This window comes from Carassius carassius, chromosome 3 (assembly GCF_963082965.1).
Source record: "Carassius carassius chromosome 3, fCarCar2.1, whole genome shotgun sequence".
Classification (NCBI taxonomy): Eukaryota; Metazoa; Chordata; class Actinopteri; order Cypriniformes; family Cyprinidae; genus Carassius; species Carassius carassius.
The window spans coordinates 36511990-36583728 of NC_081757.1; the positions used below are offsets into that span (position 1 = coordinate 36511990).

Sequence of the window (71739 nt, forward strand, 5' to 3'; positions counted from 1 at the left end):
ATATTTAACATTCTTGTGAATCTCCCGTCACAGTATTTTTAGTTTTTGATTTTGGTTTAACCTTTACCATTTGAATACATTTTACAGTACATTTAGATGTTTGCATTCATCAGTAAATGGAGGAGATTGAAATGTGTTTTGATATTTTACCCTTTCTCATTACATGCCTGTACTTCAGTGTGAGGTTGTGTGATGTTTGCTTACCCATCCAGGCTAGAGTTTATTTTATATTTTTCCCCCATGTAAGGTTGTGAGTCTGTGAAAATCCCACATGACGCAGTTCTGTATGTGTGCATTGAGTCTGGGTGCAACAGGTGTCACTAGTTCCACAGTAATTGTTTTGGATGACTCACGTCCTGGTATTTTGTGAGTACTGTGCAGTGCAAAACAAAATGTCTACAAACAGATAATTAATGATGAGTGCATAATATGAATAGCTTTCTGTTCACTTTTAGTGCTTTCTTTTGTGGTGGGTGATTTCTTTAACAAAATCTGGTGTTATTAGGTGCATTTTTCTTCCCCCATGGAACCAAAATAGTGACTTGTTCATCACATGGTTTATGTATCATCACTAAGTCCCTTTATACCTAGTGTTTACACGATGATATGTGAATTTCCACTGTCCTCTGACCTGTTGAAAACGTTTTGGGTTCCCACAACTGATTCAGTTTTAAAAGGCTTGAAATTGTGATTTGATAGCAGGTATAACCTGATTTGCATTTGGGCTTTACTATTCAGCACTCACAAGCCATAAAACCTTTGGACTTTTATTTAATAATCACTCTAAATATACTGTAATGGGACTAACTGACCATGAGATTGGACAACAGAAACCTTACACATGCTTGCCTGTTGACTCTCTGACCTCTGTCTGCAACACATTACCTCTACTAAGTACACAGATTACTGATTATTCCATTTAGTGATGGGATAGATTGTGTTGAGCCACAATTTCAAGCCTTGTTTTAACTATTTTTCCTCATTGTCCACAAATCTAACAGATGATTCTTGAAATGGAGCTAACCTATTTATTATCTTTCTGACACCTGTGGTATGTTTGAGCTGAAAGTCTCCGCTGTGTAAATTTTCCTCTTGTAATGCGTAAACGAGACGTTGTACATAACTGTAAATAATATTCCAGGACGTTTTGCACCCTCCTCTTTGTACTAGTCTAAACTTGCGTAGAATGTGAGGTTCTAACAGCAACGAGACGTGTCGCGCTCGCTGCCGGTGATGTAACAATGTACCTTTTTTTATTTGTACAATGTAGTTCAATTGTGTACATATTGTTGGAGCAGCTATGGGAGGGGAGGGGGTTGTTGATGCTATCGTCAGTGCTGTCAAAGATTCAGTACTTTCACCTTTAGCTGTGTTGATATCCTGCAATTCAAAAAGCGAGAAACTTAAAAATACAAAAAAAAAAAAACTTAACGGAGAGGAAAAATTCTAAATTGTTATTTTCTACACTTGCATGTACAGAGAGCGCGAGAACTGCTGTTGTTCCTCAGAGATTATGTTCGTAAATAAATTTTTGAAAGGACTTTGTTTCTGTGTTTTTTTTTTTGTTTTTTGTTTTTTGTGAGCTGCAATATGACACATCCGCCACAAGAGGGAACTAATGTGATAGTTTTAGCTCTGTCCAGTCGCTCTTGTAGGATGAAAATGCTTAATGTCTTAACTTTTGAGGATTATTTTTGATATGCAAATGGTAAATACATTTCATATTTTACGTGGTACTCAACAGAGACCGCAGATATGTTGTCAAGACTAGTGTTCATTAACACTATACCAGAAGAGGTCATGAGGTGTTGTCACAATTTTAACTATTAACATAATGAAATACAAAAACATAAAAATAAATAATGAACAATATCTCATGAATTAATAAATGTGGTTAAGTAAATAATAAATTATTTAGTTACTGATGTCCCCTCCAGCAACACATAATACTAGAAATTGCACAGAGCAAGCATGCAAAATAGACTTTTAATAGTAACAGGCTATAACTTAACTGGAACTGTGTCAAGTCACAAGGTGATCAGCTTTGAACAGACAGTGACTCTCATCTGCTGGTACACTGAGCTGTAACTAGGTGAAGTGAGTGTTGTGTCCTGATCTGCAGAAATAAAAGGATTGTTCATCGAATCAGACAGTGAAGCCACCAGTGTTTGTGCAGCCATGTTGCTATTCAGGACAGACCGAGAGAGTCACTGGCAGCCAAAACCTTGACTAACAGTCAGCTTATCTGCAGCATATCAGTTGAACAAATGGATTTGGATTAACATTTACATTTAGTAATTTAGCAGATGCTTTTATATAAAGTGACTTACAAATGAGGACAATGGAAGCGATCAAAATCAACAAAAGAGCAAAGATATGCAAGTGCTATAAGTCTTAACACAGTACATGCAGCAAGGTTTTATTTTTATTATTATATAATAAATAAAAAGAAAACCGATAGAATAGAAAAAGAATAGAGCAAGCTAGAAGCCTTTTTTGCTTGTTAATTGTATAATAAAAAGAAAATTGAATACAAAGTGTTGTGTGTGTGTGTGTGTATATGTGTGTGTGTTTTAAGGATACTTGTATTATTGCTGTCAGAGTTTTATTTGCGATTAATCACATCCAAAATAAACATTTTTGTTTACGTAATATGTGTGCGTACTGTGTATATTTATTATGGACTATATCTGGACTTTTGGTAGTTCCTAGGATAGCAAAATCCACTAAAGGAGGTAGAGCTTTTTCGCATTTGGCTCTCAAACTCTGGAATAGCCTTCCTGATAATGTTCGGGGTTCAGACACACACTCTCTGTTTAAATCTAGATTAAAAACACATCTCTTTCGCCAAGCATTCGAATAATGCATCTCATAATTTGTGACTGCAGTTATATCGGATTAAAAGTGCATTATTATGCTTTATCTTGAGTTAAACTAATTCAGTTTACTTGGTTGGAACAGCATGATGTCTCTATTTGTTTCTCTGTTTTGACATTTACATCCCGTAGTAACTAGGATATACACAAGCTCCAGTCTGGATCCAGAACACCTGAGAAGAGATGATGCTGACCCCTCAGAGGACCCCAGATGATGCTAACCCTGAAACAACATACAGAACTAACAAATATTGCTACAAGTGTGACTGCATCATATAATAATTTCTGTTAATAGTGTTCATCGTCTGTTTGATTACGTCTTTAATTTAATTTTTCCAAAAATTCCTGCCATATGCACATAAACTGAGTCACCACTTATAAGCTACTACTAAATATTGTAGAAAAAAACTTAATTTTCTGTAAAATTGCTTTGTAATGATTTGTATCGTAAAAAGCGCTATACAAATAAACTTGAATTGAAAATTTATTTAAAAATACACAGTATATATATTAAAAAATTATATGTATTTACACGTATATATTTAAAATAATTTGTAGTATATATAAATATATCTAATATATAAACATAACATATTTTTCTGAAATATATACATGCATGTGTGTATTTATACTGTATATACATAATAAATATAGTGTGATGATCAGTCAGGAGGGTCATATTCAAATTAGTTGTCTAAGGATTATGTTTTTTGATGGTGGTATCTAAGAGAGTAGGACGGCTGACGTCCGAAATAAAGCTGATATGATACATCACATTATTTTTATTTAAAAAAAAAAAAAAGTAAAAACAGTAAAAAACATGCATTTGCTGATATGTAAATAATGTATGTATTTTAACAATTGCTGAAATGACATTTCTTTTTTTCACGTAATATTTACTAAAATAATTAGAAATTATTAGAAATTAATAAATTAGAAATTAGAAGAGATTTATTTTTATATCATTTTCCAGATAGCAACTTCTTGATTGGGTGGTGTTTATATATATACTTAAGTATAAAAAGCTAAATATGCATCTCTTACATCTTTATTTGACCATCTAACTCTAGCACTCTCTATTCTAGTTGTTTTTTTATTTATTTTTTTGTTTTATATATATATATAAAAAAAACACTTGACGCTCTAACACTTGCACTCTCTATTCGTTTTCTAACTGCTTGTTTTCTTTAACAAATAAAAGCCTCTAACACAAGCCTTCTCTATTCTTTTTCTATTATATCTACTTGTCTAGCTGACCCGTGTATAATCAGCCAAAGAACACTTGTGAGCGATAACTCAAACGAATCAGTGAATCGGCTTTATGAGCCGCTTCGTTCAAAAGAATCGTCCGAATGAACCGATTGACTCAAATGAACCGAACTTCCATGTGTTACTTGGCTCTCAAATCTCCGTTAAGTTCATTCCTCAGCAGCACTACAAGGTGCAATGTCTTTGAGAAACAACTGTTTCCGTCGATAAGGGCTCTAGTTATGGAATTTGAAACTAAAATCTACCCTCAGATTGGTGGATATGGGAGATACAACCGGATCATAACGCTTTTCAGCTGGTTTCCAAACTTTGCGGTGTCGCTTAATGTCTTCAGCGATGTTTTCTTCACGCTCGTTCCCGAGTCTTACCACTGCAAACCTGATCTGGCGTTACTGCCGCCGTCTTCTCTTCTCGGAAACCTCTCCAGACAAGCGTACCTCAACCTCAGCATCCCGAGGCTGAAGGGGTCTGGGTTCAGTCACTGCGAACTTTACAAATACCCGCTGAACACGAGCAACTACACGGAGAGCGAGCCGAGGGACGTGGTGCCGTGCACCAGAGGATGGGAGTACGGCAAACCAGCCGGACTACACAACAATTTAGTGACCGAGGTCAGTATGCAAACACAGCAAAGCCAGCAGTCCACTCAAGCATTCAGACAAGACTTGTGTGAAATCACTTGCTTTGTGAGTTTCCTATAGTCGAGTCTAGTCGAGTGTGGTGTTATGCGCTATTTTCGCGTTTTAGGCATTCATTGGGATCATTATTAATTTGTAGATTTGTTTTATTTTATTTTAGAGAAGTATGCAAATAGTGACACAGGTGGTAGTGTGTGAGGCTTCTGTTTTGGGGTCACATTTGTACCCAGAAGTGGGATAAACCTGACAAAATCCTCCAAACCCATATTTTCGTGATGTCATCGTTTGTTTAAAAATTTCAATTTGTTTAAAAAATTTAAAAGTGGTTTTTTTTTTCTGTTAGAGGTGTGTGTTTGAGTATATCATTTATAACTAGCTGTATAAAAAAATAGAAATGTTCCGATTTTGATAGCGAAGTAAAAGTGTGTGCTTCCGCAACCCTCCTAAATGTAAATACTTATTATAATTCATATAAAATCTGCTAGGTCGATCCATCTATATTAGCTGTGACCATCATGGTCCAGTAATAATACATGTATCAGAACATGACTCTGGAGCACACAACCAGTCATAAGTAGCAATAGCCAAAAATAGCCAAAAATACATTGTTTGAGTCAAGATCATCTGTTTTATTTTATGCCAAAAATCATTAGAATATTAAGTAAAGATATTCTGTAAATTTCCTACTGTAAATATATCAGAACTTAATTTTTGATTAGGAACATGCATTCCTAAAAACATAATTTGGACCACTTTAAAGGCAATTTTTCTTAATATTTAGATTTTCTTCTTATTTTCTACTACTACTTTTTTTTTTAGATTTTCAAATATAGTAGTCAACTTTTAAAGTGGATCAGAAAAGTTCATCGAAGTTGTCCTAAGACAAGAACGCATCTTGGTTTTAGGACAATTTTGATGAAAGGTTTTGATCCACTTCAAATGTTGACTAGTGCAGTTGTATCTCGGACAAATATTGTCCTTTCCTAACAAATCATACATCAATGAAAAGCTTATTTATTCAGCTGTCAGATGCTGTATTAATCTCGATTGAAAATTTAGCTTTATTACTGGCTCACAGATGGGTTGTACATGTTCGAAAGAACTGCTTGTTTCTTTTTGTTAGTGTTGACCACCCATTTGGTTAAGAATATTGTGATTACATTACAGTGAAGTCATGATATGATATGTTTATTCAGGGATTAGAAAATGCTGTGATCCCCATCCCCATCATTAAAAGCCCAGGGAGCAGTGGTGAATAAGTCCTTGTTGGGTTCCTGGGTTGGGTACATAGCTGGAGCTTTTTGTGTGACCTTGACTAGCAGTATGTTTCCTTTTCCATGCTTAGGGAAAAAAAAAAAAAAAAAGCTTTTTTGTGGAATTTTTTAGGAAGATCCATGTGAAAGCAGAACGAGGTAGAGAAAGTTTGTGAGACTAGAGTAGCATGGCTTCACATTAGCTGTAATGTAATAATAGACGTAGATCATATAATAGGATAGAAAGAAAGCAGCATTTACACATCCTCAGCCTACCTCAGATTCCAAATGTAAAAACTGGAGCATTTAAATATTTCATGGATTTCATTTTTCCAAAACATTTGATTAACATCAGCATAGTGATAAATGGTGTGCCCTTTGAAAGACAAAAACATGTTTTTAAACTGTTTACTGTAGATTATTCTACCAACTCAAGTGTCTTCTGATGGTTATTGCTGGTTTTACGTAGTTTCTAGTTTGTTTTCTCATTATTACTGCTGGTTATTGATAGTCAATACCTCAGCTGACTTTAACCTTCTAGAGCATCTTGGGCTGGAAAACAACCTTGAATGAGCATCAGACCAGCTACCATTTTCCAGGATTGGTATGGTAGCATATTTACCATACTGCCCTGCTGGGGAAAAACAGGTCATGCCAGTTTGCAGTGGTTTGGTTTGTTTTCCCCAGAATTATTTCTCTAAGACAGTTGAACTGAAGTGTGTATCTTTCCTCTTCATGCTGACAGTGGGACTTGGTGTGCGCTGACTACTGGAAGATTCCACTCCAACACATATGTTTCATGACAGGCTGGACCCTGGGCTATATACTCCTTGGCACTATATGTGACTGGTGAGTTTCCCTAAATTATCATTACTTTGTGTTGTATTAATTGTTTTCTAAAATGCTTGTACTTAAAATGCACAAGCTTAAAAAATGATCAAAAAGTAAGTGAAAGATGCTAGAAAGTTTTGGCAATAAACTTCTAAATCACTGTCAAGGTGATCATTAGCGAATGAAGTCGGTCAGTTAGTTCTACTCAAGATCGCAGTGCCCTAGCAGAATAGCTGCAAATGTAATCAGTTCAAATTGTTGTCTTGATAACTTCAGATAAGTGTCATGCACCGCTCTTGTTTGAGACGTGCTGATGTTCTGTGTGTTTGTGTGTTGTCTCAGGTTGGGTCGTCGGTGTGTTCTGCTGCTGTCTGTGGTTCTCTCGGGCTTGCTGGGAATCATGTCTTGTCTTTCTAACAGTCCTTCTGCGTTCCCATTTCTTCGACTCTGCCAAGGCTCAACATTAGCCGGAGTGTTTTTGTCTTCTTATATTGCACGCAAGTACTCTCCATCATTTGACCTCTTTAAGTATGCAGCTGATAAGACCGTGATAAGACACAAAAGGATGTCTGCTATACACAAGTGGTTTTGCAATGTAAGGGACATTGAATAGTTTCTGCTAGGCCAAATTTAACTTAAAGTTACTTAAATCATAATATATATATATAACAAACACACTTTCACCCAAAGTTTGGATACATTTGACTGAATGTTTTCATCTTAATATGGTAGCCAAATATAAAATGTCCACACATGCTAATTTCATTATAAAATTAAGTAAAGTGAAGAAAAAGCAGCCAACAGTTGTCCAGCAAATTATTCTAAAATGTGGACAGTAAAAATTTGTAGAGTAGACATTTGACTGTAGTGTGTGTGTGTGTGTTTATATGATATAATCATGTTCCCGAAGGTTTTTGCGAGATCGGCCCTTCAGACTTGCTCAATAGTGCACTTTTGATAAGGAGTGTGTTATTGCTTGATGTTGGGTCTCGAAGGGCAACAGGAGGCTTCCTGGAATGTTCGGTGGGGTTTCTCCGTCTGCGGGGGAGGGGTGAAGCGATTGACGGGGAACAGCCGTCTCACGAACACCCTGTTCAAACCATAACAACTCTCTCTGTTACGTCACGTTCTGAGTGATCAACTGAGGAAAGTTCAGGGTGTTTTGTCTACTGTGTGTTTGTTCTGTGTTTTTGTCTTAGCATTGCAGAAGTGAGAGAGTATACATGAAGTATCTAACGGACAAGATCTACTTTCTGTTCTTTCCATTGTAAAGAGGTCCGGGTTTTTTTCCCACACTTCCTGTGATTGTTATATGAGGGTTTATGTGCATGTTGACTGTTAGCCAGAGTGCTCTTTCCGACATGAAAGCCCCTTTAGTGTGCTGTCAGGGTGGTGCTGTCTGTAAAGAGGAACTGGAGGAAACTGGATGTAAACACAGGCTCATACACAATCTTTTCTGCTTTTATATATGTCATGTGAAATGTCAAGGCACACCTACTCATTCTATATCATTACTATGTCCAAATTTTAGAATAAGAGTGTTGCAAGAGTTTCCATGTATACTGGCCTCTGGATGTTTTTCTTTCACTTTATTTAGTTTTAACAAAGAAATGTGTAAACTACTGGCAAAAAATGCTCTCCAAGGCTGCATTTATTTGATCAAAAATACAGTAAAAACCGTTATATTGTGAAATATTATTACTGTTTAAAAGAACTGTTTTCTGTTTTAAAATATTTTATATTGTAATTTATTTCTGTGATGCAAAGCTGAATTTGCAGCAGCTATTATTAATGTCTTCGGTGTAACACGAGTCTTCGGCTGCTTGTACTGTGATACACCAGCAGGAATTCAAATTATTCATTTAAGACACATTAAATTTGTCAAAAGTGACAGTGACAGTTTCAACATTGATAATAAGAACCATTATAAATAAGCAAGCACCAATAATAAATGATAATACTTGAGGACCAAATCAGAATAATTTCTTAAGGATCATGTGAGACTGAAGACTGGAGTAATGGCTGTAAATTCAGAAAACTGTTATTTTAAGTTTTAATAATATTTCACAAGATCACTTTTTCTACACTTTTTTTGTTTAATCAAGTAAATGCATCTTTGGCTAGCATTAGAGGCTCTTTTTTAACAACATAAAAAAATCCTTCTTATTCCAGTATTATGTAAATTCACAATTGATATTGGTCTACAGTTATTGTAAAAATATTCAAGATCAGAAGAATGATAAATTCAGTCAAATGTATCCAAAATTAGGATGTGTGTGTGATGTACTTCCTAAATATTTTGTTAAACCATTTTATTATCAAAGATGGACAATTTCAAAAGAGTGAAGAGTAGTTTCGCTGGTCTATTGTGCTGCAAGACTTTAGGAACAATGATTGGATAGAGGACATGGGGACTTCCTGTTATGTACGAGTCTGTAGGAAAAGACTGACCTTTTTCTAGAGTTAAGGTCACGCTCACCAATAATACTCTTTAATACTTTCCTTGACATACCAAATTCATACATTAACTTTCACAATTTTGTCATTATTCCTGTTTGTTTTTTCTACATGGTTCAGGACTGGAGTGGTGTGACCCTCCTCACAGACTCATGGTGTCCATGGTCAGTGGCTTCTTTGCCGTGTTTGCAGAGCTCCTGTTGCCAGGGTTTGCCGTGCTTTGCCGTGATTGGCCTGTACTTCAGGCTGTTGCCACACTGCCCCTGCTGCTACTCCTTTCCTATTGGTGGTGAGTCAGATATATGCTGTCATCTTCATGTCCTTCAGTCTCTCATGATCCTTTGTACACGTTTCAATTCACTACAGACATTTGGCTGAAAATGAGTCGGTACTAAGCTCATCGTATTTAATGATTTGTTATAACCATTCGATCCGCTGGATAGCTGCTGAGTTCAGGTTACAGTGCATCCTATGATAAAGCTGTTCTTCCCTTATGTCATGTGAGATGTACACATGACTTTACAGAACATTTAGCGTATTGTACTTTCACTCAAAAGGCTATTATAATATTTACATCAAGCCCATAGGATCACCAGCATTAAGACAGATTAATAACTTAAGACCAAGCATCTATAATAACATGATTGTTTGTGTGTGTGTGTGTGTGTGTGTGTGTGTGTGTGGCGAATGTGGCAACAGCTGTGCTTCAGTGTTCCCAGAATCTCCTCGTTGGCTCATGGCCACATCTCAGATTCCTCAAGCAAAGAAATGTCTCCAGTCTTTTTCAGCACGAAATGGCGTGTGTGTTAGTGATGAGCTCTACCCCGCTGAAACACTGCTGTCAGGTAAAAATCTCAGCATGACAAACGTCAGCTACTGACTTAAGAAGTGCTTTAATCAGTAAAAGTTTAAATTATTTAACCCTCTGATTCAAGATTTGCAAATGATTGCTTCTCAGCCAAATATTGTCCTATCCCAACAAACCATAGGGCCTGTCCTAAAACTCACACTTGCAGCATTTGCACATGTTTCCTAAGTATTTACTCTACTAAGTCTTAAGTGTTCAAACGGACGTTAAGACCTCAAGTGTGTGCAGAACTTTTGATTATGTGATGGGACACACAACATGATAATGTTTTTACAAAACGTTATTTACTTTGAGTTTCCCTCAGATTTTGGCACATTCCTGAACCTGTTGAAGGGTTACTATTGGTAACTAATATCATAAATACATATTCAATACGTGCGTAGCCTCAAAATACTGCTTTTAGAGGTAAAGTGTCTGCTAGATGACTAAATGTAATGGAAATGGACACTGAGCTTTGGTATTTAGCCGACAATGTGCATTTAGTTCCTGTCATGTTCACGCAAGCGTGGGTACTGGGACAGAGCCATAGAGTAGACTCGGACATACAGATACAGATTTTTGGAGCATCTGTCTTGCCAAATGAGTCATGTCTGAATTAAATCACCCTATTTATAAAAATAGAACAAAATAAATCTGAAGTTTGCATGCAGACTTCATGGAAAATTACTACCCAACAGTCAGTGCATCACCAGAATGTAGTTTTGAGGACCCATGTCCCGAGGATGGCATCTGAGAGATGGTCAGAGATATTTATGGCATGCAGTAATGATAGCCTGCTCACTGGCTGAATTACATTACAGCAAATCAAGGCCCATCGTGGATGGTGAATAGAGCCATTTAGGGTGTTTAATCTGAAAGAATTGAGCACAGAGAATGTTTTGTTTGGAATGTGCTGGTCAGGTTTTCCTGGAAAAGACTGATTGAATTCTACCAACTCTTCACTCTTTAACCCTCTACTTTACATTCTCTCGGTCTTCTTCTGTAGAGATAGATGAGGTATTCCCTGAACACATCCAGCCAGAGTATCATCATGTTGTCGAGCTGCGTCACACCAGAGTCATCTGGAAGAACTGCCTCATCTTGGGCTTCACTCTGTAAGTTACACTAGAAAATGTGGCTGCAAGCCAATCACAAACTTCAATTACACATTTAAGTATGAAATATTAAAAAACGCCTGTGGAAATCTAGACCCATCATTCATCGCTGTTTTTGGAAATAAGCGAATCGGCCCATTCTGTGGGCAGAATATTAACCGAAAAAACACAAACTCTTCAAAAGTATAGGACATTTTTGATAAATGCTCATTTTGCTCTTGCAGTTAATGCAAATCCTGTGCAACTGGGTACACTTCTAACAATAAATGAGCAAAATCCTGCATTCAATATTGTGTGTTAGATTATATTTTGTAAATCTTGTTTGAATTTAATTTCAGCATTTACTAATACATCATTAAAACTGACAGTTTTATGGGTTAATATTACTTAATGGACCTGAGCTAAAATGAACTAAAAGCAACTGTTTTTATTATCTAACATCAACTAAGATGAATAAATTCTGTAACAAATGTATTTCTCATTGACAGTTGACCAAAGTTAAGTTGTGAAGTGTTATTTCGTTTTGATTGAAGTATAAACTGTTTTCCTTGTCGTCCTCAGCTTCATTGGCACAGGAATCCAGTACTGCTTCACACGTAACCTGCATATCTACTCGCCACACTTCTACTTCAGCTATTTTCTTCGTGTGCTGACCGGAGCTCTGGCCTGCATCTTCTTGTGTGTGTCTGTGGACCGCTTTGGCCGCAGGGGGATGCTGCTGCTGGCAGCTATAGTCACGGGGCTGTCTTCACTGCTGCTGCTGGCCCTCACACAATGTAAGATCCTCTTCAAGCGTGACACAAAGACATGTGCTGTTGCAGGAGCTAGGGGGGGAAACTAGACTGCCCTTATAACTTAAAATCAAAGAAACTATGGCATGTATGCTTTATTGAAAAGGCAATCACAACAAGCTCAGTGTAAATGTGGAAAGCCTTTGGATCTGTCCTATGATTTTTGGTTTGTATTTGTTTTCCTGAGTCTCAGTCTCTACTGTCTTGTTTCAGACCTGCGTGGAGGGCTTGTTCTGGTTCTGTCTGTAGTGGGTCTCCTCTCGTCTCAGGCTTTGGCTATGCTCAGTGTGTTCTTTGGCAGTGAAGTCATGCCAACTGTTGTCCGGTAATCTAAAACCGTTACTACATACATCTGTGGCATGTTACACAAATGTAATGCATTGATATAATGTATAGAATTTAGTTTAGGTTTGCAGTCTCTTAGTCTGAGGTTAGTTTATGATGATAAACAACAATAAAACCAACTCGAAAATCCAGAGGGTAGGAAAACTAAGGTGTAGACATTGAAACCGGGTTTGTGTGGTTTCATAAAATAAAAGTGGCAACAAAAACATATGTATTTATTTATTCAGTCTTCCAACAAGGAATGTAGTTCTCAAGCAATGTTTAGCAGAATGGTTTTCAGGCCACACAAGTGTAGTAATACTGCAGTATTTCTAATATAATGAGGTCACAGGGATTGAACAAGGAGTGTTTTACAACAGCTTCGAATGCAACTTAGCCAACTATCTAAAGTATAAAAATGATTTTAGCCTGTAAACTTGTTAAAAATAATAGTCCTGTGGCAGGTAAGTAGCAAAAAAACATTATCAAATGTGACAAAACAAACACGCAGAGTTACAGAGATTAGATTCGCAGCGTTGCAAAATAAGTAAAAAAAGAGATAAAACCTGCATTGGCAGTCAAAAGTTCAAAAGAACTGATTACGCTTTTTTGTTTGTTTGTTTTTGAAAATATTATGCTCACCAATGCTGAATTTATTTGATCAAAATTACAGTAAAACAAAAGTAAAGTATTACTGTTTATTTTTTATTTTTTTTAAAGGTGGTTTATTCCTGTGATGGCAAAGCTAAATATTCAGAAGCCATACTCCAGTCTTCAGTGTCACGTGATTCTTCAGAAATCATTCTAATATTATGATTTGGTGTTCAAGAAACTATTTTTATTATCAATGATGTGAAAACATTTTTGCTGCGTCATATTGTTTGTGGAAACTTGACACACCACTATTGAAATGATTAGGTAAAAAAGGAATACTTTTATTCTGCAAGGAAAATTAAATTGACCAAAAGTGAAATTTATGATATTACAAAAGGCTTCTATTTCAAATAAATGTTCTTTTTACCTTTCATCAAAGAATCCTGAAAAAATTTATCTCATTTTTGCTAAAATATTACCAGTTTCTAACATTGATAATAATGAGAACCATTACTAATACTTTAAGGTTAAGTTATTAAAGGGTTAGTTCACCCAATAATCAAAATTATGTTATTAATAATACACCCTCATGTTGTTCCAAACCAGTAAGAGCTCCGTTTATCTTCAGAACACAGTTTAAGATATTTTAGATTTAGTCAGAGAGCTCTCAGTCCCTCCATTGAAATTGTGTGAACGGTCTACTGTCTATGTCCAGAAAGGTAAGAAAAACATCATCAAAGTAGTCCATGTGACATCAGAGGGTCAGTTAGAATTTTTTGAAGCATCGAAAATAAATTTTGGTCCAAAAATAGCAAAAACTACAACTTTATTCATCATTGTCTTCTCTTCCGGATCTGTTGTGAGAGAGAGTTCAAAATAAAGCAGTTTGTGATATCCGGTTTGCGAATGAATCATTTGATGTAACCGGATCTTTTTGAACCAGTTCACCAAATCGAACTGAATCGTTTTAAACGGTTCGCATCTCTAATACGCATTAATCCACAAATGACTTAAGCTGTTAACTTTTTTAATGTGGCTGACACTCCCTCTGAGTTCAAACAAACCAATATCCCGGAGTAATTCATTTACTCAAACAGTATACTGACTGAACTGAAGATGAACGCCGAGCCGAGCCAGATAACGAACGATCGATTGACTCGTTCTCGAGTCAAGAACCGTTTCTATCAGACGTTTCCGATTCGAGAACCGAGGAGCTGATGATACTGCGCATGTGTGATTCAGCGTGAAGCAGACTGACACACAGAGCGTCTGAACTGAACTGATTCTTTTGGTGATTGATTCTGAACTGATTCTGTGCTAGTGTTATGAGCGCGGGTAAACCGAAGGCTTGAATCAAGGGCAATCATCACCAATGATGCCATTACGTCGAGCGCAAAAGAACCGGTGAACTGTTTTTTTTTCAACCTGTTTATTGAATCAAACTGTCCGAAAGAACTACTAGTGATCCGAAAACCGATGAGTCAATCGTTCGTTTGTTATCTGGCTTGGCTCGGTGTTCATCTTCAGTTCCTTCTTCACAGCAGTTCAGTCAGTGTACTGTTTGAGTAAATGAATTACTCTGGGATATTGGTTTGTTTGAACTCAGAGGGAGTGTCAGCTACATTAAAAAAAAGTTAACAGCTTAAGTCATTTGTGGATTAATGCGTATTGGAGACGCGAACAGTTTAAAATTATTCAGTTTGATTTGGTGAACTGGTTCAAAAAGATCCGGTTACATCGAATGATTCATTCGCGAAACAGATATCACAAACTGCTTTGTTTTGAACTCTCTCACAACAGACACGGAAGAGAAGACAATGCAGAATAAAGTCGTAATTTTTGCTATTTTTGGACCAAAATGTATTTTCGATGCTTAAAATATTCTGACTGACCCTCTGATGTCACATGGTCTACTTTGATGATGTTTTTCTTACCTTTCTGGACATGGACAGTATAACGTACACACAGCTTCAATGGAGGGACTGAGAGCTCTCGGACTAAATCTAAAATATCTTAAACTGTGTTCCAAAAATAAACGGAGGTCTTACGGGTTTGAAACGACATGAGGGTGAGTTATTTATAACATAATTTTGATTATTGGGTGAACTAACCCTTTAACATCAAAATTGAATGATTTCTGAAGGATCATGTGACGCTGAAAAACTTCTGCTGAAAATTCCACTTCAACATCACAAGAATAAATAAATGTAAAAAAAAAATTTTTTTTACTTTTACATTGTAATAATATTTCAAAATATTACTTTTTTTACTGTATGTTTGATCAAATAAATGAAGAGTCTTCTTTTTAAAAAGCTTTATTATTCCATGTCTCTCTCAGCGGTGGTACACTGGGTCTGATCATGGCCGCAGGCTGCGTGGGAATGGCTGCTTCCTCTCTAATGGAGCTGCAGAATAATAGCGGCTATTTCCTGCATCATGTGATCTTTGCCTCCTTCGCCGTCCTCTCTGTCCTGTGCATCATGCTGCTGCCAGAGAGCAAACACAAACCTCTGCCGGACTCGCTTAAAGACGGAGAGCGTCAACGACCTCCTCCTCTCTTCCTCTCACGCATCAGCCGGGACAACCCACCCTTACTGCGCACGCAGCCACACAGCTCCGAGTACAACCGGGACAATTACTCCCGCCTTGTCACTGCCACCAGAAAGATGCTCACCAAAGATGCTCTGCCATACAAGATCTCCATTTCGCCACAAGCGCCTCTACTGGCCAGTAATGGCACTGCTCCAGACGCCAATAACGACTCGTCCTAGAATTTCACCAAAGCTGTTTTGACACGCAGGACCTCATCTCATAGCATGGCAAGTTTGGCCACTGCGTCTTTTCCCAGGGAAGACGTCGTCTTGGTGCTTAAAATGTGGAGTATGTTGAGTATCTGGTTGATGAATGGTGAAGTTTTCAGTTTGTTGTGACTTTGTAAATGTATTTTTTATTGGTTAGGAATCCCAGCTCTATGCACAGATGTTGCTGGGAGACTCTGTCCATAATTTATGAGCTTAAGCATCATGTCTCTCCTTTTATGTTTGAGTGAAGTTTACTTTTTAGTATCATGTCCACTAACAGTCACCTGAGAGCCATCGCCTGTCCACTTAGTGGGTACATCTCATGTCTCTCATTAGTGTAGTCCTGTGACAAAAGCATAAAGGCTTACTTAACCTCACCGACTGGTGATTCACTGAGGGCTGCTAAAAACTCCACTCAGTATCATAGTTTTATTTCCTCCGAGTGGAATGAATGGCTCTCGATGAAGTCAGAATCACTTGGGAAATGTCTTCTCTTTATAATATTGGAATGTGATTTTGTTTCTCAATTTCTCCTTGTGAAGATTTGTGGCATCACATTCCTATCTTTCTGCTTTTGTGTTTTGTCTACATGTCAATATGTGTGTTTTTTCATGTGTCAAGCTGAGCTAGAACTGAACCAAACCTGACAAAGCAAGGGAACTGTTTTTGTCATTGTTTTTGCTTTTCTATTTCTGTTTTTATTTGTTATTCTCTATGTTTGAAATTGAAATAAACTGTTTACTGTTCCAAGCTGAAGTAGTACTCCTTGTATGTCTGATACTGAAGCTAATATTTAACAAGTGAGCAAATTTGGACACTGGGTGTACACATTTCCTCCTCTTTGGCAGAGATGTGGGAAATAATTCAGTGCAACCTTCATACTGCTTTATAGATATTTTCTAGCTGTTTAGTGTGTTTGGTGTGCATTATGGAAGTGCTTCCTAATTTTTTTTTTTAAACCCATTACGTCAAATATGAAATGCTTACCCCTTAAATTAATGTTTAAATAATTTCCCTATTTAATGATTTTCACAGTTGTCTGATATCAGTTAGTGGTCACAATACAGTGGGTAAAATAAGTATTGAACACAGAACCATTTTTAAATATATTCCTAAAGGGATGTTGACATGACATTTTCACCAGATGTCGGTAACAATCCAACTAATCCATACATACCATGAAAACAATACAAATAAGTTCAGAAATTAAGTTCTGTGAATTGAAATGGAATGACCCAGGAAAAAAAGTATTGAACATGCTTAATGAACTGTATTTATTACAGTACAAAAGCATTTGTTGGTAATGACAGCTTCAAGACGCCTCCTGTATGGAGAAACACAGGTTTGATGTTGGCCCATTCTTAAACTTTTTCCCTGGGTCATTTTACTTTATTACACAGAACTTAATTTCTAAAAAATTTTTTGTTTTTTGCATGTATGGATTACTTGGATTGTTACCGACATTTGTTGAAAATTTAGTGTAAACAGCACCTTTAGAAATATATTTACTGGGAAAAATGGTGACATGTTCAGTACTTATTTTACCTGCTTTAACATGCCTGTAAAAATTATATATATATATATATATATAAATGTATGCATTTAGCAGACGCTTTTATCAAAAGCGACTTACAGTGCATTCAGGCTATCAATTTTTACCTATCAGGGAATCGAACCCCCAACCTTGCGCTTGTTAGTTAAGTAGCCTCGTACCGGTTCTTCACAAACCTCAGTTTGAGAAACCCTGATATAAAGTAGTAACAACTTTTAATAAAGATATCAATATAATATATCAAAATTTCTTTTGATATCAATATAATATAGATGGTAAAAGGAGTCAGAATACATAACCCAAAGTGTGTAAATTATTATTTTAATAATACTGTTTTGATCATGTAATTTTACAAAATTAGCAATGGACTACAATTTACATTGCTGGATCTTTAAAATGATATACACATGTTCCTTTTTATATGTTATATGTATTGTTATATATGTATTGTGGTAAAGTGTCATTTAAAAACAGCTGCTTCTCACTGTCTCCAAATGATGGCAGCGGTGAGATGTGTCCATATTTACACCTTTCCTCTGCTTCAATAGATGTCTAAGTATCATGTTCAAGCAAGCTGACAGATAAAGCCTGAAGAAAAATTTTATATTTTCAATTAGCCAATTAATATTTTTAATAACATTTTTAAAGCATGGCCACCACAAAATCATTATTTGATCATATTTAGCTTAAATAAAGATTTAAAATCATAAGATATAGTTAAATAGCTATGATGCTGTTTTTGAAATAAAATCTTTGTAGCCATGACAGGAAACACTGGAATCTAACAAGGGCTTAGAAAAAAAAATAAAAAAGAACAAAACAGCTTATCTTAAAAAACAAAGCATATACATCAAACCAAGAAGGGAAACAGTTATAGAATGTGTCCTGTTTTGGGTCCTAAACTCATGAAACATTGGTTTTCATATTTTAGAAGTCAATGCAATTTGGGAAAGAAATCAATAAAATTTATATGTGTGAAAATATTCAAATGTAACCCCTTCCTAATTACATTTATTTTGTAATTAAGTTGCATGTAATAAAATGTTATATGTAACTAGTAACTCCTCAACACTCCAAACACACATATACACACATACACAGATTAGAATCTTTTAAATTGTAATAACAGACATCATCAGTGCATACAGCCTCACGAGGGCCACAGACACTACTGACTTACATTATGAGTTTCCATGATGAAATTCGTGCATGTTGGATCAGTCTGTAATTTATTTATTTATTTACTTTACTTTGATTTTTGATGTGAATTTGACTCCAGCCCTTAATGTGTTGATGATTTTAGATTCCATTGACCATTGTCACATAATTTTATTCTCAACAATTTACACATCGTAGTGAAGATATATTTGGATCTAATGTGTGATTTAAATATTACCTTAATTTTTTCATACAAACATAAACACAACGTTTTACCTTTGTAAATTATTGTTGCTCCTCTATGCCCCGCCTTTCTGAAACACATTGATTTTACAAACCTCATCATTCTGAAAAGCGAGGTTTGCTCTGATTGGCCAGCTATCAAGTGCATTGTGATTGGCTGAATACCTCAAGCGTATGATAGAAATGTTTCACCCCTTAACATACTCTGATGCGTGTTCAGGCACGATGAGACAAAACCAATAAAACCCATTACAAACAATGCATTTGTTGCATCCAGTGAGGACATATTACTGTTTTTTTTTTACTTATTGTGTTGCGTATTGTGCTGCGTAAATTTAAAACCATGTCTTTTACTACAAACACTTCCACACAAGAACATTGTTATCACACAAGAACATTTTGATAGAAAACCAAAAATATTTAAAGTAGATAAAATGTGAATAAATAAAATGGAAATGTCTACATACTACATACAATTACTACTGTAAACTTTGCAAATAGGACATCAGCCCCTTCAAGTCAATGAACAATAACAAAGTGGGCTGCAATGAATGTCTGTGACAGCTGACAATGACAGAGGCACGCAGGGTTTTTTTCCACTGGAGTACTCACGTGAAGGATGCGTGCACAACTCATAACTAATATCATCACGCGCTGGGTGCGCCCCTCCCCCTATAACTGTTCTGTCTCGCGGAGGAGCTCATTTGTGTGCATCTGTGTGAAACACGCATAGGATAAAAGAACGACAGAAAGAACGGCTCCCCTCCAGCCGCGACTCGGCTCCCATTGTTCATGTTTATGAGCCGTTCAAAAGAATCGGTTCGTTCGCGAACGTCGCAACCGTGACCGGCTTTGAGTGTGACCGGCTGATGATTGGCTGTTCTGCCTTAAGTCCCGCCTCTCTTGGGGTCTTATCGGTCAGCTCGTGCTGAGGAGGCGGGAACTTATGGTTATGGTTATTTACATCTCCCTTTTCCAGGTACTTTGAATGAGTGTTTATGCTTTCGAGGTTTTTAAATAAGCTTGATATTGTGTTTGGGAAGATGTTCTGTTATCGTTTTGTTGACATGTGGAGTGTTTTCGGTATTATATTTCGATTTTTAGACTAATGCTAATTGCTATTATTGGGATATTGTTCAGCAGCTAGCTAAATTCGGTTATGTAACGTTATGTGGCATGCAATGTATAACATAACTGTGATGAAGAAGGCAGGGAATTGACGAGGAGGGGGGACAAACTGCCATTGTTAAGCAGTGTATTTATGGGTTCATTGCCAGTGCAACTGATTTTGATATTTTTTGCATGGTTTGTTGATTAGCTGAATACTTTTGTGGATACTTACCTGTTGTGTTTGATTGTAACGTTACCTGTTGAGGAGAAAAAAAGGGAGAAATGGTGACATTGTTTGCATACCTGTTGAAGAACTATGAAAGAAAAGTGTATATTATTTTAATGTTTAAAAACGTAAAGTATTTTAATATTAAACATATTAAAAAAGTAAATTGTTACATTATTTATACCACAAGAGAAAAAACTTTGTGTGGGCATTTTTTTCTCTCCTTTTCTGATTTTTTTTTTTTTTTAATGTAGGATTATTTTTTTTCCCAGCCAAACGCAGCAAGCCAGAAATCCGGCACAGTGCCGGAGAACTTTAAGCCCTGCGTTTAATTGTACCCCTCTGTCACTGTATTCATCGTTTTTATTGTTTATAAACAAACCACATCCATTCCCCGCACTTTTGAAAAGCTTGCTACGCCCCTGAACGTCACAACTCTAAAGTGAAGGCGTCAGTTTTGCGGGTGGATATGAGCTTCTGTAGCGGCTTTCTGTTACATTTTAATGATATAAAATGATTTAAAGATTTTTGTAGTATTATTTTATCAGTATTTATCTGCTGCTACACTACATTGTTGACGTGATTTCTTAGGAATAGCACAGACATATGGAGCCAAAAGAGTCAATAAAGATAAATGCACACACTACATTCACATATGCACACATAGGATTCATACATGCACACACATAATTCATAAATACACACACAGGATACACAAATGCGCACAAAATTCACAAATGCACACACAAAATTTAAAAAGCACAGAAGATTCACAAATGCATACAAAATTCAGAAATGCACACACAATTCAGAAATGCAAACAACATTTACAAATGCGCTCAAGATTCACAAATGCACAGGACAAGATTCAGAAATGTATTTCTGATGCACACACACATATATCTTGATTTACAAACTGCTTGCGGTCTGTGAACTTCACTGCATTTGTTTGTGAATTTTGAGACTCCCCTGACTTGGCTCTACACACAAATGCCTTTTTTTAAACAGGGAAGGATCTGCAACCAATCAGATATCTCCCTTCTTTTAGCCAATCACAAGAACGCACCCCACGTGGGGGATTGTTTACTTATAAGCCAATCAGCGAACGACTCACTTTCCTCAGCGAACAACTCACTTTCCTCAGCGAACGATTCACTTTCCTCACGCAGCGAACGACTCGCTTTCCTCAGCGAACGACTCACTTACCTCACGCAGCGAACGACTCACTTACCTCACGCAGCCGGCGACCCACTTTCCTCTCGCAGTGGACCACTGACTCTCTCTTCATGTAGGGAACGAATATTATAATTAAAGTGACTTCTATGTTGCATCCAAAAGAATATTTAGATATATTTAAATATTCAAAAAGGTGTAATTTTTTTTTTTACTTTCATTAAAATATTTCAATAAAATGAAATAATTGCCTATTGCAAATTTATGAATCCATGGTTAACTTTTTTTCTGCAGTCACTGGGCTATATGTATTGAGACATTTTTAAATTTATATTTTGTAAAAAATAATAAAAAATAAACCTGAATTGTAATCTAAACATCTGTATTTTCATACAATTTCATAAATAAGTAGGCTATAATATGCTGCACCACAGGCAGGCGCTGTGTGAACGCGTTTATGTCATTGGTTTATAAGTAAACAATCCCCCACGTGGAGTGCGTTCTTGTGATTGGCTAAAAGAAGGGAGATATCTGATTGGTTGCAGATCATTCCCTGTTTAAAAAAAGGCATTTGTGTGTCGAGCCAAGTCAGGGGAGTCTCAAAATTCACAAACAAATGCAATGAAGTTCACAGACCGCAAGCAGTTTGTAAATCAAGATATATGTGTGTGTGCATCAGAAATACATTTCTGAATCTTGTCCTGTGTATTTGTGAATCTTGAGCGCATTTGTAAATGTTGTTTGCATTTCTGAATTGTGTGTGTATTTCTGAATTTTGTGTGCAATTCTGAATTTTGTAAGCATTTGTGAATCTTCTGTGCTTTTTAAATTTTGTGTGTGCATTTGTAAATTTTGTGCGCATTTGTGTATCCTGTGTTTGTATTTATGAATCATATGTGTGCATGTACGAAATTTTGTGTGTGCATATGTGAATGTAGTGTGTGCATTTATCTTTATTGAGACTCTTTTGGCTCCATACAGACAACTTATATCATTATCATCATTGTTATCAGGATACTTGCGGTACGTTTTCTTGATTTAAGACAATCATTACAGGACCTGGTTATCTACATACATTTACAGTCTTAAACTAGGTCATATTTTCCCCCAGCACATAATGTACAGTACTGAATTTAATGTATCTAACAATGACCGATGCTATTTTGCCACAGCACTGTCAATCACTAAACTGTTAATTAACCAATATAAACCCTTTTTTTTTTACCATGCTTTTTTTTTTTACTGTAATAATAAAGCAAAAATGGGGGGGGGGGGCAATGAAAATCAAGGTAGTCTTTAATAATGCCTAACTATATATCCAAATGCAAAACCTATTACATGGTAGTAATTATGAGTTTCCAACAACTAGGGTATACACAGTCATGGATATATAGGGCTATACAGCCATCTAATGGTTACACAACGGCATAATACATGTCCTTTCTAAATTTCCAGGGAACGGAGCGAGTTTTGCCCCATCAGACAAGAACCTTACTTTGTTCAGACACATCATCTTTGTATGACTGGGATCTTGATCTTCAGACACCTGATATTATGAAAATATTTACATTTCTTTGGAGCTCTAGATTAAAACACATAGTTCATAAGTACACAATAGGTTGTACTTTATTCTTATTAGTCTATGTTGATCTTGGATTAGCATACCAACAGCATATGATTGTTAAGTTAAAATTCTCTCATCTTTTACTCACCCTCATGCTGTCCCAGATGCATATTAATTTCTTTCTACTGGACAGGTAAACACAAATTAAGATTTTTAGGCAAATAATCCATCTCTGTGATTCGTAAAGGTGCTTTAAAACCACACACAGTTACCGTGACAGTAACCCACCTGACCTATGTGGTTGAATCAGTATCTTTTGAAGTGAAACAAAAAATGAGACAAATTTTAACTTTTGACTATTAACAATCCCTTTCGATCAACTGTCATACATGCATGAGTAACAGTTTACTTGTGTTATGTGGATTCTTTGTGTTTATGTCATGAAAGAAAGTCATATACATCTGGAATGGCTTTAAGGTGAGTAAATTAGAGAATCTTAATTTTTTGGGGTGGACAGATTATTTATGTTTTTTTTTTTAAAGAAGTTTCTTATGCTCATCAATGCATTTATTTGATCAAAAATACAGAATTTTTTTTTTTTTTTTGAATAGGCTATTATTGCAATTGAAAATAACCGTTTGATATTTTAATATACTTTAAAATAAAATTTATTCCTGTGAAGCAAAGCTGAATATTCAACATCATTACTCCAGTCTTCATTGTCACATGATCTTCAGAAATCATTGTAATATGCTCATTTATTACAGTATCTTTTGTATTAGAAAATTCAGTGCTGCGTCACAGAAACCAATTAAAGTATAAGATAGTAAACCAATATTAGAAATTGCAATAATAATTCACAATATTACTGTATTTTAATCAAATAAATGCAGCCTTGATGAGCATAAGAGACTCCAGTATAAAACATTACAAATCTATATATATCTAGATTATCTTGTCATGTGATGTCAATAACGATATCATAAACATTACCTCATTACAGACATGTGACTGGTCCACCCTAGTGACGGGGGTTTCCCCTCACACGCGATTTTCCACTGGCGATCAGGTGACGTGTGGCGTCACGGATTAAGTCACGTCCAATGCGGAAGTGAATGCTAACGGAGCAGTCGCCCAAACATTCTAATCGAAACCGACTCTTTCCCAGCGTCTGAAGAGAAGCTGACACGTAAATATGATATCTATTATATGTTTTGTACGATATTTATGAGATATTCAAGATGTTTTGATGATTTGTCAGTATCTGTAGGATCTTGAGTGCTTTATTTAGCTTCTCCAGCCGCTAGTCGAGTCTCTTCCTGGTTTGGACAGTCAGATTTCTGACACGCCGAAAACCTGTTCAAATATCATTTGTACGTTCGGTACGTTCAGTATAGAGCCATATAATTAATAACAAGTGACTGCTTGTCAGTCAGCTAACGTTACTCCGTTTCTCTTATGTCATTTTACTCTTGTTTTGGCCAACTGTTGTGACTCATTAATCAGAGTCATCAGTCAGCATAGACTCGAATTAACAATTGATCCACTGTTTCTAAATAAGTAACGTTAGGAGGGCAACCAACAAGACGTGCTAGATTATTACTATATTTTGGAACAAGCAACGTTACCATGGTGTTTTTTGTAGTTATTGGGAGAACTATGTAGACACCATGATGAATAAATCATTCAGTACAACAGTATAAGTCCACAATCCTGCCACTGTTTGGACTACTGGTATCATTACTTTTATCATTTACACTGTTTTTGTGGTTCCTGGGTGTTAGACGAAACTAAAGGAGGTTTCTAAAAGCTGACTTGTTCTATTGTCATCACATGGCAGTGACGTCACTCACCAAACAGGAGGCATATCTCTAATGCAAATCTGTATATATGCTTGATATATGCCATGTAAGATATTTGAGTCTTTTCTGCCCCTTTTACCTGATGTTTGGCTCCTCTCCGCAGGTCTCCATCATGTTTGTTGGAGGGTTTAAATCCGAGAGACTTCGTGTCAATCTCAGGCTGGTCATAAACCGCCTCAAACTTCTTGAGAAGAAGAAAAGTAAGTTTGGTTGTCTACAAGTTGCATATTGTTTGAAGTTTTGGGATGTTCTGAGTTAAGTTGATTTAACGGAATTGAACTCGCTTGATCTGAATTAGCTGAATTAGCCCAGAAGGCTCGCAAGGAGATCGCAGACTACTTGTCGGCCGGGAAAGATGAGCGTGCGAGAATCAGAGTCGAGCACATCATCAGAGAGGATTATTTGGTGGAGGCCATGGAGATCCTGGAGTTATACTGTGATTTGCTGATCACCCGTTTTGGCTTAATACAGTCCATGAAGTGAGTAACGTTTTATTTTATTGTTTTAAAGGTGATTTTATTTCCTTTCATGTTCTTGAATTTTTCTGTTCTCTTTTCAGAGAACTGGACCCTGGACTACAAGAAGCAGTGTCCACTCTCATCTGGGCTGCCCCTCGACTGCAAGCAGAAGTGACAGAACTGAAGATTGTGGGTTTTGTTTGTGTCTGTCTTTAATCTATTTCTAGGATGTAGTTCTACTTTGGAATAGTCATGTCTTTTTCCCTTCCTTTTACAGGTTTCAGATCAGCTGTGCGCCAAATACAGCAAGGAGTATGGAAAGCTATGCAGGACAAATCAGATTGGAACAGTTAATGATAGGGTATGATGAAACACATTTGTTTAGAGGTGGTGGGCACAAAATCGAACTCGTAGTACTGTGTACTTGAGCAAATATTACAATAACTATTGCTCATTCTTGGATTAGGTTATTTTCAAAACTCCTTGAAGTAATTATTATGCTAAAAGTATTAGATTTTTGGCATGTAACAGCACACCTGATCTACCTCAAATCATACTGCTTGATAAGGAGTGGTATCCTTAGTTGTTTGTAACAAGTCTGGTAATGTGTGTGTGATGCTCATTTAGAGTATGATAAGCAGTTTTTCATCTCTAACCATTCCCAGGATTCAAAAGTTATGTAGTGTATAATTTTCCCCAGAGATATGACTTTTACCTGGTTGATGAAACATTTTAAGGCTTATTCACATCAAGAACGATAACTAAAAAGCAAACCATTACAATAACAATATTGACATCCACATCAATAGATGATAATGTTTTTTTGTGTATGTGCATATATATAAAAATATGTGTGTGTATGTGTTTGTGACCCTGAACCACAAAACCAGTCATAAGGATCCTTTTTAGGCCGAGATACATCTATTTGAAAATCTGGAATCTGAGGGTGCAAAATACTGAGAAAATCGCCTTTGAATTTGTTCAAATGAATTCTTAGCAATGCTTATTACTAATCAAAAATTAAATTTTATTCTTATTATTATTATTATTTAAGTTAACAAAATATCTTCATGGAACATGATCTTTACCTCATAATCCTAATGATTTTTGGCATAAAAGAAAAAACGATAATTTTGAGCAATACATGTGTATTTTTGACTATTGCTAAAAATATACCCCAGTGACTTAAGGCTGGTTTTGTGGTCCAGGGTCACACATGTTGTGTTCCATTTGTGGTGTGGATTTTCCCTATTCTTATGGAGTTCGAACAATTATTAATTAAAATGTTACGATTACTGTTATGCTTTTATTCGTTGGTGTGAATGGACCTTGTGAACATGGATTGAGCCAAGGCAAAGTCAGAATATGAAAAATGTCTAAGGAGCTGGTTCTTTAAAGCTGCTTTTAAGCCATTGTGAATTCATATTGCACCTTATTTCTGTAGCTTATGCACAAACTGAGCGTGGAGGCCCCTCCCAAGATTTTGGTAGAGCGTTACCTCATTGAGATCGCCAAAAACTACAACGTTCCCTATGAACCTGATGCCATGGTTCGGGTAGGAATTAGTTTCCTCTTCTTTTTTTTTTTCAACTTTCTCATCTGTACAAGCAGCAGCTTTCCTTATTTGTATCATTCACAGCCAGAGGTGTGTCTGGGTGAAGAGGCCGATCTGATTGATGTGGACAGTGACTTCAAGAAGCCAGGAGCTGGTGGTGGTGGAGGAGGAGGAGGAGGAGGGTTTACGGCTCCCGCTGTAGGCATGCCTATGCCCATGCCCATGCCCACAGCTTTCAACTACCCCATGCCCAAAGGAGCTGTAAGACCAACCACTGACTAACTCATTTTACTTTACCGATCTAAGAAGTCTGATTGTTTGGCTGTGAGATGAGATCCATTTAAAATAACGTTTCCCCTACAGGAGCCCTTTAATGGTTCTGTTGGCTTTAGCAACTTCCAGGCTCCAGTGAGAGGAGGGCAGCCCCCACAGCTGCCCAGCTGCCCACCCACCTATGAATCTGTAAGTGCAAGTGATCACCACTCCTCGCACCCTTCCAGACAGACGGAGACGACTTGTTCACCTTGCAGGGAAGAGTAGTTTATTCCAGTTCACATGCTGTGTTAGTCCTGCTCTGTTGTCAGTCTTCTGATCTCACACAGGCATGTGCTACGGGCCGCAAAGGATCGGAAACACTACATTCTGATCTCTCTTGCACCAAGTGTATGGCTTTTTGGGGGAAGTGCTTTTAAGTATTTAAGTAGATATGCTATATGTGAAAATGTGCACACAAATATATATTAAAAAGGTGAATCTCATATGGGTTGTCAAGAACATGTCTTGTAAAATGAAAAGAAAAATAGTATTTTGCATAAACTGAAGCATTTTGTTTGGATCAGTAAGACATTATATTATTATAATCATAAATGACACACATCGTCATTATACAGAAATGCAAGATTTTTTCTTTTGATTTTGCTTTTCGTGACATTCACCTTGAAGCATTCACCCCAACAAATCCTTCCTATTGACAAACACAGTGACAACGGGGGCCTCATTTATAAAACGCACAATACGATCAGATTAAATCCTAAATTCCATGGATTTCTGATTTTATAAAGCAAAAAACTGCATAAAGCATTTTTATGCATAGCCAATTGAAGGTCATGTGTACAGATTCTTTTTGTACACATATATTTCAGTAATTAAAATAATCCGGCATTGATTATGAGAATGTAAAGATACACATACAATCACAATATTCATTAATATTATATGTGAAAATCAGCAGTTGTTTTTTTTTGATAATTGTTATATAAATTCATTAATTGTATATAATTTCCTGGAATTCTGTAAATTCCTAAACTGAAAAATGTATGCATGCCATATAGGGATATTTATGGCTGTTCTGTACATCACATTAATATGCATGTTTGTATTGCACATGAATTTAAGATCAACTGTAATTTCTAAAGTGATGCATTTAGCAAATCCCTGAATTTCTTTGTATGTATGACCATTTAAGAATTAGTTTGTTTTATAAACCTTTTGGAGAGTGATGTACTTCAACATTTAGGATCGTTCTGTGCGCACCTTTATAAATGAGAACCCAGGTTTTCCAAATATTAACTAGGTTCACTCACTACGGTGGTCTGTTCTAACTCCGTGCATGGTTCACAATTCTAATCCTTCACATATCACTACAGCAGTATTGATTCTTTGCAGTAGTTGCTGTGTATGTATAAGATGTTAACATGTTTTCATGTGTTTTTAAAGATCGATGAGTTGTCTGTCAAACCCTCTAATCCTTCCCAGGTCGTCCCAGGTATGTGTTCTCTCCCAATATAATTGTTTTATCGCTTGTATTATGATGCTTTTCTTTCTAAAAGAAAGCTGTGTTTCTCTCTAGGCCCAGCCCCGTCTGCTCAGATCTATGACAACTCTTCCCTTCCTGAACTTCCATCTGTTCCCGACACACTCCCAGCCTCCTCCTTCGGAGCGAAAGCCAACACATCAGACGACATTGACTTTGACGACCTGTCACGGCGCTTTGAAGAGCTCAAGAAGAAGACCTAATTACAGAGAGCACATCTGGGAGTCAGAACATCTGTCTCCGCTGCCACACGAGGATAGTTCAATGTACCCTGTCCATATTCACATACTCACAGGTCTTCTGGTGGAGGTGTAATATAATGCTTGTAACTTAACACAATGAAGGATTGGATGCTGTATAGACACTTGTGAATGGCAGTGGCAGAAATGTATACGCTCATTTTAGACTTTTACTTAACATGGACTGTTGACAAATCTCCTATCCTTTGAATGAGCACTTTGCTTAGAGGGCCTTGCTGACAATTAAAACTAGTTAATCATCTGTAGTGTAATAATCTCTGCACCTTGTATGAGCACCTGAGAAGTCTATTGAATATTTATATTAAAGATTAGATTATAATTTCGGCGTTTGGTAACTTACCCCTTTAAAAAGCAAAGAACAAAACTTTGTCTAAGTTTTCCCCCAGCAAATCAGAAATCTCAGACTTTTCTAGGAAAAAGCAGGTTTAACCTGTTGCCATTATTTACACCCAGAGTTGTGTAATGAACTATGATTCTGCAAACAACTGTCATGGATTGTAAGTGGATCACAATGTTTGTGCAAAGTGACTCAGCTTTTTGTTATTGACAGAATGTGTTTTGATGTTATGGTTTGGTGAACACCAAAGTGTGCTTGATTCTGGTGAACTAAGCACAGAATTTAAGAAAAGATTACTTAATTTAGAGTAATCTCTGTGTCCTAAAGTTAGGCGTTTCCTATTATTTTTTCTGTTAACGTAGTTACTCATGTCAGCCATCTTAATTTGACTCAAAAGGAAAGGCTTTGTATTTTATCTACAATAACACTCCTTTTCTAGTCCTGTCTTTGTGTGTGTGTGTGTGTGTGTGTGTTTCTGGACTGAATTTGCTTTAGTTTCCACATCTAAAGCTGTTGCCTTTCTCTGGGAAATGTGACTTTCCTGCCAGCTTGTACCATGGACTCCACATTTGAATAAGTATTTACATGCTAATTCTTTTCTTTGGTGGGTTTTTTTATCATATATCATTGACTTACTTGTTGTAGGATTTGACTGTTTAAAGTGTCAGTGTCTTAAGTTTTGAAAGAGTTGTTTTGGTTGCTTTCTACTTGATTATATAACACTAATTTGTGTTTTATGTTTGATACTGGCTTTAGCTTGCATTGAAAACAAATCTTATGCCATGTAATAAAGTCTATTTGCTCATAACTTATACTTCTCACCAAAGTAATGATTCATTTAATAAGTAATTTTAATTTGTTCAAACGAAAGATACCACAACATGAACTTTATTAAACTGCTGTAAGTCTTTTTCATTAGTTAAAACAGCATGAATACATATAAATGAATGTCTATCTATCTATCTATATCTATCATATATATATATATATCTATATATATACATACACACACACACACACACAAGCGTTAGGCTGTACTTGTGACGTTATAGCACTCCATCGGCTTATACGCTTTAAAACCACTAGGGGGTGAAGTAACACAATTTATGTAATAATAATCTTCTAACGTTACTGTTTTTCTCGATCTGTTTATTCTGCACTCCAAATGAGACTTCCCCCACAAAACTGCAAGATCTCTGAAAACGTATATTGTTCATGCCATATTTGCATTTTTATCATTTTAAGCAAATTGCACGTGTTTTGCCATGTGTGCACGTGTAATACAATTATTGCACGATGTATATATGCACATGGCAAGACGTACATTTTTTTTCTCACACAGATTTTCTCAGTAAATTTTTACCTACTGTTGGAATAAATTCAGTGTGATTCACAATAGCATTAAACTAGTCAAAACTGAGTCAGTTTCAACAAAGTAGAGCAAAACATTTTGACCAGCACAGCTCTCATGATAATGAAAGAAACCTTGATATTACATATTTCAGTGTTGTTATATAAATTATATTGCAATTTATTTTTTGTGTGTATAATATAGGCTAATTATTCCTTCAAAAAAGCCTTATCAAATACTGTCATCTGAGGGATTGCGAGGGACATTGATTATTTTGGCAGAAAAACTTCTTTAAAAGGGCTCAGATTGCCACATGCAAATTATTCCTGGCGATTCGTTCCATTACTACAGTCGTGGCCAAAGGTTTTGAGAATTACATAAATATTGGAAATGGGAAAAGTTGCTGCTTAAGTTTTTATAATAGCAATTTGCATATACTCCAGAATGTTATGAAGAGTGATCAGATGAATTGCATAGTCCTTATTGTCAAGGTTACTGAGGGAGAGGACCCAGATGCAGAATTAACAAAGGACGTTTATTGACAATTTAGACAAAGTACGATAGGGGGGAGTGTCTTGAACAGTCCAGACAGTAGAATAGGGCATACAACAATGTAGCAGGCAGATGGGGGAATGACCGCAGAGGGGGCCCTGGGTGACAACCGAGTGCAGGACTGTAGAGGAGGCTGTGCAAGGGACCAGACCACAGCACCAGGAACCAAGGGCACTTGGCTATGGAGGTGAAGCCACACACGTCAGACCTCCAGGCGGGGAGACCCAGTGGCCAGGGAGAAAGCAGCAGGCAAGACAGGAACAGACAGAACTCACAAAACACTAGACAAGACTTAAGATAACAAGAGAACAATAATAATAATAATAATAAACAAGGGCAAAAAGTCAGACAAGAATGCTATGACCTAGAAACAAGGTAAAAGGGGAACTAGAGAAATAACACAAGCTAACTAACTAAAGTTAACTAAAAAGGTAAAGAAACAAATACAAAACAAGAGTTCTAGAAATAACTGGAAAAACTAACCAAGAAAATAACTCAAAGGGGAAAATAAATACTTTAAAGAACAAGTCAAACTCACGAGAAAATAAAAAATGAGATCCAAACAAAAAGAAACACTTAAACTAGACTAGAATAAACAATGACAAGATAAACTTAAACTAATAAATACCAGACAAGGAAAAACTATATATATAATCTATACTATAGTATAGATTAGCTAGCAAGCTAAGCAAACACTAACTCACGTACAAAACGAACCAGCAACCACATGAGGGAAATGATCACAATAAATAGGAAGGAAAGCACACAAACACTAGGTGAGAACAATCAATTAATGAGCACCAAACAAGGACTAAACAAGGGGGCGTGGTAATGGGAAACAAGGTGGCAGGACGAAAGGAGCACATGGCCAACATAAACAGAGACACAGCCATGTGGTCATACACAGGGAAAACAGAGAAACACAAAACAAAGACAAAATAGACACAGCTGCCAGGGCAGAACCCTGACAGTACCCCTCTCCCAAAGGACGCTTCCTGGCGTCCAAACTAGGCAAACAAGTCCAGGGGGGTGCAGATGTCGCAGGACCAAAGCAACCAGGCAGCACATGAGAGGGGGTGGGAGTAAGTCCAGGGGTGTAGCCTGACAGGGCAGAACTGAAGGCAGTAGGCATGGTTTGAGTATGGTTAAAGCCTCGCCGCAGAGAAGACGGGGCCATAGGGATACGGGTGGTGGCATAAGTAGAAGTACTGACTGGCTTGACAAGGGATGGCTTGAAAGTGGTAGGTGAAGTGGGGAGTTCTGGAGATTTGGAGGTTGGAGTATGGTAAGGTACCCCTTCCTTAAGTCGGACTGGATCAGGAATGAGTGCTGGGACTGGCCTTGAAGGCTCTTGGATTGAATCTGTAGCAGACTTTGACAGACTCTGGAATGAAGCAGACTCGGGAGCTGGAGCCGACAATGGAGCGGGTTCAGGGGCAGACCCTTGACCTTCCACAGGAGCTGCAGAACTGCCCTCCAGGACCTCTGGAATGGACTCCGGAATAGGTTCTGGACTGCCCTCCGGGGCTACTGGAACAGACTCGTGAGTGGATTCTTGACCATCCTCAGGGGCTGCTGAGCTGCCCTCCCAGGCTACTGGAACAGACTCGGAAGTGGATTCTTGAACGCCCTCAGGGGCTGTGGAACTGCCCTCCCAGGCTACTGAAACAGACTCGGAAGTGGATTCTTGACTGCCCTCGGGGGCTGCTGAGCTGCCCTCTGAGGCTACTGGAATGGACTCGTCAGTGGACTCTTGACCGCCCTTGGGGGCTGTGGAATTGCCCACCGGGGTGAGAGTTACATCTTGTCCGCCTTCGGGGGCTGTGGAATTGCCCGCTGGGGCCACAGAGATTGGAGTCCTCTCTGGGCTAGACACAGGGGCTGGAGCCGACACTGGAGTGAGCTCTGGGGCTGGCTGCTCGCCAGTTATTGTTCTTCCATTGTTAACCATGGTGACCTGCAAAGAAACGCGTGCAGCCATCATTGCGTTGCATAAAAATGGCTTCACAGGCAAGGATATTGTGGCTACTAAGATTGCACCTAAATCAACAATTTATAGGATCATCAAGAACTTCAAGGAAAGAGGTTCAATTCTTGTAAAGAAGGCTTCAGGGTGTCCAAGAAAGTCCAGCAAGCGCCAGGATCGTCTCCTAAAGAGGATTCAGCTGCGGGATCGGAGTGCCACCAGTGCAGAGCTTGCTCAGGAATGGCAGCAGGCAGGTGTGAGCGCATCTGCACGCACAGTGAGGCCAAGACTTTTGGAAGATGGCCTGGTGTCAAGAAGGGCAGCAAAGAAGCCACTTCTCTCCAAAAAAAAACATCAGGGACAGATTGATCTTCTGCAGAAAGCATAGTCAATGGACTGCTGAGGACTGGGGCAAAGTCATATTCTCCGATGAAGCCCCTTTCCGATTGTTTGGGGCATCTGGAAAAAGGCTTGTCCGGAGAAGAAAAGGTGAGCGCTGCCATCAGTCCTGTGTCATGCCAACAGTAAAGCATCCTGACACCATTCATGTGTGGGGTTGCTTCTCATCCAAGGGAGTGGGCTCACTCACAATTCTGCCCAAAAACACAGCCATGAATAAAGAATGGTACCAAAACACCCTCCAACAGCAACTACTTCCAACAATCCAACAACAGTTTGGTGAAGAACAATGCATTTTCCAGCACGATGGAGCACCGTGCCATAAGGCAAAAGTTATAACTAAGTGGCTCGGGGACCAGAATGTTGAAATTTTGGGTCCATGGCCTGGAAACTCCCCAGATCTTAATCCCATTGAGAACTTGTGGTCAATCCTCAAGAGGCGGGTGGACAAACAAAAACCCACTAATTCTGACAAACTCCAAGAAGTGATTATGAAAGAATGGGTTGCTATCAGTCAGGATTTGGCCCAGAAGTTGATTGAGAGCATGCCCAGTCGAATTGCAGAGGTCCTGAAAAAGAAGGGCCAACACTGCAAATACTGACTCTTTGCATAAATGTCATGTAATTGTCGACAAAAGCCTTTGAAACGTATGAAGTGCTTGTAATTATATTTCAGTACATCACAGAAACAACTGAAACAAAGATCTAAAAGCAGTTTAGCAGCAAACTTTTTGAAAACTAATATTTATGTAATTCTCAAAACCTTTGGCCACGACTGTACAGTAGATAGAGAGCAGTTTGGACAGCTCCAGCCAGTGTTGCCAAGTCCACGGTTTTCACGGCTTTAACACTGTTGCCGCGGGTTGTTTTTCATGTCCGCGGGTTCTATAATGTGATATTTAGCCCCTTAAATGCGAACTTTACTAGGGAAACCCCACCAGAAACTTGCATTTTACCCCATCAGAATGTGACTTTTAACGTGGGATCCCCTTCAAAACGTGATTGGGCTAGTCTTGAGTAGCAATTTGGGAGGGCTTTGTTGTGAAACCTGGCAACCCTGGCCCCAGCTCTCCCGTTCTTGTCTGAAGGGGAGGATGAGGTGCACAGAGACAGGGACACGGGACATGGGACACAAACCCACTGCCTTGAGTGTCCCTTCAGGATCTAACCTCTGTGAAGTATAAACACACAGACCCAGAGGAGATTTCAGAGGCCAGGCATAGTGAGAGAGCGTCAGCATGTGACTGCGAACAAGTGTGGCCTGAAGCAAGACACGGCTGAGATGAGTGCATGTACAAGTGAGGCAGTGACACACCTTCCTAAAAATAGTGAGCTGAAGAAAATGTTTCAGAAGCATCGTCAACTATTAATCCTGTTTTTTTTTAAAAAGGTCTTGCGTTGCCAGTACCAGCTAAATGTTTAATGGCTGATTTAGAACATTTCACAGTTTTCAGCCACTGAAACTTTAGTATTATCTATAGATAATGATTTTACCGATAGAAAATTTGTAAATGAGTAAATTATGACTGTGCAGAGTCTTTGTATATGATAACTATTACGTGGTGCATGATATATTTGAATTTTTATTTACAATTTTCAACTAACCTTAAAACAGACTTTGTAGTTAATTGTGTTCAAATGCTTATTTTTATCGTCACTATTTTTCAAACATGTAGCTATGTATTTATTTATCTATAGAAATAAGTCTCTTATGCTCACCATGGTGGCATTTATTTGATCAAAATATATATAAAAAAAAAATCAGTCATATTTTGATCTATTACAGAATTTTTAGCAGCCATAATTTCTGTCTTCAGTGCTCAAAAAACATTTAGTATTTTTATGAATGTTGAAAACTGCTTTTCTTGCTTTATTTTTTTTGTTGCGTAACATTTAAAAATGTGTACTAAGATTTTTCCTTTCTTCTTTCTTTCTTTCTTTCTTTCTTTTATTTATGAAGAAGAAATTAGTCATTTTATATTCAGAAGGGATTCATTAAAATTTTATTTATTACATTTTATTTATCCATTCATTCGTTTTTACATTTATTAAATTGTTAATTGTTAAAAATGCTTAATACTTTTTACAAAAAATATTAAGCAGCAAAAACGTTTCAACAGTATTGTGTATTTGAATATTGTTGATCATAATAGCACTGAACGTCAAATATATTTTGATTGATACACTGAAATGCATTGGAAAATAACTTATTTATTGAAGTTATACTAAAATACATTTTATAGAGTTTATAAATTACATAAACTGAGACATAATAGTGAGAATATTCAGTGTTTTTAAAAAAAATTTAGTATAGTTTCAACATTGACACTGACCTACCCCTCATACTGAGATGACATTAAGCAAAGCTCAACAATTACAGCAGACACACTGCAGTACTATTTACTCAACAGTTACCAAAATGTGAGTGAAATGACAATATGCTATTGTAGTACGTTAACCAAAAAATGCAATGTATAGAAAGACACTTCCCACCAAAATGTAAATATGTTCATGTATGACATTAATGCCATAATCTATTAGAAAACCCTTTTTTTCTGATTTGATCAGAAAACAAAAAGTAAAGAAAAACTTAAGTATGCTAAACTATACACCATTATTTTTGTAACAGTATAGACTAAATCAATAATATGTAACTATATTTTGAGACAAAGACCTGTACACAATAATAATTACTAAAATATAAACCTGAAATATAAAGTCTGCCTACACAAATGGATTATAATCTGCAAGAGACAGTGAGACGCCAGTCATTTGCATAGACATGGAAATGGCATATCATCTGTTCCCAACACCAAAATCTAGAATAAAATTGTGTGAGTTTGATGGCGTCTCAAATCAAGCCTCCTTCTTTACAATTTGAGTCCGAGGTGAGATGTAATCAGGATATTGACCTCCCAGCATATTTCTCACATTTTTCCTTTTGCTCTGTAAAATGGCATTAGAGAATTAATGAGAACACTGTTTGATATTGGCAGAGACAAAGTTCTTTTTTTGGTGCGTGTTCTCACCCTGCAGGAGCAGTTCAACCTCCTCGTTGTTCTCCACAGCTACTGGCCTCAGGATCATGGCGAAGAAGATCGCCACAAATATGACCTGTCACCCATAACAGTTAGGAGGAGAAATCACACATGAGATCTCAGTTGTTTCTCCTAGACATCAGTGTGATTAAATAGAGAGCAGACTGAGACTGTAAGTTCACCCAAAAATACAGAACACATTATTCATTTACTAGTCAACATCACTCGCGTCATTCTACACCTGTATGACTTCCAGAAAACAAACAAAAGGAGACATTTTGAAGATAGTTCAAGCTACTCCTTTTCAAGAAGTAATAGCATACCACTGTTAAAAAGAGATGCACTGAAATTTAGTGAATGTTCACTTGTAGTGTACTTAAAATCTTAAAATGACATCGAATAATAAAATCACAACGAATAATACATTTCATTATATAAAATTACACTTAAGTGTATGTAAAGATTTCTTTACCCACTGTTCAAAAGTGCTCTTTAAAGTGCATTATGTTTTAATAATATTTTGCTACATTTTAAAGAAGTACACTTTTTAATGTGTTCACTAACATACTAAAAGACATGTAAAGTACTTGATTATAATTTTTAACTGTAGTATGTTATTCAACGTTACAAGGTTTAGAGGTTCATTCATATATTTAAAATGTATTAAATTCCAGCTTCGTCATTTACAAATAGTTTGTTAAGTGTAAATATATTTCAACAGAAATTACATTAAAGTATACTTTAGTTTACCATTAATGCTTGCTTTGACACAATACATTTTTAAGCTCTGACAGAGATTAAGTTTTGACAAGTTTTTTTCACACAAAGCTAATTTATGGGTTCAGAAGGCTTGGATGTCCAGTCCACAAACTAGCCAACTTTTATGGTGCTATTTATCCAATTTTTTTGGTCTCACTGTGTGCTGTTGTTGTGTGAAAGAGAAAAAAATGGTATATGAACATTCTTCAGTGTTCCTTTTGTTTTCCAGGAGAGAATGACAGACATTTGTCATTTTTAGGTGAGCTATTCCTTAAAGTCTCTACTTATCTTGAGAAGAAGACCCACTGGTTCTTACCTTAAGGGGCTGCAAGATGAAGATGCTTTGGACGAGAGATAATGTAAGAGTGATCACCCACTGTATGGAAGACTCCCTTCCATACTGGAAGCCATAAAACAGGGTAAAGAAGGTGGAAAAACCACTCATGGCAAAAAGCAGGAACCAACCAACAAAGACAAACCACCAAGGCAACCACCAACCCTGCTTCTTCTGCTGTACTTGCACAACTGGTTGGCTGGAACAACAATGACAAAAACAAAATCTGTTTTAACAGAAGAAACAGGATTCTGCCAACAAGAACATCTGCTTATTGAATATTTCAAAGAACCAGCTCTAGCAGTTGTTGTGTTGAATTGATACTGATAGTGAATTACAGACTAGAAAATACAAAGAATGTAAGATTATAAGGAATATGGAAGGACAAAGAGATCATAAAAGGTTTCTTGTAAAAATGAATAATCTTTTTAATACATGTACAATAAGAGTATGTGCAGAGGTGACAGTCCTGACCTTTGGGGAGCGTGCTGGAGAGTAGCCATTTCAGCCTTCTTCAGCAGGACACCGACTGTCCCACGTGCCTGCCGAAGCTCCTCGTTTAGGAAAAAGCCCTTTTCTCCCACATGCTCCAGCAGGTTAGAAATGTGGCTCAGTGAATAGAAGACAAAGCGGCTGCAGTACGACCAGTGAGGATCACCAACATTTTCCACTGAAAGAGAACACACAACAGAGCTATGATGTACAATACGTACAATACATTTTTTTTTTTTAAATATTTCTGATGAAGGATTCCTTAAAATTAAGCATCATGCCACATTAGAGAAGAATATATTTAAAGTTTACATTTTCATTGTAGTCCTTAATTTTGCAAAATAGCTCAAATTAAAATAAACTTGAAATAGAAATACTTAAACTTGATTTATTTTAGTTTAACTAAACTTTTAAAACGTTTTAGTTATAACTATATGTGTGTGTGTGTGTGTGTGTGGCTCTGGAGAACCAAACCAGTCTTAAATTGCTGGGGTATATTTGTAGCAATTATAGCCAAAATACATTGTATGGGTCAAAATTACAGATTTTTCTTTTATGTCAAAAATCATTAGGATATTAAGTAAATCATGTTCCATGAAGATTTTTTGTTTTTTTAATTTTATACTGTAAATATATTAAAATGTATTTTTTGATTAGTAATATGCATCGCTAAAGGCGATTTTCTCAGTATTTAGATTTTTTTTTGCATCCTCAGATTCCAGATTTTCAAATAGTTGTATCTCGGCCAAATATTTTCTATCCTAACAAACCATGACAAAATTGATAAAACATGGAAATAAAAATGGAGAATATAAAATAAAAACTAATTCAAAATATGAATATAAGCTCTTATAGAATCACAATGATACTAAAATAACACTGATTTGTTTTGAGTACATGTATCATTAATAAAAGACACTGACATAATGCTAAATATTAGGAACACATAGAAAAGAAATAATACTCATCAAGCAACCTTGCATAATCTGAAGGACATCATTCACTTTATTCAGGGCCCAGAAAAGATCGCCACTGGTCTCCGGCCGTATCTCTTTGGCAGCCAGCATGTTTTTCGGGCTTTTGCTCAGATGATTTAACAGGTCTATGGTTTCCTAAGAGTATAGGAACAGAACATTCACTTACAATAATATAAATGTGCATTGTTGCAGCAATTATCATGCTTTGGAAATACTTCTGCAAGAACCTTTATGATAGAGTTCATAGAAACAGCATCAGCTGGTGTTGTTTTCTTGGAGGTGCCATCCTTCTCTTTGTTCAGGAGAATGCGTGGCTTGATATGTCTGAAGATAGTAATGATCAGGATGTTGATGGGGAACATGAAAAGGCCACTCTCTATTGCCACCATGAACTCCTGCCATGTCAGTGCAAAAGAGCCTGTAATATCCAACAAAATATTTTGTGTACATTTATAAAAGTAAATACTATTATTAGGGCTAATTCACCCAAAATGAAAATTCTATTACTATGGAAGTCAATGGCTACAGCAGCTCTCTAGTAGTTACTTAAAAAACAGAAGAAGGAAATTCATGCAGGTTTTGAACAAAATTTTAATTTAGGCAACTATCCCTTTAACTAACTAATATTATTTTGCATTCTTAAAAAATATATATTTATATGCAATAAGCAAATGAACAAGACCTGCTCCCTCAAAGCATGACTCTCTCAAACATGACACATTGCATTAAAAATACCCGAGTGGTGTTGAGAGTGTGGCATCGCATTTGTGCATTACATAATTTTAAAAAATGAAAAATGCCACAGGGAAGTTTTCTGACCTATCTTTAGAAGGACAGGAGAGTCTTTATCAACAGGAAGGTTCCAGAACATGATGTTAATGGCCATGGTGCAGAGCAGCAGAGACATGCAGCAGGACACTCTCTGAACACGTGTGAAAGGACTGCGCCGTGGGGGGTCCACGATTGACACCCAGATGTGCTCATCCCGGAAGCCAGAAGATGTCCGGGTCTGGAAGATATTGCTGGGATGGGGGTTGGTAGGGAGGGTAAATTATTATCTAATAGAACTTCTCTAAAGCTTGGCAGTTTCTTGTTGTTTTAAATGCATATAGAGAATGTTGAACTGAATATAATAGTGATATTATTTTCATAAAACAAAAAGTCATTTACATTTCAGATCAAAATGTTCTAAATCTTCTAAATCTAAATGAAACCAAACAATAATGTCCTGAGTGTAATTTCTTGGTCACTACATCATTCCCATTCTGCCAATTATGCTATTTCATCATTTGGATGACCTTACCGGTACTATTCAAACACGTGTTCAAACGTTTGACTTGTAGTGCAGGTATAGCTTTAATTTTTAGATTGTAGAAGTTAAAGGTTTTACCCAAAGCTTGCAACTTCATTCATTTTAGCTGAGTTGAAGGTCCTCTTGCATATTTCACCTCTCAGCCACGTGGAGCACAGAAAGTGTGTGACCTCCTGCGTCTGTAAATCCTGCACCAAGATTCTGTCCAAGTACCTGAAGGAACATTTTGCGATGTGAGACATATGCAACCTCATTCATTCATATGCATACCTCCCTTCACCCATCACTTCATAGTTCAGGGTTGTCCAGTCCTGCTCCTGTGGGACAGTGTTATGCAACCTTCCCAAACACACTTTCTTAGATGTTTCTGGTAATGTTAAAGCCTTTGATTAGATGGTCCAGTTGTGTTTGATTAGGATTGACGCTAAAAATTGACAGGATTGGACACCTCTGCCATACATTAAGGAAGAATTTTGAAAGTGAAATTAGCTTCTTTAATGAAATCAGAAATCATTCTTTGATTGAAAGCTAGTCTTACATTATCAGATAAAGAATAAGGTGAGTTTTCAAGATCTATCACTTGTCAAAAACTATCATGTGACCTTATAGATTCAGTACTCTTCTATATTTAAATGTGTTTATTTATTATGGAGTTATTTAGTTTTATTTAAATACACATTTTAATCGTGTTTTAATCATGCACTTGTTTGTGACTTTAATTGTGAACATTAAAAAGGAATAATAAACAACATAAAATCCTCGCCTCATTTTAAAGTATACTCTGTTTCTGCCTTGCTATGCAAAAATACGAAAAAGCATGCAAAAGCCGGGACAAGTAGACACTCACCAGTCAGGGCTTCCACCTGAGTTGTCATGCGATATGTCAATGCTCTGCAGTTCTCCAAGAGAGAAGGGCACACTGAGCAGGAACACATCCACCCCTCCCCTCTCAAACACTGGCTTCTCAGGGTCGGACAAATTGTAATGTTCACTTTGCCCTTCTTTGAATTGGAGGGTCGTCATAACCTGACAAAGAATTGAATTAAGCACCTTTTAAACATATCAAAGTTGAGAAGTGAAAACAAGCATATAGACACAGTGTGTTTCACCTTGGCAGTGGTGCCAGCTCCTCTTCTGTGGCCTGTTTGCACATGCACAAGGTAGTTGTACATGGCACATGGATGGTTGTCCTCCAACAGAGTCATCTTACGCTGTGGACACAGGTATTTTAGGGATATTTATCAAGGATATTAGTGTATCAATGGCAATGGATGCAGTGGAATCAATTTGGGATTGAAATTCTATTATGCATCAACATATTTAGATAAAATCATACCCTGGTAAAATTAAGAAATCATCTACATTTTATTTAAAAGTGGTGTCTTGTTTCCTAGATTTCGAAACTCACTGAGGACATCAAGACACAGTAAACAAACATCTGAAACTTTGATGCACAAAACAAAGCAACCTATTTAATAACATATTTCTTAACATCCTATACTGTACGTAGTGCTCTAGAACTCTTTGTAGATTCTATTAAACTGAAACCAGTATCCTGAAACCTTTTACCTGTAGATAATTTACCATTTAGTCTAATTAATTCTAGTTTGTCTTTAAGGATGATTTGTGACATAAGTAAAGCATACTGTTTTAAGTTAAAGACTATGTGATGTGGTGACTGAAGAACAGACTTCTCTTCAGAAGATCAAATGACCATTATATTTTACTTGGAAATGCACTTTTAACCTTTAATCATCCTTTGGGGTCAAAATGACCCCAATGGATTTTTCCTTCATTTTTTAAAAGTGTTACCTTCATCGCAGGGGCATGAAACTCGGTGACATTTCCTAAATAATCTATCTAAACATGCACAAAAAAACTGGGCTTGATTTGGTTGTTCTAAAGGTGTGTAAAAAAAAATTTACCTTTTAAGGTCTTTGGAAATGAATGGGAAAATGCAAAAAATGACTTTTTAAAATTTTGTTTGTCAAAAAAATAAAACTAAATCCATTATAAATCTGAAAATTTCTACAAATAAACCAAGATCTGGTCCTAGAGCATAAATAAAAAGTAGAACGAACTTTGTATCTCATACACACACACACACACACACACACAAACACACACATGTATGTGACTGCAACAGAGAGCATTTTTACAGAAATTGGCAAATAAAATTAACTAAACTGGCATAAATCTAAAATTTTTTACATTTAATTCAAGGTCTGGTCCTAGAGCATAAACCCAAAGTGGAACAAACTTTCTATCTCATACACACACACACACACACACAAACATACGTATGCCACTGCAACAGAGAGCATTTTTATAGAAATTGGCAAATAAAATTAACTAAACTGGCATAAATCTAAAAATTTTTACATTTAATTCAAGGTCTGGTCCTAGAGCATAAACCCAAAGTGGAACAAACTTTCTATCTCATACACACACACACACACACACACACACACACACACACACACACAAACATACGTATGCCACTGCAACAGAGAGCATTTTTGTAGAAATTGGCAAATAAAATTAACTAAACTGGCATAAATCTAAAAATTTTTACATTTAATTCAAGGTCTGGTCCTAGAGCATAAACCCAAAGTGGAACAAACTTTCTATCTCATACACACACACACACACACACACAGACACACACACACAAACATACGTATGCCACTGCAACAGAGAGCATTTTTATAGAAATTGGCAAATAAAATTAACTAAACTGGCATAAATCTAAAATTTTTTACATTTAATTCAAGGTCTGGTCCTAGAGCATAAACCCAAAGTGGAACAAACTTTCTATCTCACACACACACACACACACACACACACACACACACACAAACATACGTATGCCACTGCAACAGAGAGCATTTTTATAGAAATTGGCAAATAAAATCAACTAAACTGGCACAAATCTGAAAAATGTCACATATGCAACATGGAACAAGCTTGTAATATATATTCTATAATATTCTGCTTGTTCTTTCACATGTTTATTAGCCATGTGATTTATAAAAAAAGTTGTTCTGTGTACCCTTCATTCCTGTTCATTACAGTTTATTGGTGCTGTTGTTTTGTATTATATTGGTTTATTTACTTTTAAAATTCATCTTGTTCTAAAATCTCTTGTTCTAAAAAAATAAATAGTTGTTGATAAATAATTTTCTGAAATAAATAGTGTGTGATTACAATCATGTCATAGTGGTGACTTGTAATGTTTTTTTCAAATGTATGTATAATAATATGCAAAAGCAGATAATTCAAAATATATTAGAAAACAACAACAAATTCTAACTCTGACAAAACTACAGATTTTTTATGTATTTCAAAATGTTTAAATAAATATTCACAAAATATATATCATAAAGTTGTGAGGAGAAGTTGAAGCATCAAGAAAAATGAAGTGAAAATGAATGAGTCTCTATAGCACTCTAGTGGATACATGTGGCCATTGCACTTTAATTCCTAACCCATAAGAAATAAAGTTTTTTGACTAACCTTTAGATGGCAGTATTCTATCCCTAACACATAGAGCAATGTCCAGAAACTATTTAGATTTAATTAAGATCATCATTTAAGTGATTTTTTCTTTAAAAAATCATTTTTCGTGAGCCAATTTATGGCCTAGTTATGTAATTGTGCAGTAAATAGGTAAAAAACTTCAAAATTTCCACAAAAACACAGCATAAATGTATAGTTGAGAAGTAAATAAAAAAAATGATATATAGTTTTCCATATAAAAAATTTATATTTCCTTATGCAATCGCTTTTTAAAAGTTTGGGGTAAAAATGACCCCAAAGACTTTGTGTTGTCCTTTTTTAGGAGTGATTAAAGGTTAAATAAAAGGGAAATGTGATTTTACTTGTTAGCTCAATTAGGAAAAAGACATCTTCATATTCTGGGTCCGGATTCAAAACATTCTTAAAAATAGCATTCACAACTACCATTTTCTTCTTCTTCTTCTTCTTTTTTTTTCAAAAATACTTAATGTTCTTGTCTTTTTCCAAAGATAATATATATATATATACATATACATATACATATACATATACATATACATATACATATACATATATATATATATTATTATTATTATTTTTTTTAAGAAACAAGATTTAAATAATTGCTCTTGGGGTTATGAACATCTTTATCTTAAGGACATTTTTAACATTTAAAGTTTTTCTGTGAATCTGGCCCCCTATGTCCAAAAATGGCTTCATCATTCCTTTTTCCACTGTTGTATTGTCCATTAGGTGAAAACTCTAGGTTTGGTCATAGCACCTCATTCCTTAACATGTGTTAAGTAGGGGAGTAAATGTTAGTATACTGTACCGTTCTGAGAGCTTTGCGGTCTGCATACCAGGCCCACATTAGAACCACCAGATATAGGGCAAAGAAGCAGCTGAGTAAAACCACCACTATATAGTTCTCATTTACTGTGTTAAACAAAGCTGCTGTCTGAGACAAATCAACTTGGTTGGGCATCACGAAGAAGGAGCTCCCAAAGAATGTTGTGTGGTTGCACAAACAGTGATTAAGGTTCGGCATTGTTTTGTGACCAACCTTTGGATAGAGATGATATCACAAACATCATGAAAAGACTGTATATTAAATGTACAATATTAAATGAGCAACTATTATAGAGTTTTACCATGCAGCCCTCTCTACTCCAGGCTCCAAGATTGGTATCCCAAAACAGGCACTTGGTTACAAAAACTGAGACTTTAAAGGTCAGCATTTCACTTTGTGAGTAATGAGTTGGTAATACTGCCACCTTCCAGGCCCCCTCAATTCCCTTTGTCATTTCAGGGGTGATCAGCCAGCGATAATTGTCTGTTGCACAAAAATAAAAATAAAATATATATAATAAATAAAAATTGGGGGGAAAGGATAATCTCATGATGATAATCTTTATCTCTCACTAACAGTAGCAGCAGTCTTTGAATAATGCATGTGAACTTTTCATTTTATTCATTTATTTTACCTTTGTAGGTTATATTAGTGCTTTGATTCAAATAGGTGGCGTTTGCCTCCTCTGGCGGGTGCAAGGTAACACTGAGAGTTCCGTTTCGATTTGGCATTGCTGTAACAACCACAGTCACATTTGCGTCTGTGATGTTGAATGTCGAGGTGACAGCGAACCCTGGTTTCCAGGTTATATCTACAACTTTAGGTTCAGGGGCTTCAGGCCGAGGCAGATATATCTGTACAGACAGAATCATCAGTAGCTAGATAATTCAATAAAAAATTGTAAAGCTCTTATCACACTGCTCATTGTTTCAAAGCAGCTTCACCGAGAATACAAATCTCATAGTGCAAGTCAAATGCTTCTGTGTTCAATGTTCACATATTTGAAATTGATAAAGTAAGCTCAGTATGGTTCTCTAACTAATTTGTTTTCACCTCAATGTACTCTGACAGATCTGAGAATTTGATTGGAGAGCTTCCATTCTGCAAAGAAAAGCTGCAAGTTGCTCCAGTGATGCTTTCGTTGGACTTGGTTTCCAATGGATTCTCTTTAAATTGGAAGAGCTGGAATTATAAAGTTTTTATCAGCTTCAAAGCATGATCATGACTGTGAAATGACTGGTCTATAATGGTCTATTTTTGACAGAAGAGGGGTTAAAAATAATAAGACTGCTTGAAACATGTCAGAAAGCATGTCCTTTGTCTCTTTTGGAATAATGTGCACTGATGAATCAAGCACAATAAGACCAGGAATATGTACTATACTAAGAAAGTAAATGGAATTGATTTAGTTTTTAGATTGACTACTGTAACAGATATTAATATTTACATTTTTGAAAATAAATATGTAGCTGATTTTATGACTTTGGACTTTGATGTTAGCAAACCTGCACATTGATATTCCCAGATGGCAGCTGTCCAGTCATTGCACTAAGAGATGGCAGTTGGCAATATCCTCCATCTACTGAGCCAATGGCTTTTCCACCCAGAGTTCTTGAATCTTGCCTATGGAGACACAGCTATACATTAAATACAAGCCATTGCATATGATAATATCAGCCAGTAATCATTCAACTAATAATGACCTTGTGACATAAAGAGTGCCTGTTGGAAGTTCCCTGACAAGGTTACTGTTAACAGGGAGAGCATATGCGTAAATGTGGCTGGCAAGAGTGATGAGTTCCTCAAACTGTTCAGAAAAATAAATAAATAAATAAATATTCAGAGTTGAAAAGCTATAACAATGTAAAGCATTTGTCTAGACATAATCAGCCCCAAAATCAATTGATTCATTGATAACTTGACTTACATCATCCATGTTGTCAGGACACTCTTGTGTGTACAAAAGAATGGCCGCAGTGCTGTTCATAATTTCCGCAAGCTGGTCTGGACTCACTGTAGCACTCATTTGGAGGTGATCATATATGTTTTGCAGGTATTTGATCTATTCAATAAAGAAGTTATAGAGAACAATTTACTCATATTCTGATTTTATGTGTTCCTAGGTCAACCTATTTTGTTGACCCTGGAACATTTTAATAAAAAAATTTAGTCTTGACCATATCCCTGCACCTAAACCTAACCTTAACCATGAGCAAACCCTAAAAACAGAGGAAATGATTCACAAAAACTATAAACTGGTTCTTCAAATCTGATCACAATGTTGTTCCAGGGGCAGCACAGATGTTGATCCAGGAACATGTTGCACTTAGTAAAACCAGATTCTGCAACAAAACAAGCTACATCGATACATCAATGAAAATGATTTCTATACTATTATTGAATATTTGAAAGGCCCATTACAAATCTGCTAAGCTGAAAAAAAAAAAAATACTTCAGCCTGATTATTAATTAATATATGCAATTATGTAATGTATTACTAATTAATTTTGTATAATATAATGCTTGAATCACCTTATTTTCTTTTGATAGTACTTCTGTTGTTGTCTCCAAATCATTCAACATTGTTTTGGCATTCTGCAAGATTGACAAGAAGGGTTAAAATGATCACGAGTTCATGAATTGTTGTAGAGATTTTAATTTACTCTGTATGCCAACTCTTTTAAATTCTTCCTACCTCCATTTTTTTATTCGATGATATTATTCACAGAGCTTTTGATTAGAAGTAGTTAACTTCTTTACAGTAAACCAGTTCAAATGAAAGACATTCATTACGGTATATAACATGGTCTTGTATATCACTAATTTCTACAATGAAATTGATCTTTGTTCTTTTAGCTTTTTCATACCATTATCCCAAACTCTACCTTTCCCTTTCCCCATAATTTCCAAGGCCTGCTGTTCTGATGAGGCCACTTTACGGAAATAAATCATAGGACTATATTCTTTTACTGAAAAAGCTCACCAACCTGTATAAGCTGAGCAGTGTTTCCTATAGTGTTTCCCAGTGCCGTCAATATGTCAGTAAGACCTCTGCGGCTCCTTTTGTTTGCTTTACTTGATGTCAGATGTGTATTTAAAACTGTAATGGCATAACTACATTACATTCTGTTCCATATTTAAAAGAAATCATGTAGTAGGCGATCCCTCAATTCTGTGTTCAAGTTCAGTTATTCTGATTCACATCATCAAACAATGTTGTTTTATGTAATGTTTGTGTTGAGGAGAGGTGATTTGTTTCTGTACCTTGCGTGCAGAGGGAGCTAAAGCTCACGCTGCAGTCGGGTGTGGTCACCAGCTGAAATGAATCTTTGACCATATAGGTGCAATCTAAGTGATCTTTACTGACATAGTCATCATTTTTAACAGGGGAATAGGAGACAGGTTCCATTCCTGTAAACACACACAAACCTATATAAAAAATCTCCATGAAAGATATAGTGTCAGTTATTTCATTGCCATAAACTCTTAAGTTCTTTAGTCGCTCTTTACACCTCCTTAGGATCAGCAAAGAATATTTGTATAGAAATCTTGAGTTGTATTACTACATGGTTCTTTGGAGATTAAAGCTATTTTTGAGATTACATAATATGTTCTTCAAATAATAACATTGACTTCTATTTTCATATAGCATCAGGCCTTATTGGCACTAACTGAACCTTTATTTTTTTAGGCAAAGCAATATGTTATGAACAGAATGATACCTGCTAAAATACGCCACTAACATCAGTTTGCTCAGCCTAATCAAATGAATTTCTTCATACAAACTCCAGGAAGCGATTGGAATACCAAACTTGGTCACACTTTAGTTTGGTTCTCACTATTAACTACTAACTTTTGCCTCAATAAACTCAGAATTTGCTGCATGCTAATATGTATTAAAGTAGCTGTTCAGTTTAGGTATGGGACAGATATGTAAAACATGGCCATGCAGAATAAGTGTTTTATAAGTAATAAATATGAATGCTAATAATAACTAGTGAGAATTGGTCCCTAAATTAAAGCGTTTCCCAAAACTTAAATCAAAAGTTCTCTTGAGACAAGATGCTTTTTACATTTAACACCATCTATCAGCACTTCCTATTATAGGCACAGGTTTGAATTTACTTGTTATATATAAGGGCAAAGAGGTATAGACAACCTACAGATAGAAAACTGTGAAGTTTACTCACGACTGATGGAATTTTTATAGATCAGCTTCTGACTGACCCACCACGGTCCAGTTTCTGTGGACTGGGTTTGTATGAGCTCCTTAATCTCAGCATTCAAGTCCCTCAGAAGATGTCCCCCTTGTTTTTCACAGCTCTCATGGGCTTCAGCCCACGGCATGAGTTCCCGAACAAACTCATACGCTATTCCCCCATGAATTTTCAGAGTTCTCCTGCCATAATCTTCTTTCTCATATCCACTTTCTTCTGATTCATCATTACAAGTTGTAAGCGGCATCAAAAAAATTGATATCCAACAATAAACAAGCACTTGCTTTGAGAAAGCCATGACTGATAATGCAACTTTCAGTCTAGGAAAGTTTGTGTGGACTAAAAAACAGGGAGCCTACGTACATCTTAGGCAAATCTGAAATCTCACTTTGTGAAAACAATGAATGTGAACTAACTTGATTAGGGAAATGGGGGCAGGCACTCAAATACATGCAAAATCTGACTTTAAACCAAGACTCTCCATTCCAAAAGCCTCTAATACAGTGTTGTCCATGATCACAGATTTGAGAAATAAAGACATTTTGATTATAAGTCAAATTATAATTCATAATGTCATTATCTGTATCACTAATTGCTTAACACTGTATAACAGAAATATAAGTAAAAACACACTGTAAAAGTAGGCCTAGGCCCTCTTTGGCAATAATGATGGTTATTCTATGGAATTTCTTTAGAACAAAATAAAAATTAAAAAGTTATGGAAGTTCTGTCTAGTCCTAAAACATGCAACATTTTAATACTTCGAAAAATATATAATTTTAGTACTAAATGTATTAAGTAATAAAATATTTGTTAAAAATATTATAATTGTAGCCTATATGCCTATTACACGTCTCCTTTTTACCCAGCGTGGAACATACACTGTGCTTAAAATTGTCAAAATTAACATTGTTAAATGTTATTCCAGTAATTCCACTCAATTAACTGTTTATATCACACCTTTAGCTATGTTATAACACGTATCTCAAATTAATTTCGCTCTCAGGGGCTCGCCTCTTCTTCATTCTCGCGAGTTTTCGTTCAGGAAGTGAACAGCGAAGCGCTGCGAACACGTTGTTTGGATGTTAAACAACACTCATGGCGGGACGACTGAAGGTGAATAAAGCAATGCATCGCTGTTCTTTGATAAAGTTTTCTGTTTTTTAAAGTGTCGCCGGATCAAGCAGAGCACGCATTTACAGATACACAAGTGGCAGTTTTTGTTGTTTTTGAATCAGCTCTCGATTTTCCCAGTTTGTGTGTAAAGTTATATAAAATCACAGAAGACCTCTGTAATCCCTGAAATCAGGAGAAAAGCCTCAGTTTTTTGACTGCTATGGTAACTTTAAATGCATTATAAAAAAGAAAAGATAATATATTTTTTTCAAATAGTGACATTCAGTACTGTGGTATTTCATGGGATTATATCACCCTTGTTCCATAGTGCGGACCTAAGATTTTTTTTAAAGGTTTTATGGTGGTAAGACCGTTTTCAAATGTCGTTTTAGTGGATATTTACATAGCCTGTAATATATGCACATTTCTTTGATAAGTCTACATATTCCGTTTTGAGCTTGAGTGCACGTTTAGAGTGTGTGCTTGGGCTTGTTTCTTTTAAAATGGGGCACTATCTTTTTGATGACACTGTAGGACAAAAGTGTGGTCTCTTGTTGCTTAAGTATCCTCTCTTGATCTTTGCAGAAACAAGCGAAAGATGCCTTAAAGATCATAGGATGTGGCAGTGCCCTGTTCCTGGGATACCTCACAGCCTCCGGGGACGAGCGTTTCTATGCCAGTGCTCTCATGCCTGTGCTGCAGAGGATTGTGGGAGCAGAGACGGCTCATGTCATGGCTGTTCGGGTGATTGGTCTTGGACTTGTGCCTTACAACAACTACAAGGACCCAGCCTCGCTGGTCAGTGTGTTAAATATTTGTGATAAATTGCTAAATGGATCCTTTTCACAGATTGATGATGCATTTTCATAATTATTAACATCATAAATCTAGTTTTTTAGATGTGCATTTTTTCATATTTTAAAGGAATAGTTCACCCAAAAATGAAAATGCTCTCATTAATTACCCTCATATTGTTCCAAACCTGTAAGACATTCGCTCATCTTCGGAACACAGATTAAGATTTGCGGTTGATGCTGCTGACATTGAAACTGTATGCGCTAAGTCTGTTTACGTGCAGAGGAATGCACACGCAAGATATTGGTTTGTTTGAACTCAGAGGGAGTGTCAGCCACATTAAAAAAAAGTTAACAGTTTAAGTCATTTGTGGATTAATGCGTATTGGAGACGTGAACCGTTTAAAATGATTCAGTTCGATTTGGTGAACTGGTTCAAAAAGATCCCGTTACATCGAATGATTAGTTCACGAACCGGATATGACAAACTGCTTTGTTTTGAACTCTCTCACAACAGACACGGAAGAGAACACAATGCTGAATAAAGTCGTAGTTTTTGCTATTATTGGACCAAAATGTATTTTCGATGCTTCAAAAAATTCTAACTGACCCTCTGATGTCACATGGACTACTTTGATGATGTTTTTCTAACCTTTCTGGACATAGACAGTAGTCCGTACACACAGCTTCAATGGAGGGACTGAGAGCTCTCGGACTAAACCTAAAATATCTTAAACTGTGTTCGGAAGATAAATGGAGGTCTTACTGGTTTGGAATGACATGATGGTGAGTTATTAATGACATAATTTTGATTTTTCGATGAACTAACCCTTTAAGATATATTTTTGCTGTAATTATGGCGTGGTTGTCCATGTACTTGGCCATGTAGTGTATGAACATTATACTGGCCACTCTAGATAATAGTATATATAATTGAATAACCTGTATCGGTTTCTCACTGTTAGCTAGTCAGGAAATTGTTTGTCTTTTGATATTTCAAGGGAAAAGTTTTTCACATTTATTTCCATCAGGAAGTGCATGTGATGGGTCAAAAGTTCCAGAACCCAGTTGGGTTAGCAGCAGGCTTTGACAAGCATGGTGAGGCTGTGGATGGCCTCTATAGACTGGGCTTTGGTTTCGTGGAGGTGGGAACTGTAACCCCAAAGGCGCAGGATGGCAACCCAAAGCCACGTGTATTTAGACTGGAGTCAGACCAAGCCGTCATTAACAGGTATGGGTACATTTCTGCTAAAAAGACGAACCAACTGTTATATGTCTCCAAGCTCTCAGAATATATATCTTTGGGTTGTCTATAGCCACCTCAGTAAACTTCACATTCTCCTTCAGCATAAATGAGTATACCCCTCTCAGAATTAATCAGTTATTCTTAATTTAGAAGACATTAGGATTATTTGGAGATATAATATTCAAATAAGTCTGCTTGATCAATTACCAAAAAAGCATTTCAGAATTTAAAAGCTATTAAAAGAATGCATGTTTCATCTTACACATTAAGGTGCGGAAGTTAAATACATGGTTGTTGTCCATACCAGAACTACTGTAGCAAAAGCAGAATAATATCATTTTAATCTTATCTACAAAATATAGTCTTGTGGGGATCCATACTCTGGTCTCATGAGAAGTTCCTGGTTCCCACATTGAAGTTCAGTGGTTGTAAAGCTCTTATTTGAGTCTTGAAGGTGAGAGGGACTTGTTCTTTGTCATTGCTGTCATGAATTCACACACTGTGTGATGTAATTAAAAAACTGGAGACAGAAGATGTTACTGTGTCCTCATTTTTTTTCAGCATAACAATGACTAAACACATTCTCCCAATTGGAAAAACCTTCTGTGGACAAGTATTTCACCCAACTCTTAAGCTCTCTTAAGCAAATGTAGGGGCATTCTGCAAAGGCAGATTTATGTTTTTAAACTTGCTGTATGTTTTTTAATATTTCTGAAACTTCACTTCAAACCGATACATGTGCTTTTTCATTAATATTCAGTGAAAGTTAATTTTTTTTTTCCAAATGCAAAATATTTGAAAGTATATTGAATATGCTTGAACTTCATCTGAATTTTTGGCTGGACAAGTTTTTCTGTGTTATAAGTGAATAATGGAAAGAATGTCTTTGGTGTGTTAAACTGTTAACATTAAACAATAAAAGATATAATTGATATCAGTCGCACACCAATATCGTCAGCCAGTGTTGTGTACAGATTCTTCACAGGCATTCAAACAAGGGTGGAGTCCCTCCGGATGGAGAAAATGAGTGGTGTTTATCCATGTTGCAGGTTTTGAATGCCAAATGCTGCCTTGCCATTTGAAAGTGGTAGTTTGGATTCAAGCTTTGGATTCAAGCTCTTTCAAGCTTGTGATTCGAACAAACCCTAACCTACATATTAAACTGTATAACTTTTTATGCCACAGTTTGAGCGATGGCTTCAGTTGTGATATTTTAAAAAGCAATTGTAAAAAGACACATAGACCTAAACTGATGGAGGGGTCTTTTGACTTTTGACTGCTATTCAAAAAGCAACTATCCAGAAAACCTTAATGACTCTTCAGAAAATGCAAATATATAATATATATCTTTTACATCTTATTCACTTAACTGGTACTTAATATCTGATACATGAATACTGTAGTATTACCATAATTCAGTGATGCCGTTAGATGGAAATACATTTTTTTTTCTTTTCTTTTTTTTTTCTTTCACGATGATCAAATTCCAGTGTCATGGAATCTACATGATACTGCAGTGAATACATTATACTGCTATCCTGGTGTGACCACAAACCATGGTAGTAACATGTTACTTTTATAAATGTAAAATACTTTTGTTTTGTATAATGCAAATATTTCACCAATCTTTCATGTATAAAAAAAAAAGAAAAAAAGGTATTATACCTTTCGTGCGGTTTGTGTATTTCAGATATGGGTTCAATAGTTGTGGCCTTTCTGCAGTGCAAGAAAGGTTGAATGGCAGAAAGAATATCCAGTCAGAACTTACAAAAGGTAAATAATAATCACAATTTCCTTTTAGTTGCATTTAATTTGAAGTTTATGTTGGGAATTAGGGATAAGGTTCCATTAGATTTTTTTCTTTCTTTTTCTCAAGACCTTAAACATATATCTTTACGTAACATAATTTCCCTTAATTCCTTGGAAATAACAAATGCATTCTGTACTTTTTCCTACTTATTTGAATACATCTGTTAAGACATGCCAGCAAAAGTCCTACTGCCCTGTAACAGCATAAATTTCGAATATCAGCAGGTAAACCTCTTGGCATCAATCTGGGGAAGAACAAGCTTTCTACAGATGCTGTGTCAGATTATGTGGAGGGAGTGCGGACACTGGGCCCTCTCGCTGACTACCTAGTAGTCAATGTTAGCAGCCCCAACACTCCTGGCCTTAGAGACCTACAGGGCAAGGAAGAACTGCGCCACCTTCTGGACAAGGTAGTTCATCATTTCAGTGATGAAGGCATATATAAAGTATATCACTTTTCAATTAAATATTCAATATTATATCTGTAAATTCAATACAGATACAGCGCCAATAGGTTTTCAAAAGTGATTATTTCTTAAATGGGTACGTGATATTTTAAAGGTGCTCTAAGTGATGTCACACATTTTTTAGGCCAAAACATTTTTTGTCACATCCAGCAAACATCTCCTCACTATCCGCTAGCTGCTTGTCCCCTGAACACACTGTAAAAAAACGGGGTCTCTCTAGACACCACAGGCTCCACAAACAACAAGAAAAACAAACTGGGCTCACCCGCACCACGAAACATAACAAACTGTTACAGCCAATAACCGACAAGAAAGATTTGGGGGTGGGGTTTGGGGGGGTTAGTGCGCGGATGAGGAGGAGGGAGGGTCTAGCTAGCCTCCGTTTTGTTTGACAACAATTTAAACGTCAACAAGAAGTTACGACTCCCGGCATCGCTTGGAGCACCTTTAAAATAATGGAAAAAAAAAAAAATATATATATATATATATAATATGAATAATATTAATATACTTTTCTTTTTAAAAAAAGGTAATATTTTAATATAAATATGAAACAAACACTTTTTTTGTTTATTTGTTTCATATTTCTATTCAAATATTACCTTTTTAAAAAAAGTATATTACTATTATTCATTAACTAGATTTTTGTAAAATACCAGATTAATTTTACACCTACTAGTAGAGATTTTTTTTTACTGTGCCCATATTTGTGCTACATTTGGTGTATATCAATGGCCAATATGTGTGTAAACTAAAAATTATATATAATTATTATTTTTATTATTATTATTATCAATAATTCTTTTGTAAGAAAACATTGTTACTGACCATCACCGAAGAAAGATACCAATAATGGTGAGCGTCTGAAAGCTAACCAGATAAACTGTGGCATGTTCTCAAATTTCTTATCATATCAAATCATAGCAGTAACAGAGTAAAAAAAAGGAAGTGATATGAAAAGGAATGAAGAGTTCAGATGTAAAAGCCTCTAAGTGCCATCTGAAATTTTTCTTCTAAAATGAGCATTTTTATCAGGCTTCTATATTAATGTTCGGCTGTTTCACTTTAATTGCATAGAAAAGGACCTATACATTGTCATAAGAGTAAAATCACTGAACCTAAACGTAGCAGGCAGCCTTATAACAATGCTCATTATAGAAGAAAATTTCTGATGGCATTTAGAGTCTTTTGCATCTGATCTCTTTAATTGCTGATTTAAGTGTTTAGTATATTTATATACTGCTGTTCAATTAGTCCTATATCGTTTCCATGATATCACTGCACTACAGTAAATCTAGATTTTGTATAAAAGGGAAAATGTTTTGCTGTTTCGTCAGATACAGGTTGCATCTTGCATTTAAAACAAATTAATCGCCAAAATGAGTTGTTGCTTTGTCCTGAGTGTTAGTCAGCTTTATATTTGTTAATTTTCCCCACTCTATCATTTGGTGTTGGTGGTTATTCAGGTGCTTAAAGAGAGGGATTCCTTGCGGAGTGAGAACCGACTGCCTGTGCTGGTGAAGATTGCTCCAGATCTTTCTACACAGGACAAGAAAGACATTGCTGAGGTCATCATGGAGGTCAGTCTTACTCTTCACAGGATAAACAGATTTTGTGAAAATTTTGTGCCCAATTCTTTTAGAAGATGGGAACGTTTTTGTATGTTTTTCAGGTCGGTGTTGATGGTTTAATGGTTTCCAACACCACTGTTTCCAGGCCAGACTCTCTAAAAGACCCAAATAAACATGAAATAGGGGGCCTCAGTGGTCAACCTCTGAAAGAGCTGTCCACTCAAACAGTGCGAGAGATGTACACATTGACACAAGGTACCCTTAAATGGTTTTTTGTCTTAATTTTAGTTTGTAGTTGGAATTTGGACTGATAGATTGAAATGTACAAAGTGGATTTGGTTAGTAAAGAAATAAGCTTTTGTGTGAGTTTGTAGGGAAGTTACCCATTGTTGGAGTTGGTGGCGTGGCCAGCGGACAGGATGCCCTAGATAAGATTCGTGCAGGAGCTTCTCTGGTCCAGCTCTACACGGCTCTAATATACAAGGGTCCGCCTGTAGTCAAAAAGATCAAAAGAGAACTGGATGATCTACTAAAGTGAGTATACCAGTGTTTTGTTCTTAGAAACACATTTAAAGGTATTAAACACGTTTGTTCCCGTTTTGTTTCCTTTTTTAGAGCGCAAGGTTTTACATGTGTAGCAGAGGCAGTAGGTGCTGATCATAGAGCGACAAAGAAAGCTGCCACAAAACCACAGACCTAAAAGCCAGGCTCACACACTGGATGTAATGTGTTGTCAGAGAGTTTTGTTGCTCATAATGCTTAACATTCTGCATTTACCGTTACACATTGGTCTCATTCCACTTTTTCTTTTAAGCAGTTTTGGAGTCATTTATGCTATGGTGACATGACTCATGCCTTCCTGGTGTTGTAAATTATTTCTTGGTAATGTAAACATGAGTGGCTAACATATCTGATATTTTATTCAAGAACTATATGAATTTGAATAAATGTTGTGAACTGCTTAAGTTTTTTGTATAAAAATATAATGCATTTGATTTCATTACATTTCTGAAGTTTTGATGACCATGATTTCCACAGGATGAGTTTTATATCGTTTTTATCTCTAGACCGTGACCAAATCCATGACATAAACTCCCAACCTCACTCAATTTCTGTGACGTACCATTAGATTTAACTAACTTTTCTCATAATCTTTTTGACTTTAAATTTAAAATGTTTGATATTGATAAACGTACAGTAGGTAGGTATCAGAGTAAGACGATTACCATAGGAAGCATTGCATTATGGTGTGCTTAAAATTTCAATTAAAGCAAATGTTGTACATGCTACAACTGTCAGGCAGACCAAGATAAATCCTATACTCTGTCGTAGCCAATTGAAAAAGGGATTAAGGTTTGCTTTAAGCAAAGTGATACCAATACACCCTTGGAGGGCAAGTGACTGACCAAATGACATTACAATAAAAATGGCATACTACTCTTAATGTTTATATAGTGTAATATAGTAGTACACAAGAAACACATATTTTCTGTTTGGAATCCATTAACTGGATGACGTTTGTCTAAATGTGCTTCGTAATATAAATGTCAAAAACTTTCTTATTACATACAGTTTCTGTATATCCTGGCAGCTGATATTCTTGACATCTCCTTAGATTAAATATGTATATAATATAGTAAATCTTACGTTTTTAAAGCGGTGTACATGAAAAATCAGTGTGCCCTGGAAAAGACATCAGGACTATATTAAGAACATTGTGCTGCAGCATGACCTGAAGGCCTTGAAATGTACAGAGGGAGCTGTATCAGAACTCTTCATGACATCTGTCCATGTACTGAAGCACAGTTGGGTTATGTAAGACTAGCTAGGTTACCACAGATGTAAGCTTGGAATGGCCTGCTGTGGCAGGGTCTGAAATGAGCAGTTCATATTCGAAAGCCTACTAATCACTGAGCTGAAGCAGTTCAGGAATGGAGTGGGGACAGGAGTGGAACAAAATATTTTTGAAACCATTGTGTGTTGGCAATTGGATGCAGTTATGATGTAACCAGTTTTTGGCTTTATTGAGGGGGCAATAATTTTTTTCACATAGATCAAAGATCAATTCAAATATATCTCTCAGTCCCATGAAAAAAATCTATAAGATACATGTTTTTATTACTTTAAATTGTAAAGTACTAAATCTTAAGAAGCTGGAGCCAAAGCTGTATGGAAACAAGGCCATAATATTGGCAGTGCTTAAATGTTACACCTTGCAAATACACACTGCTACTATAGTACATGTGCAGCTAAACAAATCACTATTACCTTTACCTCATGGAAACAACCAAATCCATTTTTTTATCCTTGTGTGTTCCCTCTGTTGTGTTGACATTTCCAAATCAATCTGGCCAATCACTGTTTGTAACAATATTTGACAAAAATGCCCATAACTCATCTTCAGAAACACTAAATCCATGTCAAGTGTTCAGACTGTAACCAAGTAAAGAAAATTTAACTTGAAACTCCTCAAAATGACTCCAAATACTGTCCTGTTGCTATAAGATTTGTATGCTGTTTGTTACCCCCTCTCAACATTAACCAGACATATATGTGTGTGTGTGATATCTGAAGGCATTTGGTGGGTTCCACAAATTATATTTATATTAAATATTTAAAGAAATGCGTCTACCAAAATGTACAATTTTGTCCAAATTTACTCAACCTTATGTTGCTTACTTTTTCTCGATTTCATAGACAAATAAATATGCAAAGCTTGTATACAAAACATCTTAGCCACTACTAGTAAAATAAGTGTGAAAATGATTAAATATATTTTAAAAAGTTTTTTCAATTATTTTATTCACTGACTATTGTTCCCTCTTTAGTATGCTGTATCAGCACCACATTATGTGTGATTTGATTAAGTGATTTTATGTGTGTTTCTTTTTTTCTTTAAAGAATAAATGTAATATTTATGCTCAGATTGGTGAACAGGAAGACCCCCCCATTTCTGTCATCTCAAAGTTCAGCAGGTGCATTAGGGGTATTTTCAGGAAAAGGAGCATTTTGTAGCTGGATTTAGAAAAGAAAAATAATCTGAGGTTACTTCTAAACATTTAGGAAGATTAGTATGATGTACTAAATGTGCCATGATGGCAACTCCTCTCTCAAAGCTTCATGGGATAGCCAAGTTTCCATTGAATTTACATTTCGTCAGGAGATAGTAGGTCATTTGTGTTCTTATCACAGACCGTTTTGAATGAATACTATGAATTTAGACATACTACCTTTTGTACCTTTTTTTCACTGTATAGTATATTCAGGGGGTATATTCAGATATCTTTTAAATTAACAAAGTGGTTAAAGATTTTGCTAATATGGGGTGTTATTTCAATTCACTTTATCAAATAAAGTGACTAAAAGCTGGAAGGCACTTCACTGGAAATTACTTATGTTATTAGACATAAAGACCATTTGTTAACATTTGTATTTATAGATCCACCGTGACAAAATACATAACTCATGACGACATCATTCTTCCATGGCCTCTGCTGTCAGGTTCTTTGATAAGTGCAACTAAACTTCAGAGAAATAAGAGAGTGACCGGACATGTTACCTAGGTCTGAGTTATTCATTGGGCCTGTACTTTGCCGGAGGCACTGCGCTGGCCTGCTCTCTCATGGGTGAAATGTGTGATGCACATGGACCTGGACCTGCTAGACTATATGACACAAAGCACAAACAGGTCTGAGGGGGTCAAAGGAAAGATGGAAGCCTGAGGTTTCAAACAACTCCCCATTATATGATTTATTAAGGCTTTAAAAACAAAGTCCGTGTCAACTCCATTCTTTCCGTAAAGCTAGATGCATAAACTGAAACACAGGGATGCATTCTAGATGTACTGTCTTGATACTAATTATCAATTTTTTACAATAAAGTAGACTTGACTTCATTTTTATGCATTCTACATTGTTTCTGCTCCATATCACTTTTTTTTTTTTTTTTTTTAGAATAGTAGGAAAATTACATATTAAAGAGTTTACATACAGGTAATCTTTTATTGCATTTTTAAGGAATATTTTTACCATATTTAAGTGTCACAATGAGAGCCAACAACTTTTCTGGGGATACAGAGCACAGTTTCTGCCTCAGATGGCATTTGTTGATCCTGAAGAGGTACAACCTTTAGGGTATGACAGTCATGAATTTAACAACTGTCGCAATTCCCTTTTCCCTCTGGCATACACATGATCTCACATGGAAGAGTAACACAGAAGATAAAACATAGGACCACAAAAATTGTCCATATGACTTGTGCTCTACATTTTGTGTCTTCTGGAGCCATTTGATATTTTTGTCATGAACATGTGGAAATGTAAACCATATTTTTCGCAAACTTCATCTGGCATGATTCATGTCCTAATTCAAAACTCAGTGCTAGGCATTATGTTTTTGCCAGAAAGAGTTGCGACGTGCTTTGATCTCACTGCCATGGGGTGGCTACTGGCTACATATTTTCATTAAAATCTATATGACATTCTGATCTGCAGATATGATCTGATTCCTTAGAATGTTTCACCAATCAATCAGATGTAGGGTGATTTTACACCACTGTTATGGGTGTACAGTAATAAACGTGAGACAATTTGGATTCTGAAATGTATATGAGAGAAGAAGAACTGGTTATAATTAAATTATGTAATTACATATGGTACATTTAAAGGTCCCGTTCTTCATGATCCCATGTTTTAAACTTTAGTTAGTGTGTAATGTTGTTGTTAGAGTATAAATAATATCTGTAAAATTATAAAGCTCAAAGTTCAATGCCAAGCGAGATATTTTATTTAACAGAATTCGCCTACAAAAAATTACCCATTTGGACTACATCCCTCTAGTTCCTCCAGTAATGACGTCACTAAAACAGTTTTTTGACTAACCTCCTCCCACATGAATACACAAAAAAGGGGGCGTGGTCTTGTTGCGCTCCGACGGAGAAGAGGAAGTGCTGCGTTTGTGTTTGTCGCCATGTCGTCGAAACGCTGTTATTTTCATCTCGGAGTCCAATTACCTTTGTTTGGGCTTCCCAGGGACACTGTACTTGGAGATGGTTACAATTTATGTTTAACTCGGTTCCCGAAAATTATAATCCACATGTAAAACTATGTGCAGCACATTTTGCTGAGGACAGTGAGCTTCCTCAATCTTAATCAGTTGAATGCCGGATTCGCACAAATATTATTCTTGAAAGATGGAGCAGTTCCCTCTTTGTCTGGAGAAGGCGTTGTTTATGGACCACAACCGGTAAATGTATTTTATTATTTAAGTTGGTGCGTTTAACAGTTTCTGTAACTTATTACACAAAGGGCAACGCTGTTTAGTTTTGTTAACTAGATGTTATGGCTGTGCCAAAAAATCGAATGCGATTTTCACGCGCATCTCGTCAGTAAAAACGCTCCTGTGATTATAAGTACATCTCCAGCACGTGCGTTCTTTTACTGTCTATGGTTCAGATCAGGATTGCCAGGTTTTCAGAACAAATCCTGCCCACTTGCTTCTCAAAACTAGCCCAAAACTAGCCCAATCACGTTTCCAGGAGGGCAGCGCGCTCAGCTGGTGTCGAATCACAACACAGGAACCGCTGGCCCAATCAGAACTCGTTACGTATTTCTGAGGTAGGGACTTCATAGAACAAGGAAGTCATCAGCCCGTTTTTATGACAGTGAAAACAGCGGTATACAGATAAGTGAATTGTGTGAAAAATACTGTGTTTTTTTACACGCGAAACATGAACACGTTATATTGCACACTGTAAACACGATCAAAGCTTCAAATTAGCACGAAAAACGGGACCTTTAAGTACTGAGTAATTAACAACATGTACTTACTGTAAGGTTAGGAAAAGGGTTTTAGAGCAGTCTAATTAATTACCTAAAATATCTCAAACATCCTTGCATGGGAAAAGTGGTGTGTTATTTCACACAGGGAAGGATATTTTCTTCTTAAAAATCTATTTTTTTTTTATGTCTAGAGAGAGAGAGTGTGTCATTTAATAGTAAGCTGACATTCTGGCTGTTTGTCACTAAGGTCACATGGTGGCCCTGAAGTTCTGTAAAGCTGGCAGGAACATGATTTAGGCTCTTATGTGTGTTTACACCCTCCCAACTACAAATATGTAAATCAGTTCATTGGAAAGACTGCTGTTGGCAAGGAGACGGCGAAGGACAGTGTGAGATGCAGCCAGAAGAGCTTTAAAAATAGAGCGTTTTCCCCCTTGCTTTACCTTTTTTGGCCTAGATTACATGGAGATATATTATGTCAAAATAATTATGTACAAACTACCTTTGGCCTTGGATTTATTTTCTTCTATTTTTAGTCACAGTGGTAATGTCATAAAACTGTTTGTGGGGTTAAAGTCACCCACTCACACACATACACTTTTTGTTGAGACGTTTTTTTTTCAGGGGTGCAAAAATAAACTTCTTGAGTCAGATTCCTTTATTCCGGAAACTAAGAGGGCAGGATTCAAAGTGCGTTATATTCATTAAAAATTCATTTTCAGGCAAAAGGGTGGTATAAAGTCTGCTGCGCTATTTTTGTGAAGGACGGCTCATGCTGGATTCAGGTGAAACATGTCTGGGTTATATTTGACCCAAACATCAAAATCAAAAACATGCGATATGCTTTAATAAATCACATTTTATATATATATATATATATAGTGATATAATTCAAACAAATTGACTAATAGCATATACTTCTATAGTATCTGTACTGTACTATATATCTGTTTTTTTCACACAAAATGGGGCTACTTTCAAACTGTTGCGGCAGACTGATTACGCCAGGCTCCACAGCTCAGGCTGGGGATTCCAGACCATACCTCTTGCTTCCTCAGTGGAATTGCTCAAGGAGCTGTCAATAGCAGCTCTGGGAACCACGTTTGATTTCTTCAGAGTGGTGGCCGCCAGGAGGACCGAGCACTCAAGTGCCCTGACCCGTTTGATAACCTGAGGGAGCAGTGCAATGCATACAGGCTAGTGCAGAGCCATTCATGGGCTAGAGTTGCTGTCTGTCAGTGAAAGTTGTCTTCTGAGGGGAAGAGGTCCTCCTTCCGGAAGACAGATCAAATCATCTTCATTATCCTGGAGTTGCATCGCCCTGGGATAGCAAGGGAGCATGACCTAACACCAGCTTTGTGATTTATAAAGGCTACCACGTTCATGTTGTCTGAACGGACCAGGACATGGTGCCATTTGGTAGGAAGGGATTTAGGGCTGGAAAAAGATGCCATAATCTCTAGGCAGTTGATGTGCGGTCATTGCTCCAGAGTGGACCACAGTGCTCCCCAACCTAGGGGCACAGATGGGAATTTTTAACTGGGGGGGGACCAAGTTGTCCAGCAGTCAAATTTTTTCAGTCCAGAAAATCACCAGCTCAGTCATAGACGACAGTACAATTGCATCTAAAAAAATTTGAATATTATATAATATTATTATTATACATACGCAACCATGGCAACGACGATCGCGGAAACAAGCGAAGATGACACTCAGATCGCAAGCAGACAGTTGATTAAACGTCGATTTTTGGTTGTAAAGGTCAGTATCGGTCGTCGATCAAATTTCGATGTTGAATCAACGTTCACTATTTGGTCGGAACATCAGAACGTTATTTAGTGGAAAATAAAGCATCGATTCAACGTCGAAATCACGTTGACTCATCAGCCGACACAGCCGACGCATCTGATCGAAATCCTAACGTCGGATGTTGAAACTTGCTTTCTCAAAAGACTTAAGAATGACATTGATACCCTATGTTCTTTTTGTTCAGAGAAGCCTGAAACTACTTTACATTTATTTTGGAACTGCTCTTTCACAGTAACTTTTTGGTGTGACATTTGTGATTTTATCAAATGTTATGTGAATCCTAGCTTTGAATTAACATATAGAAATGTCATTTTTGGTTTTCATGAAGGTCGAAAGAAAAGTGATATTTATTTTATAAACCTTATTTTTCTGTTAGCTAAATTTTACATTCACAAATGTAAATTTTCTAAATGCAATCCTCTTTTTTTGAGATTTAAAAATGAAATGAAGATGTACTTTGAGTCTATTGAGTTATCTAAAAACTTAAAAGCTATGAGAACAGTGGCTGTGTTTAAGGACTTGGCAATTAATCTGGACTGAAAGACTGAAGAACTTAGTCTGAACTGAGGGTCTCTGGAGTATGGTTGTAATGTAATGACAATGACTGTTGTTAATGTTTTTTTTGTGTGTGTTTTGCTGTTATCTTGTACAAGCATTTAATAAAAAAAATAAAAAATAAAAAAAAATCTATGTTGAAACTTGATCAGAGGAATCGGAGATCTGCGTGTGCACTCACAGAAAGAAAAAGAGTAACTAAATTTATTTTTATTCATTATTTTATATAGCCTCGTGGGTTGTCCGTCTGCCACTGAATATTATAGGCTAAGTTACTTAGTCTGAAGTGGATTTTTTTTTCTTTTTTTAAGGAAACAAGTGGTGAGAAAACAAATGGAGAGTGCAAACGTTCAGGGACGTGCACAGACATTTTGAGGGGCAGGGGCTCAAGTGAAATAAAGGGCACTTCTCATAATTAGGTTTTTTTTTTTTTTTTTAAACAAAAAAGTATATATATATATATTAACGCAACTCTGACTTCCTTTAAAAAAAAATAATCAAAAAAGTTAATTAATTTTATCTTCCTCAAACTCACGCAATTGTTTCATTTTCAAAAGATGTCTACAAAATCATCAGTTCACAGAAACCATGGTCTCCTTAGTATTCACTAGGTTTATAGAGCAGCAAAGGAAACCATTCCACAATGTGCATGTTTTGAAAACATTTTCTATGCTACTAGTTTCATGAAGAGTTCAGATACAAAAGCCTCTAAGTGCCATCTGAAATTTTCTTATGAGCTTTTTTTTTCAAGCTCGTATTTAAGTTCAGTAATTTAACTTAAATGACAATTAATAGGTAATTTTCATTGCCAGTAATGTGAAATAAGTGAACAAACATACAAGCTTGATAAAAATGATCATTATTGAAGGAAATTTCAGATGGCACTTAGAGGATTTTTCATCTGAACTCTTCATATTTAGAATAACCTAAATAACTGCATCAAACAGAGGGGCGTGTTTTACTAATAATTTGTTTATTTTTGCACAAGGCACTACATCGTTTTAATTATTTTGGTGTTATCAGAATACATAACACTTTAAAATTAAACTTACCAAAATAATTGAGTAAAAACTCAAAAAAAGCCAATGTCATGTATGTATTTGTGGTGTATGGAATACTATTTTATAAAGGTTTCGAGGAAATAAAAAAAGTTAAATTATTTAAATAGTTAATTTATAAATATTGTTATTTTTAAAGTTTAATGTTAACTTATTTCTACTCAGTTTTATTTATTAATGTACCAAATGCAGTTACTCAGATTTACTACATTTTTTAGAGTGTATCCTCCATCTGTTTGCATCTGTAGATTTCTTCTAAATTCACCAATTTAGATTTCTAAATTTCAGGGGGAAAGACTCTCGATTTAAGTCAATAACTGGGGACGTTCTGTATGCAAATTAGGCGTCAACTTGTTAAAATGCGCACATTTGAATTTAATTGACAGGGAAATGCAGGTAAATAGGATAAACAAAATAATTAAAGCATATCACCTGGTGGTGATATATGCTTATTTTATTAACTTATTTTATTACATGGCTTGGTTGAATTCCAATGTAGAATGCAGTCTGTTATAACCAACAGACCGCTGTGCGGAGTATAATAGACCGTTGCCATGAAAAACAGAGCGTTGCTATGGACTCACAGGATTCTAACCGTAGAGACGGGGCGGACTATTTTCTTTAGCGGAAGCAATACAATCGGGTTTAACAATCGGGGGAGAGGGAGCGCTTCAGAACTCCTGACCTGATATTTAGATACTGTATTTCAATAAATATATTTGTTTGACAGGGAAGCTGTGTGCAAACAGAAATATATATTATTTTTCAAAAATAAAAAAAAAAGCATCCCAGAAAAAAGGGCACTTTCTCTCCAGGAATAAAAAGGGCAGGTGCTCAAGCCTCCTTTCATGTCTATGTGTGCACGTGCCTGCAAACGTTAGAGGATCAAGTCAACTATTAGGTCTCATAGTATACACACACATAAGCAGATTTTGTAATGGGCTAATGGGGGGTTGAGTGTTTCTGTAAATTCTGCGTGTTTTAAGGAGCGCGCTCTGAACATTGGAATAACGTTCATTCAGATTCAAACACTGGAGCTGAGGGAGTTGCCATGGAAACGGGGCGATCCACAAGACTGTTAAGTTGCAGCTCTGTTTCTTGCTTCAGTTTTCACTGCTTTCGGTTTAGTAAATTCAAATTGCACAAATATCATATGCCACTGTTCCTGACATCTCTCTTGCTTGTATTTGACCCGCTTCTGTTGAATTTACTTCATAGAAATGGTTTAGTGTTTTCGAACAAGTCCGTGAGCATCTTAACCGTTATCAGAGGAGGTAACGTATGCTAACTCCATAGACTGAGCTTTTATGAAGAGTTTGGGATTTTAATAACACATTTATGTGTAGATGAGAGGCATTGACAGTTCTGTAAAAGATTTGCTGGTCATTTTTCAATGGATGATTGAAAATAGGCTTTTTTATTTAACCTAAATATACACTCACGTTACCGTTAATCAGTGACGTCATTACATCAGCGTCAAATTTCAAACGCATTTTGATCTCGTCTAATGGCAATGGCGCCACGGCCACCCCACTGGCCCGTATAAATTTTAGTAGCATCAGTTATGCATTTCATCCCTAATGAACAGCCAGGCAGGCAAGCCGCTCTAGACCTTCGATCACACACAGTAGCCCGCCCCTCCCCCGACGCCGCTGTTTCGCGCCCAGACAGCAACAGGTCAGCGCGTGCCCGTCAGTCAACAATTTCAAAAGAAGTTAGAAGACGAAGAAGACTACCGGTAAGTAAATAAGTAAAAAAATATTCTTTAGTAAAAGAAGACGGGGAATTATGTGTCGTTACGTGCTTTTTAAGTGCCAAATGGTTACAGTATACTGTTACAGCAGCTTTTTGATGTGTCTTTGACACGTTTTGACAAGAGTTAACGTTAACTTACCTAGCTAACGTCGTTAGCTGGTGCATGTTATGTCAATTTACAGACAATGAAGAGAAAGTTCACAGACATCTCTTCTTATTTTAAGAAGAAAAGTACAGAAGGAGGAGTGAAAGAGATGGCAGGGGAGCAAGAGAGGCTTAGTAATAGTGAGGAGGAGGAGGAGGAGGAGGATGGAGGAGAGGAACAGACAGATCAGCATGACAAGGACACACAGCCAGCATTAGTGACAGAACACAATGACGAGGAAAAACAGACAGCAGCAGCCCAGGGACAGTCAGCACCATTGGTCACAGAAGTGTGGCAGGACACTGCAAAAGCAGGTGTTAGACGTGTTCCTGGACCAACAGGTGAAGTAACGATCACGTGGCTCTAATAATGACATTGATGGCTAGCCTAGATAGTAACATCATCTGGAGAAATGTATGTTTTGTTTAGTGTGTTTCCATTAAAATACAAATCATGACATAATCACTTAAAGCGTTTTGATTCATGTTTATTAGTACAATAAACAATACAATAAATTACAATACAATAAATTAGTGAAGGAAAATAGGGAGTACATTAAAGTTGTTGGAGAAACCCTACTTCTCACAGCTACACAGATCATAGCACAGAGAGCACATAAAGAATCAGAAGGTGAGAATAAAGGAAACTTTCTCGCTATTATTGAACTGCTAGCCAAACACAATCCCACAGTCAAAAGAAAAATGACAGGTCAAAGAAATGCAACATATCTTGGGCATGACACACAAAATGAAATAATTGATTGTCTAGCTGAAATGTTCCGCACTTCAGTAACTAGTGAAGTTTCCCAAAAAGTGAGGCTTTCAGCATTTTGGTTGATGAGACTAAAGACCTAAGCAAAAAAGAACAGATGTCCTTTGTAATAAGATACTATTACAATGGGTCAGTATGTGAGAGCTTCCTTGCCTTTGAGGCAGCACAGCACCTTGATGCTGCAACACTTTCACAGAAAATAATTCAAATTTTGCAGAAGCATGGTCTTGACTACAAAAACTACCCTTGTAGGGCAAGCATATGACGGAGCCTCAGTCATAAGCGGAAAACACACAGGTGTGCAAGCACGCATAAAATCAGAGGCCCCATTAGCTTTTTATGTGCACTGCAATGCACATTGTTTAAATTTAGTATTAGTTGACAGTGTGAAATGCATCCCTGAAGCTAATTGCTTCTTTTCTCTTTTGCAGAAACTGTATGTTTTTGTCAGGGTCATATGTGCACCAAAGATGGCTTGAGGTACAGAGGGAGATGTTTCAGGGGGCCCCAAATGAGTTACAAAGACTGATAGAGACACGGTGGGCATGTAGGTATAATGCTTGCAGACAGTGAGAGACAAGACTGTCAGCCATCATATGTCTACTAAAAGAAATATCAGAAGAGCAAAATGGTGACAGAGCTGTAGAGGCAAGAGGTTTATTAGCCCAAATAGATCTCAAGTTTGTTAGCCTCCTTGTAACATTCACCAGTGTTCTTGGTGAGATAAAATGTCTGTCAGATATTTTACAGTTCCCACAACTTGATTTGGGCACAGCTGTCACACTTGTTGACTCTCTTGTTGACACATTGGAGAGTTACAGAGAGGGCTCTCTCTTTAATGACATCTGGGACAATACTTTAACTCTTACTGAGCAGTGCAACATCAGTGCCACACCTTCAGGTCGTCAGGTCAGACCAAGCTCTTTGCTTGAAGGGCATTACTTGTTCACTCCAATAGTTCAAAGACAAGAGAGAACAGAGAAAGAGTCCTTTCGGACAGGTTCATTCATTCCAGTTATTGATGTGCTTCTCTCTGAGGTGAAGAGAAAATTTTCTAAAGAAAATTGTGTCATAATGAAAGGGATACAGGCCTTGAATCCGTGCAGTGCTATATTTTATGAGAAAGATGTAGTGTTTCCATTTGCCTCACAATACAACTGCAGTACTGAGGATCTACAATATGAGATCCCTCAGCTTAAGCGCATTCTTGAGGGATAGCAAAGTAGTGGTCAGGAAACACCTAAGACATTAATAGAGCTCACTGTCTTTCTGGAGCCATTTAACAACCTTGGCTCTCATAACACCTGAGCAGTACCACAAACTGATCGACTCCATGCCACGCCACATTGCTGCAGTAATTCAGGCAAAAGGAGCCCCAATTAAGTATTGAGTGCTGTACATGCTCATACTTTTCATTTTTATACTTTTTAGTGGGCCAAGATTTCTAAAAATCCTTTCTTTGTATTGGTCTTAAGTTATATTCTAATTTTCTGAGATACTGAATTTGGGATTTAAAAAGTAAAAGTGACATTCAGCCAAGTATGGTGACCCATACTCAGAATTCATGCTCTGCATTTAACCCATCCAAAGTGCACACACAAACCTTGAACACACCTGGCACCTGGGGAGGAGTTGGGGGTTCGGTGCCTTGCTCAAGGGAACCTCAGTCGTTGTATTTTAATCAGCCCAAGATTTGAACCCACAACCCTAGTGTTAGGAGTCAAACACTAACCACTAGTCCACAACTTTCCTCCAAGTTTTCCTCCATATCACATGATTTTGGGGCACGTGGGCACTGCAGGAAGAGCCATAGGGTGTTATACACAAGAAAAGAAAAGACAATGGGGTAGAACAAAGGTAAACATTATCCGTGATTTTATAGGATGGAGGAATTTGCAAATGTGTCAAATCCATCCATCTGCTCTCATCCATGGTTGAGTATATTTTGAGCCTGTCCAAATATCCTCATTTGGGGTCTTGGCCACTTGTGAGTGTGTACACTTGAGAACATGTGCAAGGAAGTAAGTGCCAGGTCCAAAAAATTCCGATATATATATATATATTATGGACGTCGCAGGAAGGCCTGTCTGACAAACCTACGGCCTGTCCCTCTGACCTCTACTACTACGCTCTCTATTCCAGTTGGTCTCTGGAACTGCCAGTCTGCAGTTAACAAAGCAGACTTCATTTCTTCCCTTGCTACTCATTCCGGTCTCAACCTCATGGCACTGACAGAGACTTGGATCAAACCTGAAGATACTGCCACCCCTGCAGCCCTCTCCACTAATTTCACTTGTTCCCACACTCCTCGTACCACTGGGAGGGGTGGAGGGACAGGTCTCCTTATATCAAAAGAATGGAAATTTGATCTTCAGCCATCACGTACAGGTACTGGTTCATTTGAATTACATGCCATTACTGTAACCCACCCTGTTAAAATCCACTTTGTGGTCATTTATCGTCCCCCAGGTCAATTGGGAAACTTCTTGGAGGAGTTGGATGTGCTGCTATCAAACTTTCCTGAAGATGGTACTCCTCTGGTACTGCTTGGTGACTTCAACATCCACCTAGATAAACCCCAGGCTGCTGACTTCAAAACTCTGCTCACCTCATTTGATCTCAAGCTAGTGTCTACTACAGCGACTCACAAATCAGGCAACCAACTGGACCTCATCTACACGCACTGTTGCTCTGTGGACAATTCTTCAGTTGCTCCACTGCACACCTCAGACCACTTCCTCATTACTGCTAACCTAGCACTTACTCCTGAAGTGCCTCACACTCCAACGCAGGTCACCTTTCGACGGAACCTACGCTCACTCTCTCCATCTCGCCTATCTTCTGTGGTTTCATCCTCGCTTCCTGCACTCTCTCAGTTCTCTGCTCTGGACACGAACAGCACTACGGACACTCTTTGCTCCACTTTAACATCTTGCTTGGACAACTTTTGCCCACTGTTGTCTAGACCAGCACGCACTGCCCCATATGCCCCCTGGCTGTCTGAGGTTCTCCGTGAACATCGCTCTAAACTCAGGGCTGCAGAGAGGAAATGGCAGAAATCAAGAAACTCTACAGACCTCAGTGTTTATCAGTCTCTCCTCTCTTCCTTCTCTGCAAATGTCTTCACGGCTAAAACATCCTACTACCACAACAAAATTAACAGCTGTTGTGACGCTCGGACACTCTTCAAGACTTTCTCTTCTCTTCTTAATCCGCCGCCACCACCTCCTCCATCGACTCTTACAGCGGACGACTTTGCAGTTTTCTTCACAAATAAGACAAGATCAATCAGCGGCCAATTCTCCACACCGCAGATTGAGGACAACTTCACAATGACCGACGCAGACTCTTTCTCCTCCTTCTCCCCACTCTCAGAGATGGATGTCTCCAAATTTCTCCTGTCCAATCATCCTACTACTTGTCCACTTGATCCGATCCCCACTCACCTCCTTCAAGCGATCTCTTCTTCAGTCATACCTTCGCTTACTCACGTTATCAACTCCTCTCTTCACTCTGGAACATTTCCCTCAGCATTCAAGCAGGCTCGGGTAAGCCCACTGCTCAAGAAACCATCTCTAAATCCAGCGCTTCTTGAAAACTACAGACCGGTATCCCTTCTTCCATTCATTGCAAAGACACTTAAGCGAGCTGTGTTCAACCAGTTTTCTATGTTCCTTGTACAGAACAACCTCCTGGACAGCAACCAATCTGTCTTCAAAAGTGGCCACTCAACTGAGACTGCTCTGCTCTCGGTTACTGAAGCCCTGCGACTAGCAAGAGCAGCTTCAAAATCCTCGGTACTCATCTTACTGGACCTTTCTGCTGCTTTTGACACTGTTAATCACCAGATTCTCCTGTCCACCCTCAGAAAGATGGGCATCTCTGGAACAGCATTCCTGTGGGTTAAGTCCTACCTCTCTGACAGATCCTTCAGTGTGTCTTGGAGGGGTGATGTTTCAAAGTCACACCACCTTGCTACTGGGGTTCCTC

At 36.9% G+C, this 71739-nt stretch overlaps 5 protein-coding genes across 8 annotated transcripts; 3 read left to right on the forward strand and 2 right to left on the reverse strand.

The window, feature by feature from the left end:
• The first annotated feature begins 4275 nt into the window (after positions 1–4275).
• Positions 4276–16552, forward strand: slc22a31 (solute carrier family 22 member 31). The gene is made up of 9 exons (XM_059537015.1): positions 4276–4756; positions 6782–6885; positions 7210–7364; positions 9445–9613; positions 10024–10169; positions 11178–11286; positions 11848–12062; positions 12291–12402; positions 15334–16552. Exons 1-9 carry the CDS (start codon positions 4367–4369, stop codon positions 15764–15766), a joined length of 1833 nt encoding a protein of 610 aa, XP_059392998.1. The 5' UTR covers positions 4276–4366; the 3' UTR covers positions 15767–16552.
• A 7320-nt stretch (positions 16553–23872) lies between these two features.
• Positions 23873–29915, forward strand: ist1 (IST1 factor associated with ESCRT-III). Of its 2 annotated transcripts, XM_059537016.1 has the most exons (10): positions 23873–24011; positions 24788–24884; positions 24983–25163; positions 25244–25331; positions 25420–25503; positions 26587–26697; positions 26782–26958; positions 27061–27159; positions 28414–28462; positions 28547–29915. In XM_059537016.1, the coding sequence occupies exons 2-10, from the start codon at positions 24797–24799 to the stop codon at positions 28711–28713; spliced, it is 1044 nt and encodes a 347-aa protein (XP_059392999.1). In that variant the 5' UTR covers positions 23873–24011; positions 24788–24796; the 3' UTR covers positions 28714–29915. The 2 variants fall into 2 exon arrangements, with proteins under 2 accessions (XP_059392999.1, XP_059393000.1); XM_059537017.1 differs by lacking the exon at positions 28414–28462 and having other exon boundaries at positions 27061–27169.
• A 5735-nt stretch (positions 29916–35650) lies between these two features.
• On the reverse strand, positions 35651–41493 carry pkd1l3 (polycystic kidney disease 1-like 3). The gene is made up of 10 exons (XM_059537018.1): positions 41397–41493; positions 41135–41313; positions 40366–40500; positions 39795–39997; positions 39203–39393; positions 38975–39110; positions 37981–38176; positions 37489–37705; positions 36405–36489; positions 35651–36321 (listed from the first exon to the last, which is right to left on the reverse strand). The coding sequence occupies exons 1-10, from the start codon at positions 41490–41492 to the stop codon at positions 36275–36277; spliced, it is 1485 nt and encodes a 494-aa protein (XP_059393001.1). The 5' UTR covers position 41493; the 3' UTR covers positions 35651–36274.
• Positions 41494–44605: 3112 nt separating this feature from the next.
• On the reverse strand, positions 44606–48098 carry LOC132113100 (polycystin-1-like protein 2). The gene is made up of 10 exons (XM_059520930.1): positions 47921–48098; positions 47644–47756; positions 47189–47251; positions 46584–46718; positions 46360–46463; positions 46162–46279; positions 45710–45838; positions 45291–45510; positions 44958–45139; positions 44606–44869 (listed from the first exon to the last, which is right to left on the reverse strand). Exons 1-10 carry the CDS (start codon positions 48063–48065, stop codon positions 44606–44608), a joined length of 1473 nt encoding a protein of 490 aa, XP_059376913.1. The 5' UTR covers positions 48066–48098.
• Positions 48099–49896: 1798 nt separating this feature from the next.
• On the forward strand, positions 49897–56876 carry dhodh (dihydroorotate dehydrogenase). 3 transcript variants are annotated; one of them, XM_059537020.1, is made up of 9 exons: positions 49897–49989; positions 50575–50787; positions 51815–52014; positions 53720–53802; positions 54061–54248; positions 55772–55885; positions 55978–56131; positions 56251–56410; positions 56492–56876. In XM_059537020.1, exons 1-9 carry the CDS (start codon positions 49972–49974, stop codon positions 56574–56576), a joined length of 1215 nt encoding a protein of 404 aa, XP_059393003.1. In that variant the 5' UTR covers positions 49897–49971; the 3' UTR covers positions 56577–56876. The 3 variants fall into 3 exon arrangements, with proteins under 3 accessions (XP_059393003.1, XP_059393004.1, XP_059393005.1); XM_059537021.1 differs by having other exon boundaries at positions 54064–54248; XM_059537022.1 differs by lacking the exon at positions 56492–56876 and having other exon boundaries at positions 56232–56367.
• The last annotated feature ends 14863 nt before the right edge of the window (positions 56877–71739 follow it).

Bases quoted from the DNA above. Each gene is read 5' to 3' on its own strand.
- pkd1l3 (XM_059537018.1), bottom strand. From the start codon at position 41,492: ATGACTCTGTTGGAGGACAACCATCCATGTGCCATGTACAACTACCTT. The intron at 40,501-41,134 runs GTGAGTGTCTAC...ATGTTCCTTCAG, and splicing joins TCAGGTGGAAGCCCTGACTG to GTACTTGGACAGAATCTTGG. The intron at 36,322-36,404 runs GTGAGAACACGC...GCCATTTTACAG, and splicing joins GGTTGAACTGCTCCTGCAGG to AGCAAAAGGAAAAATGTGAG.
- LOC132113100 (XM_059520930.1), bottom strand. From the start codon at position 48,065: ATGGAACCTGTCTCCTATTCCCCTGTTAAAAATGATGACTATGTCAGT. The intron at 46,464-46,583 runs GTAAGTCAAGTT...TTTTCTGAACAG, and splicing joins GTCCTGACAACATGGATGAT to TTTGAGGAACTCATCACTCT. The intron at 45,140-45,290 runs GTAAAATAAATG...TTTGTGCAACAG, and splicing joins CACTAATATAACCTACAAAG to ACAATTATCGCTGGCTGATC.
- dhodh (XM_059537020.1), top strand. The intron at 50,788-51,814 runs GTCAGTGTGTTA...TATTTCCATCAG, and splicing joins ACAAGGACCCAGCCTCGCTG to GAAGTGCATGTGATGGGTCA. The intron at 56,411-56,491 runs GTGAGTATACCA...TTCCTTTTTTAG, and splicing joins GAACTGGATGATCTACTAAA to AGCGCAAGGTTTTACATGTG.
- slc22a31 (XM_059537015.1), top strand. From the start codon at position 4,367: ATGGAATTTGAAACTAAAATCTACCCTCAGATTGGTGGATATGGGAGA. The intron at 6,886-7,209 runs GTGAGTTTCCCT...GTGTTGTCTCAG, and splicing joins CTTGGCACTATATGTGACTG to GTTGGGTCGTCGGTGTGTTC. The intron at 9,614-10,023 runs GTGAGTCAGATA...ATGTGGCAACAG, and splicing joins CTACTCCTTTCCTATTGGTG to CTGTGCTTCAGTGTTCCCAG.
- ist1 (XM_059537016.1), top strand. From the start codon at position 24,797: ATGTTTGTTGGAGGGTTTAAATCCGAGAGACTTCGTGTCAATCTCAGG. The intron at 24,885-24,982 runs GTAAGTTTGGTT...GATCTGAATTAG, and splicing joins ACTTCTTGAGAAGAAGAAAA to CTGAATTAGCCCAGAAGGCT. The intron at 27,160-28,413 runs GTAAGTGCAAGT...GTGTTTTTAAAG, and splicing joins GCCCACCCACCTATGAATCT to ATCGATGAGTTGTCTGTCAA.